Source organism: Manis pentadactyla, chromosome 19, assembly GCF_030020395.1.
Source record: "Manis pentadactyla isolate mManPen7 chromosome 19, mManPen7.hap1, whole genome shotgun sequence".
Lineage (NCBI taxonomy): Eukaryota > Metazoa > Chordata > Mammalia > Pholidota > Manidae > Manis > Manis pentadactyla.
Window position 1 is genome coordinate 18,773,062 of NC_080037.1, and position 72,089 is coordinate 18,845,150.

At 44.9% G+C, this 72,089-nt stretch overlaps 1 long non-coding RNA gene across 2 annotated transcripts; it reads right to left on the bottom strand.

The window, feature by feature from the left end:
- Positions 1 to 17,893: 17,893 nt before the first annotated feature.
- Positions 17,894 to 40,582, bottom strand: LOC130681676 (uncharacterized). 2 transcript variants are annotated; one of them, XR_008994919.1, is made up of 7 exons: positions 40,400 to 40,582; positions 39,528 to 39,677; positions 38,516 to 38,627; positions 29,521 to 29,594; positions 28,428 to 28,539; positions 19,224 to 19,297; positions 17,894 to 18,244 (listed from the first exon to the last, which is right to left on the bottom strand). It is a non-coding gene; the product is annotated as an uncharacterized LOC130681676 (long non-coding RNA). The 2 variants fall into 2 exon arrangements; XR_008994918.1 differs by having other exon boundaries at positions 17,897 to 18,244; positions 39,604 to 39,677; positions 40,400 to 40,556.
- Between the last annotated feature and the right edge of the window lie 31,507 nt (positions 40,583 to 72,089).

Sequence of the window (72,089 nt, forward strand, 5' to 3'; positions counted from 1 at the left end):
TGGACAGAGGACTTGAGCAGACATTTTTCCAGATGACCAACAGACACATGAAAAGATGCTCTACATCACTAATCGTTAGGGAAATGCAAATTAAAACCATAATGAGATATCACCTCTCACCAGTCTGAATGGCCATTATTCAAAAGATGAGAAATAAGAAGTGGGAGGAACTGGGGTGGGTGGGTGAAATAGGGGAGAAAAGAGGCACAAAACCTTAGTCATAATATAAATTAGTCATGGTGCTGAAAGTACAGCATAGAGAATACAGTCAACTGTCCTGTAACATCTTTGTGTGTTGAGAGATAGTAACTACACTAGTTGGGCTGAGGATTTAATAATGTAGATACTGTTGAGTCACTATGTTGTATACTTGAAACCAATATAATATTGTATATCAACTGTATTGAAATAGAAAAATGTATCCAAAAAAATAGACAAATCAGCTCTCCCTAGCCCTTAGGACTTTCCTAAGGGTATGGCAGGAAGAGGTTCAGTTTGTTCCTTGAAATGTTGACATTTCAGAGTCATCACTATCTTCTATCTGACATTTTGAAATTCTTCCTAAATATATTTCTATACAGATATATCCAGGCAAACTTATTTTATCATTATTTAAAAAATATATTATTTGCCTCTTCTTAACCTGGCAGTGCTTTCACTCCCCAGACCATTTCTAACAGTTTTTTACTTGCTTCACATTTCTGAGGACTCTTCTTTGCAAAGCTGGTCACTGAGGAAGGCATTAGCAAAATCGTAGAGGTAAAAATCTTTCCCCAAGTCCTATTTCCTGTGATAGGAAATAATACAGAGCTGTCAAAGTGGATCAGGATGGGCCCGCTGAGGGTTTGCTGGAGAATCAAGCAAGGACTTCACTGAAAGAAAGAATTACCTATTTCCTAAGAAAGAAGTTGTCTGGGCTAAAAACAGAGCTCAGAACATGGACACAAGCGCTTCAGAATCTTGTGACAAGAAGCACTGGAAGTAGAGGATTAATTGAAATTTATTTTTTTATCTAATTGGCATTTGGAAACAAATGTATTTATGTGTGAAAAGAATTTGGGGGTAATCTAAGGTAGATTCAAGTCTTCCAGTTATGGAATGTGGGTGCTTGGGTGATGACATAAAAAAAAAAAAAACTCAACTAAAACAAAGCTAGCCATGGCTCAGTAGGGTTGTAAAAACTGAGATACAACTTCAGTAAAAGTAGAAAGGTAGCTATTATGGTGTGAAGACATGTGTGAGACATGTGCCACACCGCAAGGAAATGTAATTTTGAGGGAAGGAAGCTGGTGTGACTATTTAGCTGAAGTAATAAGCAGTGGAATTCTCCACTAAGCCAGCAGACCTTTACCATCAGAATGCTTGGCTTAAGAATTTTAAAAAGTACTTTTTCTTTTGCTTAATGTGAACTTATCAGAAGAGTCTGCATCTGATAACCATGCTATTTTAGAAGCAGCTTCTCTTGAGAATTTAAAACAAAAATTTTAGAGGTGAAATATTACTGGCCCACACAGAAGAAGGTGGCCAGTAGTGGGAGAAGAACCATTGGAAAAGATAGGTTCTCAAAGAGAAGCAGGAGACAGATTTGCCTTTGTGGAAACTCAGCAGCCATTTTGAGTACTTTTACCTCTTCCAATCTCATTATATCAAAATCAAGAAAAGAAAACCTTCTTTCCCATGTATTTACACTGTACTGAAAATAAATTTTATATTGGCATGACTCTTCTTTGCCATATTTCATGTTTTTGTGTTGGAATGGGAAAAAATATCTTCACAAAATCTTGAGGTTAAGATAATGCATATGAAAAAATTTTTGTACATTTGTGTAAGAAAAATTGTATATTTTAATGGCTCTCAAAAAATACGGGAATAACAAATTCCTCAAGACATTTTTTAAAATTAAGGAATCATTGAAAAACAGTTTTATGAAGGTTTCACATGAGCAACACTGTGGTACCAACATTCACCCATATTATCAAATCACCCCTCCACCCCATTGCAATCACTATCCATCACCATAGTAAAATGCTATAGAGTCATTACTTGTTTTCTCCATGAACAAACACTGCTCTCCCCATGACCTACCTATATTGTGAATGCTAATTATAATGTCCCTTAGTCCCCTTCTCTCTCCCTCCCAACACACTGCAACCCCCTTTGGTAACTGCTAGTCCCTTCTTGGAGTCTGTGAATCTGATGTTGTTTTGTTCCTTCAATTTTGTTTCACTGTTACACTCCACAAAGGAGGGAAATCATTTGGTACTTGTCTTGCTCCCCATGGCTTATTGCACTGAGCATAATATTCTCTAGCTCCACCCATGTTGTTGCAAATGGTAGGGTTTGTTTTCTTTTTTATGGCTGAATTATGTTCCATTGTGTATATGTACCACCTCTTCTTTATGCATTCATCTGCTGGTGGACACTTGGCTTGCTTCCATATCTTGGCTTTATAAATAGTGCTGTAATAAACATAGGGGTGCATTTGTCTTTTTGAATCTGTGATTTTGTTTTCTTTGGGTAAATTCCTAGGAGTGGAATTCCCTGGTCAAATGGTATTTTTATTTTTAGTTTTTTGAGGAACCTCTATACTGCTTTCCACAATGGTTGAACTAGTTTACATTCCCACCAGCACTGTATGAGGGTTCCCCTTTCTCCACATCCTCACCAGCATTTGCTGCTCTTAGTCTTTTTGAAGCTGGACAACCTAACTGGTGTAAGGTGATATCTCATTGTGGATTTAATTTGCATTACCCTTATAATTAGCGATGTGGAGCATCTTTTCATGTTCCTGTTGGCCATCTGAATTTCTTCTTTGGAGAAGTGTCTGTTCTGATCCTCTGCTCATTTTTTAATAAGGTTATTTGTTTCTTGGGTGTTGAGGCATGTGAGCTCATTATAAATTTTGGACATTAACCTCTTATTGGATATGTCATTTATGAATATATTCTCCCATACTGTAGGATGTTATCCTTTCCTGTACAGAAGCTTTTTAGTTTGATGTAGTCCCATTCATTTTTGCTTTTGATTCCCATGCCCAAGGAGATATGTTCAGGAAAAAATTGCTCATGTTTATATTGAAGCGACTTTTGCCTATGTTTTCTTCTGTGAGTTTTATGGTTTCCTGACTTACATTCAGGTCTTTGATCCATTTCGAGTTTACTTTTGTGTATGGAGATAGTAATCCAGTTTTATTCTCTTACATGTAGCTGTCCAGTTTTGCCAACACCAGTTGTTGAAGAGGCTGTCATCTCCCCATTGTATAGCCATGGCTTCTTTACCATATATTAATTGGCCATTTATGTGTGGGTTTATATCTGGACCCTCTATTCTGTTCCATTGATCTATGGGTCTGTTCTTGTGTAAGTACCAAATTGTTTTGATTACTGTGGCTTTGTAATAAAGCTTGATGTTACGGAGCATAATAACCTCAGCTTTTTTCTTCCTTCTCAGGATTGCTTTGACTATTTGGGGTCTTTTGTGGTTCCATATGAATTTTAAACCTATTTGTTCTAGTTGGTTGATGTTGGTATTTTGATAGTGATTGCAGTGAATCTGTAGATTGCTTTAGGCAAGAGGGTCACTTTTACAATATTAATTCTTCCTTTTCATGAGCATGGGATGTATTTCCATTTATTGGTGTCTTCAGTTTCTCTCATGAGTGTCTTGCAGTTTCAGGGTATAGGTCATTCACTTCCTTGGTTAGGATTTTTTTTAATGTAATTGTAAATGGAGTTCTTTTCCTGATTTCTCTATCTGGTAGTTCATTGTTAGTATATAGGAATACAACAGACTTTTGTGTATTAATTTTGTATCCTGCAACTTTGCTGGATTCAGTTATTAGTTCTAGTTTTGGGGTGTATTATTATGTTTTATTTTTATGTGCAACATCATGTAATCTGCAAACAGTGACAATTTACTTCTTCCTTACCAATCTGGATGACTTTTTTTTCTTTGTGTTGTCTGATTGATGTGGTTAGAAACTCCAGTACTATGTTGAATAAAAATGGTGAGAGTGGATATCCTTGTAGTGTCCCCAGTATTACAGGAAAAGCTTTAAACTTTTTGCTGTAAAGTATGATGTTGGCTGTGGGTTTCTAATATATGGCCTTTATTATATTGAGGTACTTGCCCTCTCTACTCATTTTGTGGAGAGTTTTTATCATGAATAGATGCTGAATTTTATAAAATGATTTTTCAACATGCATTGAGATGATCATGTGACTTCTGTCATTCTTTTTGTTGATGTGGTGCATGATGTTGATGGATTTTCAAATATTGTACCATCCTTGTATTTGTGGAAGAAATCCCACTTGATCATGATGGATGATCTTTTAGAGATTTTTTGTGGTTTGCTAATATTTTTTTGAGGATTTTTTCATCTATGTTCATCACGGCCATTAGTCTATAATTTTCTTTTTTTTGTGTGCAGTCTTTGTCTGGTTTTGGTATTAGAGTGATGCTGGCCTCATACAATGAGTTTGGAAGTATTCCCTCCTCTTCTACTTTTTGGAAAACTTTAAGGAGAAGGATATTAGGTCTTCTCTAAATTTTTGATAAACTTCATCAGTGAAGCCATCTGTTCCAGGGCTTTTGTTCTTAGGTAGTTTTTGATTACCAGTTCAATTTCATTGCTGGTAATTGGTCTGTTCAGATTTTGTTTCTTCCTGGGTCAGTCTTGGAAGGTTGTATTTTTCTAGAAAGTTGTCCATTTCATCTGAGTTAACCAATTTGCTGGCATATAATTTTTCATAGTATTCTCTAATAATTCTTTGCATTTCTATGGTGTCCATATTGATATTTCCTTTCTCATTCTGATTCTCTTTATGTGTGAACACATTTTTCTTGATAAGTCTGTCTAGGAGTTTATCTATTTTGTTTATTTTCTTGAAGAAACAGCTCCTAGTTTCATTGATTATATAGTTTTATTCTTCTCAGTTTTATTTATTTCTGCTCTGATCTTTATTATGTCCCTCCTTTTACTGACTTTGGGCCTCACTTATCCTTCTTTTTCTAGTTTTATTAATTGTGAATTTAGACTGCCCTTTTGGGATAGTTCTTCTTTCTCAAGGTAAGCCTGTGTTGCAATATACTTTCCTCTTAGAACTGCCTTTGAGGCATCCCACAGATTTTTGGGTGTTGAGTTGTTGTTGTCATTTGTGTCCATATATTGCTTGATCTCTGTTTTTATTTGGTCATTGATCCATTGATTATTTAGAAACATGTTAAGCCTCCATGTGTTTAGGGCTTATTTTTCCTTTGCATAATTTATTTCTAGTTTCATATGTTTGTGGTCTGAGAAGATGATTGGCACAATTTCAATTTCAATCTTTTTTAATTTACTGAGGCTCTTTTTGTGTCCTAGTATGTAACTCTCTGGAAAACATTTAATGTACACTTGAGAATATGTATCCTGATGCTTTTGGGTAGAGTGTTCTGTAGATGTCTGTTAGGGCCATCTATTCTAATGCATTGTTCAGTGCCTCTGTCTCCTTACTTACTTTCTGTATGGTTTATTTGTCTTTTGGAGTGAGCAGTTTGTTGAAGTCTCCTGAAATAAATGCACTGAATTCTATCTCCCCCTTTAATTCTGCTAGTATTTGTTTCACATATTTAGGTGCTCCTATATTGGGTGCATAGATACTTATAATGGTTATATCTTCTTGTTGGACTGACCCCTTTATTATTATGTAATGTCTTTCTTTGTCTTTTGTTTCTTTCTTTGTTTTGAAATCAATATTGTCTGATATAAGTACTGCTACTCCTGCTTTTTTCTCCCTGTTACTTTTAGTCTGTGAATCTCTTGCATACAGCATATAGAATTTTTTAATCCATTTTGTAACTCTATGTCTTTTGATTGGTACATTCAGTTCATTTACATTTAGGGAAAATATCGATAGATATGTACTTCTTGTCATTGCAGGCTTTAGATTTGTTGTTACCAATGGTTCAAGGGCAGCTTCCTTATCTAACAGTCTGGCTTATCTTATTACATTATTTCAAACACAAGCTAAAGGTTCTTTTTGTCCTCCCTTCTTTTTCTTCTTCCTCTTCCACTCTTTATATATTGGGTGTCCTATTCTGTACTCTTTGTTTAGCCCTTGACTGACTTTGTGGGTGGTTGATTTATTGTGCATGTCCTTAGTAATTAATTGGCCTACTTCCTTTACTGTGGTTTTATTTTCTCTTATGACAGCTATTTAGCCTTAGGAGCACTTCCATCTAGAGAAGTCCCTTTAAAATATACTGTAGAGACTGTTTGTGGGAGGTAAATGCCCTTAATTGTTTATCCCTGCCTAAAATTTAAATGATAACCCTGCCAGGTGGAGTATTCTTGGTTGAAGGCCCTTCTATTTCATTGCATTATATATATAATGCCATTCTTTGTGGCCTGAATGTTTCTTTTGAGAAGTCTGCTGATAGTCTTGGCTTTTCCTTTATACATGATCATTTTTTCTCTTTTTGGCTGCTTTTAATACTCTCTCCTTTTCCTTGATCTTTGCCATTTTAATTATTACATGTCTCGGTGTGGTCTTCCTAAGGTCCCTTGTGTTGGGAGACCTCTGTGCCCTCTGTGCTTCCATTACCTGAGAGACTATTTTTTTACCCAGATTGGGGAAGTTTTCAACAATTACTTCCTCAAAGATACATTCTATTCCTTTTTCTCTTTCTTTTTCTTCTAGTACCCCTATAATGAAAATATTGTTCTGTTTGGATTGGTCACATAGTTCTCTTACTATTCATTCATTCCTAGAGATCCTGTTTTCTCTCTGTGCCTCACCTTTTTTTTTATTCCTGTTCTCTAATTTCTATTACATTTACCATCTCTCTCTCATGTAATCTGCTTTTAAATCCCTCCACTGTATGTTTCATTTCAGATACTGTATTTTTCAATGTTTCTATCTCTTTCTTGAAGTGTTCCCTGAGATCTTGAATATTTTTTCTGTAGATCTGTAATCATGTTTATTATTTTTATTTTGAAATCTTTATCAAGAAGATTGGTGATTTCAGTTTTACTTAGTCCTCTTTCTAGGATTTGAATTATTATTTGTACAAAATATTTTTGCTCTTTCATTCTAGTGATTCCTATGGAATAATAACTTTGTATAGGCAGCTTCCTCAAGTACATAGAAGCTCTACTCTCTGGAGCTGCTGCCCACCTGGACCAGTGGTGGGGGTTGCAGGTGAGCAGCACTAGGGCCTGCCAGGAGGAAAAAGGTCTTTCCTGCTTCCCAGGTGTGGTGCCTGCCTCCACAGCCAGGGCCAGTGGGCTCTCCATACAGGGAGGAGCCTCTGTTCTATGCCCCTGTAGCTACCATAGGCAGAGCCACCCTCCAGCTGGCTTGGAGTGATGTCACTGGCAGCAGGTATGCAGACTGGTGCCTGCTGGGAGGAAGGAGCAGCAGGATGTGTACAGCAGTGGGGGGCCTCAAGGCTGCATTGCCAGCCAGGGAGATGGGGTGCCTGAAGCTCCTGAGAGTTCCCATCTGCTGGGCTGAGTCAGATGGGATGACTTTGTCCACCTTCCCTTCTCCTGAGCAGAAGCTCTGTGTAATCTTTGTTTCTTTAGTGCCTCTCTCACTGTTGGGAAGTCTTCCCAAGTACCTGCCTTTCTTTTGTCCTAGGGGCAGGGGGGCGGTTATGCATACTTGCTCTCCACAAGCTCTGGAATCTCAGTTTCTCCCAGTATTCCACCCATCTTTGCTTTCCAACTCCACTAATCTCCAGAGCGCCATGTAAGGTGGGTTTGTGTTCCCAGAACAGATCTGCAGGGCTTGGTGTTTAGCAAATCTGGGCTTCATCTCCCTCCCTGCTGCATTTTTCTTCCTCCCACCTGTAAGCTGGGGTAGGGGGAGGGTTTAGATGCTGCTGGATCGAGGCTTTGCTAATTTACTCATTCTTGTGAGGTCTTCTCTTTTTCCCAGTGTGTTACTACTATTCAGTGAGTTGTTACTACTCAGTGTGGAATCACAGCTGAATGATCAAGCATTTTATTATACTGATTACATTAAAAAGGGCTAATTTCAATGTTAAGCAAAATTACTAATAAATATGAACTATGGATATTCATACTAAAAGCAAAATGGTTAAAGGTCAGCTATCAGTTACTTTGAATATGTTCTAAGAAAAGAAAGGCAAGAAAGAATAGGAAACAAAAGAGGGGGAAAAAATAAAGGAAAAAAGTGTTTGGACCCACCTATATAGTTCTACTAATCTAGAATTTGATGAAAGAAATGTGACTAGTCCTCAAGGTCACTTAAAAATAACTGTGTATACACAGGTTATTCTATGGCTGAAAAATTGTCTGGTACTCATTACTAGATAATACCCTGAATATCCTAAGTCCTTTTTTTGGGGGGGGCCATTAAATCATTGCCTTAACATTTGCCTGAATATACAAAGGTAGATAGCACCCTCTCACTTGTCAAATTACATGTGTTTACTTTTTCCCCAAGAAACCAAGACTTTAATAAAACAAAATGAAATGAATTCACAGCAGGGAAATAACATGACTTGCTCAGATGTTTTGGCAATGCCATATTGCAATAAACACTCACTCTCAAATAAAGTATTGATCATATAATGGACTTATTAGTTTGCAATCTTCCACTGTCCTGAAGGCCAGACTTTAAGAAGTATTGCTTTAGATATATACATATACATATATATACATTTTTTGGCTACAGTTTTTTCTGTGTTGGAGTTTACTTGTATAAGTACAGAGTTAATGGTAGAGAAAAACTTCTAACATCTGATAGCACACAATTACTCTGATTTTATATTAAGGTATGCATTTCTGATCACTTTGTTGGCATATCCAAATAGTATAGAGGTGACATTTTTAGAAGTGGAAAGCTATTTAGGCAACTATGCTATGTGACAAAAAAAACAATTTAATACCCTCTTTTGTAGCCTAAATTTATGAGCTAACTTGAATGATAGTACACCATGGCTTACAGTTTGGAATGACCAAATTTTAATTATAACCACAAGGGAAACTGATTAAGAAAGGATGATCTTGTTATACTTGGTAAGGATAATAAATAGTTTCTCATCCGATCAACATTAACAGAGTGGACATAACAATACAATGCTTGCTCTGATAGCTTATAATGAGTCTGGAAGGTTCTTACCCTGTCTAAAAGCATGTGTCAGTTTTATATTATCTCAAATACATTGCTTTTCTATACAAATAATTCTCTAATTGGTGCATAATTTACATTTCAAAGTTAACATCAAGTTAAACAGCTTCTAAAAACCACTGATATAGGATGGTATCTAATGCACATCAAGACAAGAAAATATTTCATGAGATTCAGAAAATTATCTATCAAATTCTTTCTATAGATGGGATTAAAGATGGCGGCATGAGAGGAGAGACAGAGGTTTCCTCCTAAAACTGGAAATAATTAGAAAATTTAATTGGCGCACTCATCCTGAGAGAGCAATAGGAAAGAGGACGGTGTCAGACTGCACACACCTGGAGAAAAGAGCAGACCTCACCAAACGGGGTAACGTACCAGAGCTGTGGCTCCACGGGACCAGAGCCCCTCCCCCACCCCAGGACACAGGCGAGAGGAAGAGAAACGGAGCAGGGAGGGAGTGGAAGGCCTGGGACTGCTGAACACCTAGATCTGGAGATCTGCACTGGGAGCACAAACCTACATTTCATGGTGCTTGCATGATGCATAATTACAGGGTTGGAAAGTTAATACAGGCAGAGTTCCTGGGGAGACTGGGATTCCGACTGCTTGTGGAAAGCAGGGATCCATATCCGGCTGCTCTGGGACAAAAACTTATACCTGTGTGCCCGGCCCACTGGCTCAGGCAGTGGAGACAGGCACAAGAGCCAGGAGGCGGGGAACAGCTCTTTCCTCCCCCCATTACCGCTCCCCTGCGACCCCCGACATTGCTTCAGGGGCTCAGCAGCTCCAGAATAGAGCTTCTGGACACTAGAGGGCGCCTTATACAAACATGAAACGCCAAAGGAACCTTGTCCAGAGTAAAATTATTAATACAACTCCCGAGAAAGATTTAAATGTTATGGACCTCGTGACTCTTCCTGAAAGGGAGTTCAGAATAAAAATCATCAACATTTTAATGGAGGTACGGAAAGACATCCAAGAACAAAGGAATAAATTCAGGTCGGAGATCCAATCATTGAAGAGCATGATGGAGGGTATTAAAAGCAGGTTGGATACGGTGGAGGAGACAATAAATGAAATAGAAACTAGAGAAGAGGAATACAAAGAAGCTGAGGCACAGAGAGAAAAAAGGATCTTTAAGAATGAAAGAATACTGAGAGAACTGTGTGACCAATCCAAGTGGAACAATATTTGCATCAGAGGGATACAAGAAGAAGAAGAGAGAGAGAAGGGGATAGAAAGTGTCTCTGAGGAGGTAGTTGCTGAAAACTTCCCCAATCTGAGGAAGGACATAGTCTCTCAGGCCATGGAGATCCACAGATCCCCCTACACAAGGGACCCAAGGAAGACAGCACCAAGACACATAGTAATTAAAATGGGAAAGATCAAGGATAAGGACCGACTGTTAAAAGCAGCCAGAGAGAGAAATAAGATCACATACAAAAGAAAGCCTTCTCAGCAGAAACCTTACAAGACAGAAGGGAGTGGCATAATGTATTCAATGCAATGAAGGAGAGGGCCTTGAACCAAGATTACTTTATCCGGCAAGATTATCATTTAAATTTGAAGTAGGGATTAAACAGTTCCCAGATAAGCAAAAGCTGAGAGAGTTTACCTCCCACAAACCATCTCTGTAGTCTATTTTGGAGGGACTGTATAGATGGAAGTGTTCTGAGGGTTGGATAGCTGTCACCAGAGGTAGTAAAATCATGGTAGGGAGGGTGGAGAAGTTGATTGCAAGGGAAATGCAAAATTAAATTGACTATCCCCAAAGCCAATCAAGGGATAGACAAAAAGTACAGAATTTGATACCTAATATATAAAGAATGAAGGAGGAAGAAAAAGGAGGAGAAATAGAAAAGAACCTTTAAATTGTGTTTGTAACAGCATACTAAGTGAGTTAAGTTAGACTCTTACATAGTAAGGAAAGTAACCTGAAACCTTTGATAACCACGAATCTAAAGCCTGAAATGGCAATAAGTACATACCTATCGACAATCAACCTAAATGTAAATAGATTGAATGCACCAATCAAAAGACATAGAGTCACATAATGGATAAAAAAACAAGAACCATCTATATACTGCTTACAAGAGACTCACCTCAAACCCCAAAACATGCACAGACTAAAAGTCAACGGATGGAAAAAGATATTTCATGCAAACAATTGGGAGAAAAAAGCAGGTGTTGCAGTACTAGTATCAGACAAAATAGACTTCAAAACAAAGAAAGTAACAAGAGATAAAGAAGCACATTACATAATTATAAAGGGCTCAGTACAATAAGAGGATATAACCATTATAAATATATATATACCCAACACAGGAGCACCAGTATATGTGAAACAAATACTAACAAAACTAAAGTGGGAAATAGAATGCAATGCATTCATTTTAGGTGACTTCAACACACCATTCACTCCAAAGGACAGATCCACCAGACAGAAAATAAGTAAGGACACAGCGGCACTGAACAACACACTAGAACAGATGGACCTAATAGACATCTATAGACCTCTACACCCAAAAGCAACAGGATGCACATTCTTCTCAAGTGCACATGGAACATTCTCCCGCATAGACCACATACGAGGCCACAAAAAGAGCCTCAGTAAATTCAAAAAGACTGAAATTCTACCAACGAACTTTTCAGACCACAAAGGTATAAAACTAGAAATAAATTGTACAAAGAAAGCAAAAAGGCTCACAAACACATGGAGGCTTAACAACACGCTTCTAAATAGTCAATGGATCAATGACTGAATTAAAATGGAGATCCAGCAATATATGGAAATAAATTACAACAACAACACAAAGCCCCAACTTCTGTGGGACGCAGCGAAAGCAGTCTTAAGAGGAAAATATGTAACAATATAGGCATATTTAAAGAAGGAAGAACAAATCCAAATGAATAGTCGAATGTCTCAATTATCAAAATTGGAAAAAGAAGAAAAAATGAGGCCTAAAGTAAGCAGAAGGAGGGAAGCTGAAAGCTTTTCCTCTGAGATCGGGAACAAGACAGGGATGCCCACACGACCCACTGTTATTCAAAATAGTACTGGAGGTCTTAGCCATGGAAATTAGACAAAACAAAGAAATACAAGGAATCCAAATTGGTAAAAAAGAAGTCAAACTGTCACTATTTGCAGATGACATCACCCTGTACATAAAAAACCCTAAAGACTCCACTCCAAAACTACTAGAACTGATATCGGAATAGAGCAGAGTTGCAGTATACAAAATTAACACTCAGAAATCTGTGGCTTTCCTATACACTAACAATGAACCAACAGAAAGAGAAATCAGGAAAACAACTCCATTCACAATTGCATCAAAAAGAATAAAATAGTAAGGAATAAACCTAACAAAGAAAGTGAAAGACCTATACCCTGAAAACTATAAGACACTCTTTAGAGAAATTACAGAGGACAATAACAAATGGAAACTCATCCCATGCTCTTGGCTAGGAAGAATTAATATCATCAAAATAGCCATCATGCCCAAAGCAATATACAGATTGGATGCAATCCCTATCAAATTACCAACAACACTCTTCAACAAACTAGAACAAACAGAACAAAAATTCATATGGAAACACCAAAGACCCCAAATAGCCAAAGAAATCCTGAGAAGGAAGAGAAAAGTTGGGGGGATCTCACTCCCAAACTTCAAGCTCAACTACAAAGCCACAGTAATCAAGACAGTTTGGTACTGGCACAAGAACAGAGCCACAGACCAGTGGAACAGAATAGAGACTCCAGACATTAACCCAAACATATAAGGTCAATTAATATATGATAAAGGAGCTATGGACATACAATGGGGAAATGACAGTCTCTTCAACAGATGGTGCTGGCAAAACTGGACAGCTACATGTAAGAGAATGAAACTGGATCACTGTCTACCACTATACACAGAAGTAAATTCGAAATGGATCCAAGACATGAATGTAAGTCATGAAACCATACAACTCTTAGAAAAAAACATAGGCAAAAATCTCTTGGACATAAACATGAGCAACTTCTTCATGAACATATCTCCCCAGGCAAGGGAAACAAAAGCAAAAATGAACAAGAGGGACTATATAAAGCTGAAAAGCTTCTGTACAGCAAAGGACATCATCAATAGAACCAAAAGGTATGCAAAAATATGGGAGAATATATTCGAAAATGACAGATCCAATAAAGGGTTGACATCCAAAATATATAAAGAACTCATGCACCTCAACAAAAAAAAAGCAAATAAACCAATTAAGAAATGGGCAGAGGAGCGGAACAGACAGTTCTCCAAAGAAGAAAGTCAGATGGCCAACAGACACATGAAAAGACGCTCCACATCGCTAGTCTTCAGACAAATGCAAATTAAAACCACAATGAGATATCACCTCACACCAGTAAGGATCAAAACCATCCAAAAGACAAACAACAACAAATGTTGGTGAGGTTGCGGAGAAAGGGGAACCCTCCTACACTGCTGGTGGGAATGCAAATTAGTTCAACCATTGTGGAAAGCAGTATGGAAGTTCCTCAAAAAGCTCAAAATAGAAATACCATTTGACCCGGGAATTCCACTTCTAGGAATTTACCCTAAGAATGCAGCAGCCCAGTTTGAAAAAGACAGATGCACCCCTATGTTTATCGCAGCACTATTTATAATAGCCAAGAAATGGAAGCAGCCTAAGTGTCCATCAGCAGATGAATGGATAAAGAAGATGGGGTACATGTTATACACAATGGAATATTATTCAGCCATAAAAAGAAAAAAGATGCTACCATTTGTAGCACCACGGATGGAGCTAGAGGGTATTATTATTATGCTCAGTGAAATAAGCCAGGGGGAGAAAGACAAGTACCAAGTGATTTCACTCATATGTGGAGTATAAGAACAAAGAGAAACTGAAGGAACAAAACAGCAGCAGAATCACAGAACCCAAGAATGGACTAACAGTTACCAAAGGGAAAGTGACTGGAGAGGATGGGTGGGAAGGGAGGGATAAGGGTGGGGAAAAAGAAAGGGGGCCTTACGATTAGCATGTATAATGTGGGGGGGCACGCATAGGGAGGACTGTGCAAGACAGAGAAGACAAGTAGTGATTCTACAGCATCTTACTATGCTGTTGGACAGTGACTGTCATGGGGTTTGTGGGGGGGACTTGATGAAGGGGGGAGTCTAGTAAACATAATGCTCTTCATGTAATTGTAGATTAATGATAACAAAATGAATGAAAATAAAAAAATACAAGTAAGAAAATAAAAAGTGTTTTTCTCAGTTTATTGTGTTTTGTTACTTGTATACCTGACACAGGCCCCAAATCGAGACCAAAGAGAAAATCTGGGCTGCCAGGCTCAGTCAGGACGTGGAATGTTGCTATGCTGAAACCTGGTGGTCCCTGATCTACGCTTTCTGGGAGGCAAAGAAAGAACCTGCCTGCTAGCTAGAAAGGGAAGTCACGCGGTCGTTCCCCTCCTCGGAATCTGTCACCTGCCTGGCTGGCCATGGTGGAGAAAGCATGCCTGGCTCCAGGCCTCCCAAAGAAGATGGGAAGGCCCGGGGCGAGGGCGAGCCGTGCCTCAGCAGCCCTGGCCTCAGGGACCGCGGGGGCACAGCATTGGCCGCCGCACCCCGGGTGTTGAGTGTGTGCAGAGCAGGCACCCAGGCAGGCTGAGCTCTGACAGACGTGGGCACTGCGGCCCTGAACGGTCTACATGGTGGTTTCGCTGGCCCAAACACCTGCACAGCCCTCGGCAGGCAGTCCTCGGGGTCTAGGGAATCTACTGGGGTTGGGGATGGGGCCACGCCCTGTGACAGTTGGCCAGGGTCTCCTCTGGGCAGGGCTGGTGTGTCACGGCAGTGGGGGTTCCGTGATGTGTCTCCCCTGGGTGACATCACGGTTGCCCGGGCGGCTACTCTGTGATGCGTCCCCTGGCTGACCTATCAGAGGCTGCCCTAGCTGGGAAGCTCAGTGCGCCCGTGGCCTGAGAAGGAGGTGGAAGGCTCTCCCTAGCTTCGTACCCGATTCTCATGCCTGCCTCAAACTAAGGAAGTATGGACACCACATTGCTGGGGCTGGACTCTGACATAGAGGGCGAGCCTATGGACACCACACTGCCCTTGCGGGCCGCTGGCGTGGGGCCGGACTCTGACACAGAGGGCGAGCCTATGGACACCACGCCGCCCTCACAGGCCTTCGTCTTCTGGTCCCCAACAGCCCGATGCCACGCGTGGCACAACCAACGGACTTAGCCCCACCCCCGAAGACGGTGACGCGGTGGACACCACGCCACCCTCACAGCCGTCTACCGGCCGCTTCCTAGCCTCCCTCCTATCCATTAAACAAAATCTTTCACAGATCTGTGTGTGTGTATTATATATTCCCACTAAACAATGTTCTTGCTAATATGCCTCTGGCTGTCTTTACTTTTTCACTCAACTACAAAGGAAGAACTCACGTACACGAGTGATAATGCTCTGAGCCACACCTAACAATGCAACATGCCCCATGCCCCAGTGACTGGGATGAGGAAGTAGCCACGTTTTATGACTGTGCGTGCTCCACGCGAGGTCTACGTGCTGAGCGTTTAAGGGAAGACAGCCCAGGGGGAGGCAAGTCCAGAGGAGGAAGACCAGGTTGGCTTACAAGGCCACTTCCCTCTGCTCTGCCACTGCTCTGAGCTCCCCGCAGGCTAGGGAATCCCTGCTGTGACACAGGAAACCACTCTTCTCATTTTGGTTTTTAAACATGTTTAATTCTGTGTGTGTGTGAGTCTGTGTGTGTGTAACACTGCCCCTATCGGTCTGAACGGAACAAAGGAATGCGTGATAGAGCGAACAACTTGCAAACAGTGACCAGAAAGAGTAAACTTTTCCACTAGCCTCTGGGATATAGATATCCCAAGTGTTTCTATGCAATTGTAGAAAGATTTTGCTGGAAATGTCGCTGGGACCACTCTGAACCATCACGTTCGTTAAGGCAATAAGCCAGGACAGGAGAGCAGCAAAGAGCACCCACGGTGCGTCTCCTACGTATAAGGCCAAGGGGTACAGGCTTTAATTCTACTACCTCACTTCATCTCACCATGACTGACGTGGGGTGACCTTACGCACCACCTTCATACATGAGTAGAAAGTTACTTCGGAATCACTTCCCTTAACAGAACATAAATAAATGCAAGGACATCAGCATTCCTCGAATTCCTGCCACCGCCACCCAACTCTTTATGCACAGCACCCTTTCCATACGAACAGAAAACACAGCTCTAAATGCTACTATCCCATTTCAGATAGACCTCACTCACATCTAAATGCCTAGATGCACTGAAACTGCACCTCCACCTTGACAACAGAGGGGAGCAGTTTCCCCGCGAGATAGCTGGCCGGCCACCTCAGCAAGCCCACGGGCCACTAGCCCACACCAGCCCCGCGTGTCCCCAAAAAGGCAGCTCACTGAACCTGTGACTGCACATGCTCTCTGGAGATGGGCAGCCAGGCAGGGCCACCGAGGTGACATCGGCGCGCAGGCACAAAGACTTACTACTGGGCGTGTACCTGCCTCGGCCCCAGCAGGCCAGCCGGGGTGCTCCCTGTGTGGGGCCTCGGATCTGCCCCGCAGCTCACGCAGCCGCCCCGGCAGGGCCAGCCCCAGGGCAGAGCACCCGGAGGGCCCCAGCCCGCACTGGTTAGAGAGTCCAGCCGGCCATGTACACCCAGCGGACTCGGGCCACCTACCCAGGTGTTCCAACCCACGGCCACTCCTCTCAAGACCCAAAGACACAGCTAACTCACAGAAACAAACACAAGGCATCAAGAATGAGAAGGAGACAGAGGAATGACTGCGCACCTAGTGACGGTACACGTTGACAAAAACGGACAAAATAAACAAACAGGAAGATAGCTAGACAGATACATTAGATAGATGGATAGATTAGATTAGACTGATAGACGGATAGATAAGATAGAATGATAGATTACATAGATCATACAGATACATAGAGATTAGATAGAATAGGCAGACAGATTAGATAGATGATACATGATAGATCAGGTGGACAGATTAGACAGACACTTACAGATACACATAGATAGATGACAGGTAGATAGATTGATAAGATGATAGACTAGATAGATGATATAGATACATATAGGTTAGATAGACACATTGATATAGATACATATAGATGACAGGTAACAGACAGATAGGTGATGGATTAGACAGTTTGGATAGACAGACACAGACATGACAGTAGATAGATGAGAGTAGAGGGATCAGATAGATAGATAGATAGACAGACAGATAGACAGACAGACAGACAGACAGGTAGGAAAGCATAATACTCAACAAAGCTCTCGCTCATAACCAGGAGAGCAACGATGAAAGCACAGAGAAGAACTACAAGCAAAAAGAAGATAGAAATCAAGTTGAAGAAGTGCCATAAGGACACAGCTATCAATTATCACAGTAAAGGGAAAGACTTTAAATGCTCCCAACAAAAGACACAGGGTTGAATGAATGGATGAAAACTCAAGACCGCCTACGTGCTCCCTTACAGGAGGCTCACTTGAGATCCAAGCACACAGACAAACTACAAGTTGAAGGGGTGGGAAAAGGTACCCTATACAAGTGAAACTGAAAAAGAAAAAAAAAAAATTAAAGATGGCTTGGTGGGATTAAAGACGGCAGTGTGAGAGGGGAGGCAGAAACCTCCTCCAAAAACCACATACATACATACATACATACATACATACATATACAATGCGGAAATATAACTACACCAGATCCTGGAAGAGAAGCAGGAGAGGAGGCTGCCGCGGCAGGCCGTCACCTCAAGGTGAAGGGTGACGTACCAAAGCCGTGATCCAGAGGGACCCGGCAGGCCCTTCCCGCACCCGAGCTCCCCGGAGGGAGGAAGAGAAACGGAAACGGGGAGGCGGGTGGAGGCCTAGGACTGCTGAACACCCAGCCCTGGAGATCTGCTCTGGGAGCACGAACCTACCTTACGTGATGCTCTGGAGGATCGGTGGGGTTGGAAAGCAAAGACAGGCGGAGTACTTGGAGAGACTGGAGATTCCTGCCACTTGCGGAACACAGGGATCCACATCCGGCTGCTGTGGGATGAAAGAAAGGCGGGCAGTCTGAGAGACTTCCTAACAGCGAGAGAGCTGCTAAAGGGGCAAGGGCTGCACAGAGCTTGCCGCTCAGGAGAAAGCACAGGTGCGCAAAACTGTCCGGGTGCACTCTGCCCAGCAGGTGGGGGAACTTTTAGGAGCTGCACCTTCCTCCCCCGCCAGCACCGGCTCGCAAACCGGCTGCCCCCCTCCATCGCGCCAGGCCAGCGACAGGACGGCCCCACCTACGGCAGCTACGGGTGCAAAGCACAGAGGCTTCTCGCTGCGTGCTCCGCAAACTGGCCCTGGCGGTGGAGACAGGCACTGCGGCCGGGAAGCAGGAAAGACCTCTTTCCTCCCGTGGGCACCAGCGCCGCTCCCGTGACCCCTGCCTGCCATCACCCCAAGGGCTGAGCAGCTCCAGAGAGAAAAGCTTCTGGGCGCTACAGGGCGCCACCTACAAATACGAAGCGTCAAAGTCAAAGGAACCTGGTAACTGGAGGACTCGATCAATCTTTGTGAAAGGGATCTCAACATAACAATCAGAAACATGCTCATGGAGCTCCAGCAAAAAGTTGCCCCTGTCTCTTGGGCATAATTCTCTCTCTCTGTCTCTCTCTCTGTCTCTCTCTCTCTGTCTCTCCGTCTCTCTACCAGGAGCACTTTGGAGGCCTTGTTCTGAGAGGGATGCTGGGGCAGCCCAGCAGGAACGGGCAGAGCTCTCAGATCCACCCCGGCCAGTGCCAGGGCAGTCCCACACGGGGTCTGACCGAACTGCAACGGGGGGACGCCGCACGTGTACCTCCGCAGGAAATAACGGTGCCGCACGTTAGCCTTCCCATTAATGGCTAGTGGCTAGGTGGCTCCACCGATACCAGGTGATGTCCACATCCCGGGCCTTACCTCCGTGGCAACCTTTATTCCCCGTGAACCTTGGAAGCAGCACATGGAAAGATACTACCAGTCTCCACCATCTCACCTCTCAGTTTAGGCTCGAGGTTCCCGTATCACATCTTCTCCTCTTCGTTCCAGTTTCCTTGGCGGGTCGGTGCTCTGAGGGGGGGAAAAAAAAATTGACTCAGAATTGGAATGAAATGGCAGGGGGGTGTAAGAGTCTGTTTAAACACCATCAGTAGAACAAAGACATCCGACAGTATGGGAGGATAGATTCATAGATGGCGTATCCGATAAGGGGTTGATGACATCTAAAATACGTATTAGGTGCCCACGCACCTCCACACACAAAAAGCAAATAATCCAATTAAAAAATGGGCAGAGGATCTGAACAGACACTTCTCCAAAGAAGAAATTCAGGTGGCCAACAGGCACATGAAAAGATGCTCCACATCGCTACGATCACCAGAGAAATGCAAATTAAAACCACCATGAGATATCACCTCACACCAGTCAGGATGGCCACCATCGGGAAGACACACAACAACAGACGTTGGCGAGGATGTGGAGAAAGGGGAACCCTCCGACACTGCTGGTGGGAACGTAAATCTCAGTTCAACCATTGTGGAAAGCAGTATGGAGGTTCCTCAAAAAACAAAAAAGTACAAATACCATTTGACCCAGGAATTCCATCCACTCCCAGCAATTTACCCTAAGAATGCAGGAGCCTAGTTTGAAAAAGACATATGCACCCCTATGTCTATCACAGCACTATGTACAATAGCCAAGAAATGGAAGCAACCTGAGTGTCCGTCAGTAGATGAATGGATAAAGAAGAGGTGGTACATATGCACAATGGAATATTATTCAGCCGTAAGAAGAACACAAATCCTACCGTTCGCGACAACACGGATGGAGCTAGAGGGTATTATGCTCAGTGAAATGAGCAGGATGGAGAAAGACAAGCATCAGATGATTTCACTCATCTGTGCAGTAAAAGAACAAAGCAGCAACTGAAGGAACAGAACAGCAGCAGACTCACAGAACCCAAGAGTGGACTAACAGTTACCAAAGGGAAAGGGACTGGGGAGGATGGGTGGGGAGGGAGGGATAAGTGGGGAAAAAGGGGCATTACGGCTCGCACACATAATGTAGGGGGTGGGGGTGGCGGGGGTGCCGGGGCCCGGGGAAGGCAGTATAACACAGAGAAGACAAGTAGGGATTCTACAGCGTCTTACGACGCCGATGGACAGTGACTGTAATGGGGTATGGGGTGGGGGGACTTGATAAGATAATGGGAGGGGGAGGCTAGTGACCATGTTGCTCATGTAATTGTACATTAACGGTCACACACACACAAAAATCACAACGAGCTATCACCTCACACCAGTCAGAATGGCTGGTACCAAAAGAAGAAAGAAAAAAACAAAAACAAGAAATAACAAGCGTTGATGAGGAAGTGGACAAAGGGAACCCTCGTGCACTGTTGGTGACCATGTGAATTGGTGCAGCTACTATGGGAAACAGTGTGGAGGTTCCTAAAAATATCCACAGCGGTATCATATGACCCAGCGTTCTTTTTCATACACAGCCGTGGAACTCCCTTCAGGATACCGGACCTGTTTCCAAGGCATACAACACCAAGCAATTCTCAAACACCAGCAGGGTTTCTGAGAACTCAGCTCTGAGGATATCTGCCTGGACGCAGCACAAGATTCCCCAGGGTAAGGTTTCTAACCTCAAGACTGCCCTCCACCCCAACTCCAGAGCCCGGTTGCCAGGCCCATGCAATTAGCCTGTGCTTCCCACCTGCATACAGGCTAGGATTGGAAGTTCCAACGACCTCCCCCTTAGGTACTGCCCAAGTTGCTAGGGTGCCTCAGCAGCTCAGGAAAACACATTCACCAGCTTAACAAAGAGTATCATAAAGGACACAGCAGCGCACGTGCGCGCTTCACACGCACAGGCGCGCGAGCGCGCGCGCGCACACACACACACACACACACACGGCAAGGTCCCAAGTAAAGGAGCTTCTATCCTCCCGGGACTTGGGGCCTGGCATGGTGGCATGTGCAGGCGACCTGGTTCCCCAAGCATGGAAGCTCTGACAGAGAAGCAGGAGAGGAGAGAGAGAGATGTGCTCGTCTCATAGGGTTTTGTGAAGGCTTCACTGCAGTCATGACTGACTAAATCGCTGGCCATTGCTGATTCAACCTCCAGCCCTCATCCCTTTCCTCTTCCTTCCCTGGGGGCTGGGGGCTGAAAGTTCCCACCCGCTAACCACAAGCCTGGTGCCCCTGGCAACCAGCCTCTACCCTGGGCTAGGGCCCCAAAGCCTCTGCATTAACCTAACAAGACACCCATTGGACAGTTATGGCTCAGAACGATTTTCAGGAACTGTGGATGGGGAGCAAAAATACCTAGGAAATGAACAAAATATTAGCAAACCAAATTCAAAAATACATCAAGGGGATCAAACACCATGATCAAGTGGGATTCATCCCAGGGATGCAAGGATGGTGACAACATTCGAAAATCCATCCACACCATCCACCACATAAACAGAAAGAAAGACGAAAACCACATGATCACCTCCACAGATGCTGAAAAAGCATCCGACAAAATTCAACATCCATTCACGATAAAAACTCTCAACCAAATGGGTATACAGGGCAAGTACCTCAACATAATAAAGGCCGTATATGACAAACCCACAGCCAACGTCATACTGAACAGCGAGAGGCTGAAACCTGTTCCTCTGAGATGGGGAACAAGACAGGGATGCCCACTCTCCCCACTGTTATTCAACATAGTAGTGGAGGTACTAGCCACAGCAATTAGACAAAACAAAAAAATACAAGGCACCCAGACTGGTAAAGAAGAAGCTACGCGGTCACTATTTGCAGGTGACATGATATTGTACATAAAAAACCCTAAAGACTCCACCCCAAAACTGCTAGAACCGATCATCGGAATACAGCAGAGTTGCAGGATACAAAATCAACACGCAGAAATCTGTGGCTTTCCTGTACACTAACAATGAACCAAAGGAGAGGGAAATCAGGAAAACAATTCCATTCACAATTGCATCAAAAAGAATAAAATACCTAGGAATAAACCTAACCAAGGAAGCGAAAGACCTATACCCTGAAAACTATAAGACACTCTTAAGAGAAATTAAAGAGGACGCTAACAAATGGAAACTCATCCCATGCTCTTGGCTAGGAAGAATTAATATCATCAGAATGCCCATCCTGCCCAAAGCAATCTACAGATTAGATGCAGTCCCTATCAAATTACCAACAGCATTCTTCCGCAAACTGGAACAAATAGTTCAAAACTTCATATGGAAATGCCAAAGATCCCGAATAGCCAAAGCAATCCTGAGAAGGAAGAAGAAAGTGTGTGTGTGTGTGGGTGTGTGTGTGTGTGTGTGTGTGTGTGTGTGTGTGTGTGTGGGTGTGTGTGGGTGTGTGTGGTTGTGTGTGTGGGTGTGTGCGGTATCTCGCTCTCCAACATCAAGCTCTACTACAAAGCCACAGTCCTCAAGACAGTTTGCTCCTGGCACTAGAACAGAGCCACAGACCAGTGGAACAGAATAAGAGACTCCAGACATTAACCCAAACATATGTGGTCAATTCATAAATGATAAGGGAGCCAGGGACATACAATGGGGAAAAGACACTCTCTTCAACAGATGGTGCTGGCAAAACTGGACAGCTACACGTAAGAGAATGAAACTGGATCACTGTCTAACCCCATACAGAAAAGTAAATTCGAAATGGATCCAAGACCTGAATGTGAGTCATGAAACCATAAAACTCTCAGAAAAAAACATAGGCACAAATCTCCTGGACATAAACGTGAGCGACTTCTTCAAGAACATACCTCCCCGGGCAAGGGAAACAAAAGCAAAAATGGACTGGTGGGACTACATCGAGCTGAAAAGCTTCTGTACAGCAAAGGACACCCTCAATAGAACAAAAAGGTGCCCTACCGTATATGCGAGAATATATTCATAAATGACAGATCCGATAAAGGGTTGACATCCAAAATACATAAAGAGCTCACGCACCGCAACAAACAAGAAAAGCAAATGATCCGATCAAAAAATGGGCAGAGGATCTGAACAGACACTTCTCCAAAGAAGAAATTCAGGTGGCCAACAGGCACATGAAAAGATCCTCCACACCGCTAATCCTCAGAGAAATGCAAATTAAAACCACCATGAGGTATCACCTCACACCAGTCAAGATGGCCACCATCGGGAAGACACACAACAACAGACGTTGGCGAGGATGTGGAGAAAGGGGAACCCTCCGACACTGCTGGTGGGAATGTAAATCTCAGCTCAACCACTGTGGAAAGCAGTATGGAGGTTCCTCAGGAAGCTCAAAATAGAAATACCACTTGACCCGGGAATTCCACTTCTAGGAATTTACCCTAAGAGTGCAGCAGCCCAGTTTGAAAAAGACAGATGCACCCCTATGTTTATCGCAGCGCTATTTACAAGAGCCAAGAAATGGAAGCAACCTAAGTGTCCATCAGCAGATGAATGGATAAAGAAGACGTGGTACAGATTATACACAATGGAGTATCATTCAGCCAGAAGAAGGAAACAAATCCTACCGTTGGCAACAACACGGATGGAGCTAGAGGGTATTATTACTATGCTCAGTGAAATAAGCCAGGCGGAGAAAGACAAGTACCAAGTGATTTCACTCATATGTGGAATATAAGAACAAAGAGAAACTGAAGGAACAAAACAGCAGCAGAATCACAGAACCCAAGAATGGACTAACAGTTACCAAAGGGAAAGGGACTGGGGAGGATGGGTGGGAAGGGAGGGATAACGGTGGGGAAAAAGAAAGGGGGCCTTACGATTATTAGCATGTATAATGTGGGGCGGTGGGGGGGTGCGCGCAAAGGGAGGACTGTGCAACACAGAGAAGACAAGTAGTGATTCTACAGCATCTTACTACACTGATGGACAGTGACTGTCACGGGGTTTGTGGGGGGGACTTGGTGAAGGGGGGAGTCTAGAAAACATAATGTTCTTCATGTAATTGTAGATTAATGACAACAAAATGAATAAACATAAAAAAATAACAGTAAGAAAGTAAAAAGTGTTTCCCAGTTTACTGTGTTGTGTTACTCGTATACCAGACACAGGCCCCAAAACGAGACCAAAGAGAAAATCTGGGCTGCCTGGCTCAGTCAGGACGTGGAATGTTGCTATGCTGAAACCTGGTGGTCCCTGACCTACGCTTTCTGGGAAGCGAAGAAAGAACCTGCCTGCTAGCTAGAAAGGGAAGTCACGCGGACGGTCCCCTCCTCGGAATCGGTCACCCGCCTGGCTGGCCATGGCAGAGGAAGCATGTCTGGCTCCAGGCCTCCCAGAGAAGATGGGAAGGCCCGGGGCGAGGGCGGGCGGCGCCCCGGCAGCCCCGGCCTCAGGGACCGCGGGGGCACAGCATTGGCCGCCGCACCCCGGGTGCCGAGCGCGTGCAGAGCCGACACCCGGGCGGGCCTAGCTCTGACAGACGCGAGCACTGCGGCCCGGAACGGTCTGCATGGTGGTCTCGCTGGCCCAAACACCTGCACGGCCCTCGGCGGGCAGTCCCGGGGGCTGGGGACTCTACTGGGGTTGGCGTTGGGGCCACGCCCTGTGACACTGGGCCAGGGTCTCCTCTGGGTGGGGCTGGTGTGCTCACGGCAGTGGGGGCTCCCTGATGCCTCCCCCCTGGGTGACATCACGGTTGCTGGGGCGGCTGCTCTGTGATGCGTCCCCTGGCTGACCTATCAGAGGCTGCCCTGGCTGGGCAGCTCAGTGCGCGCTCGGCCTGAGAAGGAGTTGGAAGCTCTCCCTAGCTTCGTACCCTATTCTCATGCCTGCCTCAAACGAAGGACCTATGGACACCACGCCGCTGGGGCCGGACTCTGACGAGCAGGGCGAGCCTATGAACACCACGCCGCCCCCGTGGCCGCCGGCCTGGGTCCGGACTCTGACACGGACGGCGAGCCTATGGACACCACGCCGCCGCCGTGGGCCGCCGCCCTGGGGCCGGTCTCTGTCACGGAGGGCGAGCCTATGGACACCTCGCCGCCCCCGTGGGCCGCCGCCCTGGGGCCGGACTCTGTCACGGAGGGCGAGCCTATGGACACCTCGCCGCCCCCGTGGGCCGCCGCCCTGGGGCTGGACAATGACACTGAGGGCGAGCCTATGGACACCTCGCCGCAGCCGTGTGCCGCTGCCCTGGGGCCGGACTCTGACACGGAGGGCGAGCCTATGGACACCTCGCCGCCCCCGTGGGCCGCCGCCCTGGGGCCCGACTCTGTCACTGAGGGCGAGCCTATGGACACCACGCCGCCGCCGTGGGCCGCCGCCCTGGGGCCGGACTCTGACACCATGGCGCCCCTGCGGGCCACCTTCCGGTCCCCACCAGCCCGATGCCACACGCGGCACAACCGCCGGACTCAGCCCTACCCCCGACGACGGTGACGCGCTGGACACGCCGCCGCCCTTGCGGCCGTCTACCGGTCTCCCCCAGCCCCGTACAAGGCCCATGCCCTTTTGTTGGGGCTTCCTATCCTCCCTGCTATCCATTAAAGAAAGTCTTTCCCACATCTGTGTGGGTGTATTATATTTTCCCACTAAACCCTGTTCTTGCTAATATGCCTCTGGCTCTCTTTACTCTTTCACTCTGCTACAGAGGAAGAACTCCCATACATGAGTGATAATGCTTTGAGCCACACCTAACAATGTAACATGCCCCACGCCCCAGTGACTGGGATGTGGAAGTAGCCGCGTTTTATGACTGTGCGTGCTCCACGCGAGGTCTGCGTGCTGAGCGTTTAAGGGATGACAGCCCAGGGGGAGGCAAGTCCAGAGGAGGGAGACCGGGTTGGCTAACGAGGCCCCTTCCCTCTTCTCTGCCACTGCTCTGAGCTCGCCGCAGGGCAGGGAATCCCCGCTGTGACACAGAAAACCACTCTTTTCATTTTGGTTCTTAAACATGTTTTTGTGTGTGTGTGTGTGTGTGTGTGTGTGTGTGTGTGTACCACTGCCCCTATCGGTCTAAAAGTAACAAAGAAATGCGCGATAGAGCGAACAACTTGCAAACAGTGACCAGAAAGAGTAAACTTTTCCACTAGCCTCTGGGGATATAGATATCCCAAGTGTTTCTATGCAATTGTAGAAAGATTTTGCTGGAAATGTCGCTGGGACCACTCTGAACCATCACGTTCGTTAAGGCAATAAGCCAGGACAGGAGAGCAGCAAAGAGCACCCACGGTGCGTCTCCTACGTATAAGGCCAAGGGGTACAGGCTTTAATTCTACTACCTCACTTCATCTCACCATGACTGACGTGGGGTGACCTTACGCACCACCTTCATACATGAGTAGAAAGTTACTTCGGAATCACTTCCCTTAACAGAACATAAATAAATGCAAGGACATCAGCATTCCTCGAATTCCTGCCACCGCCACCCAACTCTTTATGCACAGCACCCTTTCCATACGAACAGAAAACACAGCTCTAAATGCTACTATCCCATTTCAGATAGACCTCACTCACATCTAAATGCCTAGATGCACTGAAACTGCACCTCCACCTTGACAACAGAGGGGAGCAGTTTCCCCGCGAGATAGCTGGCCGGCCACCTCAGCAAGCCCACGGGCCACTAGCCCACACCAGCCCTGCGTGTCCCCAAAAAGGCGGCTCACTGAACCTGTGACTGCACATGCTCTCTGGAGATGGGCAGCCAGGCAGGGCCACCGAGGTGACATCGGCGCGCAGGCACAAAGACTTACTACTGGGCGTGTACCTGCCTCGGCCCCAGCAGGCCAGCCGGGGTGCTCCCTGTGTGGGGCCTCGGATCTGCCCCGCAGCTCACGCAGCCGCCCCGGCAGGGCCAGCCCCAGGGCAGAGCACCCGGAGGGCCCCAGCCCGCACTGGTTAGAGAGTCCAGCCGGCCATGTACACCCAGCGGACTCGGGCCACCTACCCAGGTGTTCCAACCCACGGCCACTCCTCTCAAGACCCAAAGACACAGCTAACTCACAGAAACAAACACAAGGCATCAAGAATGAGAAGGAGACAGAGGAATGACTGCGCGCCTAGTGACGGTACACGTTGACAAAAACGGACAAAATAAACAAACAGGAAGATAGCTAGACAGATACATTAGATAGATGGATAGATTAGATTAGACTGATAGACGGATAGATAAGATAGAATGATAGATTACATAGATCATACAGATACATAGAGATTAGATAGAAGAGGCAGACAGATTAGATAGATGATACATGATAGATCAGGTGGACAGATTAGACAGACACCTACAGATACACATAGATAGATGACAGGTAGATAGATTGATAAGATGATAGACTAGATAGATGATATAGATACATATAGGTTAGATAGACACATTGATATAGATACATATAGATGACAGGTAACAGACAGATAGGTGATGGATTAGATAGTTTGGATAGACAGACACAGACATGACAGTAGATAGATGAGAGTAGAGGGATCAGATAGATAGATAGATAGATAGATAGACAGACAGATAGACAGACAGACAGACAGACAGGTAGGAAAGCATAATACTCAACAAAGCTCTCGCTCATAACCAGGAGAGCAACGATGAAAGCACAGAGAAGAACTACAAGCAAAAAGAAGATAGAAATCAAGTTGAAGAAGTGCCATAAGGACACAGCTATCAATTATCACAGTAAAGGGAAAGACTTTAAATGCTCCCAACAAAAGACACAGGGTTGAATGAATGGATGAAAACTCAAGACCGCCTACGTGCTCCCTTACAGGAGGCTCACTTGAGATCCAAGCACACAGACAAACTACAAGTTGAAGGGGTGGGAAAAGGTACCCTATACAAGTGAAACTGAAAAAGAAAAAAGAGAAAAAAAAAATTAAAGATGGCTTGGTGGGATTAAAGACGGCAGTGTGAGAGGGGAGGCAGAAACCTCCTCCAAAAACCACATACATACATACATACATACATACATACATATACAATGCGGAAATATAACTACACCAGATCCTGGAAGAGAAGCAGGAGAGGAGGCTGCCGCGGCAGGCCGTCACCTCAAGGTGAAGGGTGACGTACCAAAGCCGTGATCCAGAGGGACCCGGCAGGCCCTTCCCGCACCCGAGCTCCCCGGAGGGAGGAAGAGAAACGGAAACGGGGAGGCGGGTGGAGGCCTAGGACTGCTGAACACCCAGCCCTGGAGATCTGCTCTGGGAGCACGAACCTACCTTACGTGATGCTCTGGAGGATCGGTGGGGTTGGAAAGCAAAGACAGGCGGAGTACTTGGAGAGACTGGAGATTCCTGCCACTTGCGGAACACAGGGATCCACATCCGGCTGCTGTGGGATGAAAGAAAGGCGGGCAGTCTGAGAGACTTCCTAACAGCGAGAGAGCTGCTAAAGGGGCAAGGGCTGCACAGAGCTTGCCGCTCAGGAGAAAGCACAGGTGCGCAAAACTGTCCGGGTGCACTCTGCCCAGCAGGTGGGGGAACTTTTAGGAGCTGCACCTTCCTCCCCCGCCAGCACCGGCTCGCAAACCGGCTGCCCCCCTCCATCGCGCCAGGCCAGCGACAGGACGGCCCCACCTACGGCAGCTACGGGTGCAAAGCACAGAGGCTTCTCGCTGCGTGCTCCGCAAACTGGCCCTGGCGGTGGAGACAGGCACTGCGGCCGGGAAGCAGGAAAGACCTCTTTCCTCCCGTGGGCACCAGCGCCGCTCCCGTGACCCCTGCCTGCCATCACCCCAAGGGCTGAGCAGCTCCAGAGAGAAAAGCTTCTGGGCGCTACAGGGCGCCACCTACAAATACGAAGCGTCAAAGTCAAAGGAACCTGGTAACTGGAGGACTCGATCAATCTTTGTGAAAGGGATCTCAACATAACAATCAGAAACATGCTCATGGAGCTCCAGCAAAAAGTTGCCCCTGTCTCTTGGGCATAATTCTCTCTCTCTGTCTCTCTCTCTGTCTGTCTCTCTCTCTGTCTCTCCGTCTCTCTACCAGGAGCACTTTGGAGGCCTTGTTCTGAGAGGGATGCTGGGGCAGCCCAGCAGGAACGGGCAGAGCTCTCAGATCCACCCCGGCCAGTGCCAGGGCAGTCCCACACGGGGTCTGACCGAACTGCAACGGGGGGACGCCGCACGTGTACCTCCGCAGGAAATAACGGTGCCGCACGCTAGCCTTCCCATTAATGGCTAGTGGCTAGGTGGCTCCACCGATACCAGGTGATGTCCACATCCTGGGCCTTACCTCCGTGGCAACCTTTATTCCCCGTGAACCTTGGAAGCAGCACATGGAAAGATACTACCAGTCTCCACCATCTCACCTCTCAGTTTAGGCTCGAGGTTCCCGTATCACATCTTCTCCTCTTCGTTCCAGTTTCCTTGGCGGGTCGGTGCTCTGAGGGGGGGAAAAAAAAATTGACTCAGAATTGGAATGAAATGGCAGGGGGGTGTAAGAGTCTGTTTAAACACCATCAGTAGAACAAAGACATCCGACAGTATGGGAGGATAGATTCATAGATGGCGTATCCGATAAGGGGTTGATGACATCTAAAATACGTATTAGGTGCCCACGCACCTCCACACACAAAAAGCAAATAATCCAATTAAAAAATGGGCAGAGGATCTGAACAGACACTTCTCCAAAGAAGAAATTCAGGTGGCCAACAGGCACATGAAAAGATGCTCCACATCGCTACGATCACCAGAGAAATGCAAATTAAAACCACCATGAGATATCACCTCACACCAGTCAGGATGGCCACCATCGGGAAGACACACAACAACAGACGTTGGCGAGGATGTGGAGAAAGGGGAACCCTCCGACACTGCTGGTGGGAACGTAAATCTCAGTTCAACCATTGTGGAAAGCAGTATGGAGGTTCCTCAAAAAACAAAAAAGTACAAATACCATTTGACCCAGGAATTCCATCCACTCCCAGCAATTTACCCTAAGAATGCAGGAGCCTAGTTTGAAAAAGACATACGCACCCCTATGTCTATCACAGCACTATGTACAATAGCCAAGAAATGGAAGCAACCTGAGTGTCCGTCAGTAGATGAATGGATAAAGAAGAGGTGGTACATATGCACAATGGAATATTATTCAGCCGTAAGAAGAACACAAATCCTACCGTTCGCGACAACACGGATGGAGCTAGAGGGTATTATGCTCAGTGAAATGAGCAGGATGGAGAAAGACAAGCATCAGATGATTTCACTCATCTGTGCAGTAAAAGAACAAAGCAGCAACTGAAGGAACAGAACAGCAGCAGACTCACAGAACCCAAGAGTGGACTAACAGTTACCAAAGGGAAAGGGACTGGGGAGGATGGGTGGGGAGGGAGGGATAAGTGGGGAAAAAGGGGCATTACGGCTCGCACACATAATGTAGGGGGTGGGGGTGGCGGGGGTGCCGGGGCCCGGGGAAGGCAGTATAACACAGAGAAGACAAGTAGGGATTCTACAGCGTCTTACGACGCCGATGGACAGTGACTGTAATGGGGTATGGGGTGGGGGGACTTGATAAGATAATGGGAGGGGGAGGCTAGTGACCATGTTGCTCATGTAATTGTACATTAACGGTCACACACACACAAAAATCACAACGAGCTATCACCTCACACCAGTCAGAATGGCTGGTACCAAAAGAAGAAAGAAAAAAACAAAAACAAGAAATAACAAGCGTTGATGAGGAAGTGGACAAAGGGAACCCTCGTGCACTGTTGGTGACCATGTGAATTGGTGCAGCTACTATGGGAAACAGTGTGGAGGTTCCTAAAAATATCCACAGCGGTATCATATGACCCAGCGTTCTTTTTCATACACAGCCGTGGAACTCCCTTCAGGATACCGGACCTGTTTCCAAGGCATACAACACCAAGCAATTCTCAAACACCAGCAGGGTTTCTGAGAACTCAGCTCTGAGGATATCTGCCTGGACGCAGCACAAGATTCCCCAGGGTAAGGTTTCTAACCTCAAGACTGCCCTCCACCCCAACTCCAGAGCCCGGTTGCCAGGCCCATGCAATTAGCCTGTGCTTCCCACCTGCATACAGGCTAGGATTGGAAGTTCCAACGACCTCCCCCTTAGGTACTGCCCAAGTTGCTAGGGTGCCTCAGCAGCTCAGGAAAACACGTTCACCAGCTTAACAAAGAGTATCATAAAGGACACAGCAGCGCACGTGCGCGCTTCACACGCACAGGCGCGCGAGCGCGCGCGCACACACACACACACACACACACACACACACGGCAAGGTCCCAAGTAAAGGAGCTTCTATCCTCCCGGGACTTGGGGCCTGGCATGGTGGCATGTGCAGGCGACCTGGTTCCCCAAGCATGGAAGCTCTGACAGAGAAGCAGGAGAGGAGAGAGAGAGATGTGCTCGTCTCATAGGGTTTTGTGAAGGCTTCACTGCAGTCATGACTGACTAAATCGCTGGCCATTGCTGATTCAACCTCCAGCCCTCATCCCTTTCCTCTTCCTTCCCTGGGGGCTGGGGGCTGAAAGTTCCCACCCGCTAACCACAAGCCTGGTGCCCCTGGCAACCAGCCTCTACCCTGGGCTAGGGCCCCAAAGCCTCTGCATTAACCTAACAAGACACCCATTGGACAGTTATGGCTCAGAACGATTTTCAGGAACTGTGGATGGGGAGCAAAAATACCTAGGAAATGAACAAAATATTAGCAAACCAAATTCAAAAATACATCAAGGGGATCAAACACCATGATCAAGTGGGATTCATCCCAGGGATGCAAGGATGGTGACAACATTCGAAAATCCATCCACACCATCCACCACATAAACAGAAAGAAAGACGAAAACCACATGATCACCTCCACAGATGCTGAAAAAGCATCCGACAAAATTCAACATCCATTCACGATAAAAACTCTCAACCAAATGGGTATACAGGGCAAGTACCTCAACATAATAAAGGCCGTATATGACAAACCCACAGCCAACGTCATACTGAACAGCGAGAGGCTGAAACCTGTTCCTCTGAGATGGGGAACAAGACAGGGATGCCCACTCTCCCCACTGTTATTCAACATAGTAGTGGAGGTACTAGCCACAGCAATTAGACAAAACAAAAAAATACAAGGCACCCAGACTGGTAAAGAAGAAGCTACGCGGTCACTATTTGCAGGTGACATGATATTGTACATAAAAAACCCTAAAGACTCCACCCCAAAACTGCTAGAACCGATCATCGGAATACAGCAGAGTTGCAGGATACAAAATCAACACGCAGAAATCTGTGGCTTTCCTGTACACTAACAATGAACCAAAGGAGAGGGAAATCAGGAAAACAATTCCATTCACAATTGCATCAAAAAGAATAAAATACCTAGGAATAAACCTAACCAAGGAAGCGAAAGACCTATACCCTGAAAACTATAAGACACTCTTAAGAGAAATTAAAGAGGACGCTAACAAATGGAAACTCATCCCACGCTCTTGGCTAGGAAGAATTAATATCGTCAGAATGCCCATCCTGCCCAAAGCAATCTACAGATTAGATGCAGTCCCTATCAAATTACCAACAGCATTCTTCCACAAACTGGAACAAATAGTTCAAAACTTCATATGGAAATGCCAAAGATCCCAAATAGCCAAAGCAATCCTGAGAAGGAAGAAGAAAGTGTGTGTGTGGGTGGGTGTGGGTGTGTGGGTGTGTGTGTGTGTGTGGGTGGGTGTGGGTGTGTGTGGGTGGGTGTGGTTGTGTGTGTGGGTGTGTGCGGTATCTCGCTCTCCAACATCAAGCTCTACTACAAAGCCACAGTCCTCAAGACAGTTTGCTCCTGGCACTAGAACAGAGCCACAGACCAGTGGAACAGAATAAGAGACTCCAGACATTAACCCAAACATATGTGGTCAATTCATAAATGATAAGGGAGCCAGGGACATACAATGGGGAAAAGACACTCTCTTCAACAGATGGTGCTGGCAAAACTGGACAGCTACACGTAAGAGAATGAAACTGGATCACTGTCTAACCCCATACAGAAAAGTAAATTCGAAATGGATCCAAGACCTGAATGTGAGTCATGAAACCATAAAACTCTCAGAAAAAAACATAGGCACAAATCTCCTGGACATAAACGTGAGCGACTTCTTCAAGAACATACCTCCCCGGGCAAGGGAAACAAAAGCAAAAATGGACTGGTGGGACTACATCGAGCTGAAAAGCTTCTGTACAGCAAAGGACACCCTCAATAGAACAAAAAGGTGCCCTACCGTATATGCGAGAATATATTCATAAATGACAGATCCGATAAAGGGTTGACATCCAAAATACATAAAGAGCTCACGCACTGCAACAAACAAGAAAAGCAAATGATCCGATCAAAAAATGGGCAGAGGATCTGAACAGACACTTCTCCAAAGAAGAAATTCAGGTGGCCAACAGGCACATGAAAAGATCCTCCACACCGCTAATCCTCAGAGAAATGCAAATTAAAACCACCATGAGGTATCACCTCACACCAGTCAAGATGGCCACCATCGGGAAGACACACAACAACAGACGTTGGCGAGGATGTGGAGAAAGGGGAACCCTCCGACACTGCTGGTGGGAATGTAAATCTCAGCTCAACCACTGTGGAAAGCAGTATGGAGGTTCCTCAGGAAGCTCAAAATAGAAATACCACTTGACCCGGGAATTCCACTTCTAGGAATTTACCCTAAGAGTGCAGCAGCCCAGTTTGAAAAAGACAGATGCACCCCTATGTTTATCGCAGCGCTATTTACAAGAGCCAAGAAATGGAAGCAACCTAAGTGTCCATCAGCAGATGAATGGATAAAGAAGACGTGGTACAGATTATACACAATGGAGTATCATTCAGCCAGAAGAAGGAAACAAATCCTACCGTTGGCAACAACACGGATGGAGCTAGAGGGTATTATTACTATGCTCAGTGAAATAAGCCAGGCGGAGAAAGACAAGTACCAAGTGATTTCACTCATATGTGGAATATAAGAACAAAGAGAAACTGAAGGAACAAAACAGCAGCAGAATCACAGAACCCAAGAATGGACTAACAGTTACCAAAGGGAAAGGGACTGGGGAGGATGGGTGGGAAGGGAGGGATAACGGTGGGGAAAAAGAAATGGGGCCTTACGATTATTAGCATGTATAATGTGGGGCGGTGGGGGGGTGCGCGCAAAGGGAGGACTGTGCAACACAGAGAAGACAAGTAGTGATTCTACAGCATCTTACTACACTGATGGACAGTGACTGTCACGGGGTTTGTGGGGGGGACTTGGTGAAGGGGGGAGTCTAGAAAACATAATGTTCTTCATGTAATTGTAGATTAATGACAACAAAATGAATAAACATAAAAAAATAACAGTAAGAAAGTAAAAAGTGTTTCCCAGTTTACTGTGTTGTGTTACTCGTATACCAGACACAGGCCCCAAAACGAGACCAAAGAGAAAATCTGGGCTGCCTGGCTCAGTCAGGACGTGGAATGTTGCTATGCTGAAACCTGGTGGTCCCTGACCTACGCTTTCTGGGAAGCGAAGAAAGAACCTGCCTGCTAGCTAGAAAGGGAAGTCACGCGGACGGTCCCCTCCTCGGAATCGGTCACCCGCCTGGCTGGCCATGGCAGAGGAAGCATGTCTGGCTCCAGGCCTCCCAGAGAAGATGGGAAGGCCCGGGGCGAGGGCGGGCGGCGCCCCGGCAGCCCCGGCCTCAGGGACCGCGGGGGCACAGCATTGGCCGCCGCACCCCGGGTGCCGAGCGCGTGCAGAGCCGACACCCGGGCGGGCCTAGCTCTGACAGACGCGAGCACTGCGGCCCGGAACGGTCTGCATGGTGGTCTCGCTGGCCCAAACACCTGCACGGCCCTCGGCGGGCAGTCCCGGGGGCTGGGGACTCTACTGGGGTTGGCGTTGGGGCCACGCCCTGTGACACTGGGCCAGGGTCTCCTCTGGGTGGGGCTGGTGTGCTCACGGCAGTGGGGGCTCCCTGATGCCTCCCCCCTGGGTGACATCACGGTTGCCGGGGCGGCTGCTCTGTGATGCGTCCCCTGGCTGACCTATCAGAGGCTGCCCTGGCTGGGCAGCTCAGTGCGCGCTCGGCCTGAGAAGGAGTTGGAAGCTCTCCCTAGCTTCGTACCCTATTCTCATGCCTGCCTCAAACGAAGGACCTATGGACACCACGCCGCTGGGGCCGGACTCTGACGAGCACGGCGAGCCTATGAACACCACGCCGCCCCCGTGGGCCGCCGGCCTGGGTCCGGACTCTGACACGGACGGCGAGCCTATGGACACCTCGCCGCCCCCGTTAGCCGCCGCCCTGGGGCCGGTCTCTGTCACGGAGGGCGAGCCTATGGACACCTCGCCGCCCCCGTGGGCCGCCGCCCTGGGGCCGGACTCTGTCACGGAGGGCGAGCCTATGGACACCTCGCCGCCGCCGTGGGCCGCCGCCCTGGGGCCGGACTCTGACACCATGGCGCCCCTGCGGGCCACCTTCCGGTCCCCACCGGCCCGATGCCACACGCGGCACAACCGCCGGACTCAGCCCTACCCCCGACGACGGTGACGCGCTGGACACGCCGCCGCCCTTGCGGCCGTCTACCGGTCTCCCCCAGCCCCGTACAAGGCCCATGCCCTTTTGTTGGGGCTTCCTATCCTCCCTGCTATCCATTAAAGAAAGTCTTTCCCACATCTGTGTGGGTGTATTATATTTTCCCACTAAACCCTGTTCTTGCTAATATGCCTCTGGCTCTCTACTCTTTCACTCTGCTACAGAGGAAGAACTCCCATACACGAGTGATAATGCTTTGAGCCACACCTAACAATGTAACATGCCCCACGCCCGTGACTGGGATGTGGAAGTAGCCGCGTTTTATGACTGTGCGTGCTCCACGCGAGGTCTGCGTGCTGAGCGTTTAAGGGATGACAGCCCAGGGGGAGGCAAGTCCAGAGGAGGGAGACCGGGTTGGCTAACGAGGCCCCTTCCCTCTTCTCTGCCACTGCTCTGAGCTCGCCGCAGGCTAGGGAATCCCCGCTGTGACACAGAAAACCACTCTTTTCATTTTGGTTCTTAAACATGTTTGTGTGTGTGTGTGTGTGTGTGTGTGTGTGTGTGTGTGTACCACTGCCCCTATCGGTCTAAAAGTAACAAAGAAATGCGCGATAGAGCGAACAACTTGCAAACAGTGACCAGAAAGAGTAAACTTTTCCACTAGCCTCTGGGGATATAGATATCCCAAGTGTTTCTATGCAATTGTAGAAAGATTTTGCTGGAAATGTCGCTGGGACCACTCTGAACCATCACGTTCGTTAAGGCAATAAGCCAGGACAGGAGAGCAGCAAAGAGCACCCACGGTGCGTCTCCTACGTATAAGGCCAAGGGGTACAGGCTTTAATTCTACTACCTCACTTCATCTCACCATGACTGACGTGGGGTGACCTTACGCACCACCTTCATACATGAGTAGAAAGTTACTTCGGAATCACTTCCCTTAACAGAACATAAATAAATGCAAGGACATCAGCATTCCTCGAATTCCTGCCACCGCCACCCAACTCTTTATGCACAGCACCCTTTCCATACGAACAGAAAACACAGCTCTAAATGCTACTATCCCATTTCAGATAGACCTCACTCACATCTAAATGCCTAGATGCACTGAAACTGCACCTCCACCTTGACAACAGAGGGGAGCAATTTCCCCGCGAGATAGCTGGCCGGCCACCTCAGCAAGCCCACGGGCCACTAGCCCACACCAGCCCCGCGTGTTCCCAAAAAGGCGGCTCACTGAACCTGTGACTGCACATGCTCTCTGGAGATGGGCAGCCAGGCAGGGCCACCGAGGTGACATCGGCGCGCAGGCACAAAGACTTACTACTGGGCGTGTACCTGCCTCGGCCCCAGCAGGCCAGCCGGGGTGCTCCCTGTGTGGGGCCTCGGATCTGCCCCGCAGCTCACGCAGCCGCCCCGGCAGGGCCAGCCCCAGGGCAGAGCACCCGGAGGGCCCCAGCCCGCACTGGTTAGAGAGTCCAGCCGGCCATGTACACCCAGCGGACTCGGGCCACCTACCCAGGTGTTCCAACCCACGGCCACTCCTCTCAAGACCCAAAGACACAGCTAACTCACAGAAACAAACACAAGGCATCAAGAATGAGAAGGAGACAGAGGAATGACTGCGCGCCTAGTGACGGTACACGTTGACAAAAACGGACAAAATAAACAAACAGGAAGATAGCTAGACAGATACATTAGATAGATGGATAGATTAGATTAGACTGATAGACGGATAGATAAGATAGAATGATAGATTACATAGATCATACAGATACATAGAGATTAGATAGAAGAGGCAGACAGATTAGATAGATGATACATGATAGATCAGGTGGACAGATTAGACAGACACCTACAGATACACATAGATAGATGACAGGTAGATAGATTGATAAGATGATAGACTAGATAGATGATATAGATACATATAGGTTAGATAGACACATTGATATAGATACATATAGATGACAGGTAACAGACAGATAGGTGATGGATTAGATAGTTTGGATAGACAGACACAGACATGACAGTAGATAGATGAGAGTAGAGGGATCAGATAGATAGATAGATAGACAGACAGATAGACAGACAGACAGACAGACAGGTAGGAAAGCATAATACTCAACAAAGCTATCGCTCATAACCAGGAGAGCAACGATGAAAGCACAGAGAAGAACTACAAGCAAAAAGAAGATAGAAATCAAGTTGAAGAAGTGCCATAAGGACACAGCTATCAATTATCACAGTAAAGGGAAAGACTTTAAATGCTCCCAACAAAAGACACAGGGTTGAATGAATGGATGAAAACTCAAGACCGCCTACGTGCTCCCTCACAGGAGGCTCACTTGAGATCCAAGCACACAGACAAACTACAAGTTGAAGGGGTGGGAAAAGGTACCCTATACAAGTGAAACTGAAAAAGAAAAAAAAAAAAATTAAAGATGGCTTGGTGGGATTAAAGACGGCAGTGTGAGAGGGGAGGCAGAAACCTCCTCCAAAAACCACATACATACATACATACATACATACATACATATACAATGCGGAAATATAACTACACCAGATCCTGGAAGAGAAGCAGGAGAGGAGGCTGCCGTGGCAGGCCGTCACCTCAAGGTGAAGGGTGACGTACCAAAGCCGTGATCCAGAGGGACCCGGCAGGCCCTTCCCGCACCCGAGCTCCCCGGAGGGAGGAAGAGAAACGGAAACGGGGAGGCGGGTGGAGGCCTAGGACTGCTGAACACCCAGCCCTGGAGATCTGCTCTGGGAGCACGAACCTACCTTACGTGATGCTCTGGAGGATCGGTGGGGTTGGAAAGCAAAGACAGGCGGAGTACTTGGAGAGACTGGAGATTCCTGCCACTTGCGGAACCCAGGGATCCACATCCGGCTGCTGTGGGATGAAAGAAAGGCGGGCAGTCTGAGAGACTTCCTAACAGCGAGAGAGCTGCTAAAGGGGCAAGGGCTGCACAGAGCTTGCCGCTCAGGAGAATGCACAGGTGCGCAAAACTGTCCGGGTGCACTCTGCCCAGCAGGTGGGGGAACTTTTAGGAGCTGCACCTTCCTCCCCCGCCAGCACCGGCTCGCAAACCGGCTGCCCCCCTCCATCGCGCCAGGCCAGCGACAGGACGGCCCCACCTACGGCAGCTACGGGTGCAAAGCACAGAGGCTTCTCGCTGCGTGCTCCGCAAACTGGCCCTGGCAGTGGAGACAGGCACTGCGGCCGGGAAGCAGGAAAGACCTCTTTCCTCCTGCGGGCACCAGTGCTGCTCATGTGACCCCTGCCTGCCATCACCCCAAGGGATGGGCAGCTCCAGAGAGAAAAGCTTCTGGGCTCTACAGGGTGCCACCTACAAATACGAAATGTCAAAATCAAAGGAACCTGGTAACTGGACTCAATCAATCTCTGTGAAAGGGATCTCAACATAACAATCAGAAACATGCTCATGGAGCTCCAGCAAAAAATTGCCCATTTCTTGGGCATAATTCTCCCTCTCTCTCTCTGTCGCTCTGTCTCTCTCTCTCTCTCTCTCTGTCTCCCTACCAGGAGCACTTTGGAGGCCTCGTTCTGAGAGGGATGCTAGGACAGACCTGCAGGAACGGGCAGAGCTCTCAGATCCACCCTAGCCAGTGCCAGGGCAGTCCCACACGGGGTCTGACCAAACTGCAACGGGGGGACGCCACACATGTAACTCCGCAGGAAATAACGGTGCCACACGCTAGCCTTCCCATTAATGGCTAGTGGCTAGGTGGCTCCACCGATACCAGGTGATGTCCACATCCCGGGCCTTACCTCCGTGGTAACCTTTTTTCCCTGTGAACCTTGAAAGCAGCACATGGAAAGATACTCCCAGTCTCCACCATCTCACTTCTCAGTTTAGGCTCGATGTTCCTGTATCACATCTTCTCTTCTTCGTTCCAGTTTTCTCGGCAGTTTGGTGTTCTGAGAAAAAAAAAAAATTGACGCAGAATTGGAATGAAATGGCAGGGGGTATAAGATTCTGTTTAAACACCATCAGTAAAACAAAGACATCCTACAGTATATGGGAGAATATATTCAGAAATGACAGATCTGATAAAGGGTTGACATCCAAAATATATAAAGAGCTCACACACCTCAACAAACAAGAAAAACAAATAATCCAATTAAAAAATGGGCAGAGGAGCAGAACAGACAGTTGTCCAAAGAAGAAATTCAGATGGCCAACAGATACATGAAAAGATGCTCCACATTTGTAGTCATGAGAGAAATGCAAATTAAAACCACCATGAGATATCACCTCACACCAGTCAGGATGGCCACCATCCAGAAGACACACAACAGATGTTGGTGAGGATGTGGAGAAAGGGGAACCCTCCGACACTGCTGGTGGGAATGTAAATCTCAGTTAAACCATTGTGGAAAGCAGTATGGAGGTTCCTCAAAAAACAAAAAAGTACAAATACCATTTGTCCTAGGAATTCCACTCCCTGGAATTTACCCTAAGAATGCAGGAGCCTAGTGTGAAAAAGACATATGCACCCCTATGTCTCTCACAGCACTATGTACAACAGCCAAGAAATGGAAGCAACCTGAGTGTCTGTCGGTAGATGAATGGATAAAGAAGAGGTGGTACATATGCACAATGGAATATTATTCAGCCATAAGAAGAAAACAAATCCTACTGTTTGCAACAACACAGATGGAGCTAGAGGGTATTATGCTCAGTGAAATGAGCAGGATGGAGAAAGACAAGCATCAGATGATTTCACTCATCTGTGGAGTAAAAGAACAAAGCAGAAACTGAAGGAACAAAACAGCAGCAGACTCACAGAACCCAAGAGTGGACTAACAGTCACCAAAGGGAAAGGGACTGGGGAGGATGGGTGGGGAGGGAGGGATAAGTGGGAAAAAGGGGCATTACGGCTCGCACACATAATGTAGGGGGTGGGGCGGCGGGGGTGCCGGGGCACGGGGAAGGCAGTATAACACAGAGAAGACAAGTAGGGATTCTACAGCGTCTTATGATGCTGATGGACAGTGACTGTAATGGGGTATAGGGTGGGGGAACTTGATAATGGGAGGTGGAGTCTAGTAGCCATGTTGCTCATGTAATTGTACATTAATGGTCACACACAAAAAAATCACAATAAGCTATCACCTCACACCAGTCAGAATGGCTAGTACCAAAAAAAGAAAACAAGAAATAACAAGCATTGATGAGGATGTGGACAAAGGGAACCCTCGTGCACTGTTGGTGACCATGTAAATTGGTGCAGCTACTATGGAAAACAGTGTGGAGGTTCCTAAAAATATTCATAGCGGTACCATATGACCCAGCGTTCTTTTTCCTACACAGCAGTGGAACTCCCTTCAGGATACCGGACCTGTTTCCAAGGCATACAACACCAAGCAATTCTCGAACACCAGCAGGGTTTCTGAGAACTCAACTCTGACGATATCTGCCTGCAGACAGCACCAGATTCCCCAGGGTAAGGTTTCTATCCTCAAGACTGCCCTCCACCCCAACTCCAGGCCGGAGTGCCAGGCCCATACAATTAGCCTGTGCTTCCCACCTGCATACAGGCTAGGATTGGAAGTTCCAGCGACCTCCCCCTTAGGTCTGCCCAAGTTGTTAGGGTGCCTCAGCAGCTCAGGAAAACATGTTTACCAGTTTAACAGAGAGCACCATAAAGGACACAACAGCACACACACGCGCGCACACACGCATACACGCGCGCGCGCGCACACGGCAAGGTCCCAAGTAAAGGAGCTTCTATCCTCCCGGGACTTGGGGCCTGGCATGGTGGCATATGCAGGCGACCTAGTTTCCCAAGCATGGAAGCTCTGACAGAGAAGCAGGAGATAAGAGAGAGAGATGTGCTCTTCTCATAGGGTTTTGTGAGGGTTTCACTGCAGAGTCATGACTGACTAAATCGCTGGCCATTGCTGATTCAACCTCCAGCCCTCATCCATTTCCTCTTCTTCCCTGGGGGCTGGGAGCTGAAAGTTCTCACCCTCTAACCACAAGCCTGGTGCCCCTGGCAACCAGCCACTACCCTGGGCTAGGGACCCAAAGCCTCTGCATTAACCTAACAAGACACCCATTGGACAGTTATGGCTCAGAAGGATTTTCAGGAACTGTGGATGAGGAGCAAAAATACCTAGGAAATGAACAAAATATTAGCAAACCAAATTCAAAAATACATCAAAAGGATCATACACCATGACCAAGTGGGATTCATCCCAGGGATGCAAGGATGGTGACAACATTCGAAAATCCATCCACACCATCCACCACATAAACAGAAAGAAAGCCAAGAACCACATGATCATCTCCATAGATGCTGAAAAAGCATTCGACAAAATTCAACATCCATTCACGATAAAAACTCTCAACCAAATGGGTATACAGGGCAAGTACCTCAACATAATAAAGGCCGTATATGACAAACCCACAGCCAACGTCATACTGAACAGCGAGAGGCTGAAACCTGTTCCTCTGAGATGGGGAACAAGACAGGGATGCCCACTCTCCCCACTGTTATTCAACATAGTACTGGAGGTCCTAGTCACGGCAATCAGACAAAGCAAAGAATACAAGGAATCCATATTGGTAAAGAAGAAGTTAAACTGTCACTATTTGCAGATGACATGATACTGTACATAAAAAACCCTAAAGACTCCACCCCAAAACTACTAGAACTGATATTGGAATACAGCAAAGTTGCAGGATACAAAATCAACACACAGAAATCTGTGGCTTTCCTATACACTAACAATGAACCAACAGAAAGAGAAATCAGGAAAACAACTCCATTCACAATTGCATCAAAAAGAATAAAATACTTAGGAATAAACCTAACCAAGGAAGTGAAAGACCTATACCCTGAAAACTATAAGACACTCTTAAGAGAAATTAAAGAGGACGCTAACAAATGGAAACTCATCCCATGCTCTTGGCTAGGAAGAATTAATATCGTCAAAATGGCCATCCTGCCCAAAGCAATACACAGATTTGATGCAATCCCTATCAAATTACCAACAGCATTCTTCCATGAACTGGAAGAAATAGTTCAAAAATTCATATGGAAACATCAAAGATCCTGAATAGCCAAAGCAATCCTGAGAAGGAAGAAGAAAGTGTGTCTGTGTGTGGGTGGGTGGGTGAGGTATCTCACTCCCCAACTTCAAGCTCTACTACAAAGCCACAGTCATCAAGACAGTTTGGTACTGGCACAAGAACAGAGCCACAGACCAGTGGAACAGAATAGAGACTCCAGACATTAACGCAAACATATATGGTCAATTAATATATGATAAGGGAGCCGTGGACATACAATGAGGAAATGACAGTCTCTTCAACAGATGATGCTGGCAAAACTGGACAGCTACACGTAAGAGAATGAAACTGGTTCACTGTCTAACCCCATAAACAAAAGTAAATTTGAAATGGATCCAAGACCTGAATGTAAGTCATGAAACCATAAAACTCTCAGAAAAAAACATAAGCACAAATCTCCTGGACATAAACATGAGCGACTTCTTCAAGAACATACATCCCCGGGCAAGGGAAACAAAAGCAAAAATGAACAAGTGGGACTATATCAAGCTGAAAAGCTTCTGTACAGCAAAGAACACCATCAATAGAACAAAAAGGTACCCTACAGTATATGGGAGAATATATTCATAAATGACAGATCCGATAAAGGATTGACATTCAAAATATATAAAGAGCTCACGCACCTCAACAAACAAGAAAAGCAAATAATCCAATTAAAAAATGGGCAGAGGAGCGGAACAGACAGTTCTCCAAAGAAGAAAGTCAGATGGCCAACAGACACATGAAAAGATGCTCCACATTGGTAGTCATCAGAGAAATGCAAATTAAAACCACAATGAGATATCACCTCACACCAGTAAGAATCACCACCATCCAAAAGACAAACAACAACAAATGTTGGCGAGGTTGTGGAGAAAGGGGAACCCTCCTACACTGCTGGTGGGAATGTAAATCAGTTGAACCATTGTGGAAAGCAGTATGGAGGTTCCTCAAAAAGCTCAAAATAGAAATACCATTTGACCCGGGAATTCCACTTCTAGGAATTTACCCAAAGAATGCAGCAGCCCAGTTTGAAAAAGACAGGTGCACCCCTATGTTTATCGCAGCACTATTTACAATAGCCAAGAAATGGAAGCAACCTAAGTGTCCATCAGCAGATGAATGAGTAAACAAGAAGTGGTACATATTATACACAATGGAATATTATTCAGCCATAAGAGGAAAACAAATCCTACCATTTGCAACAACACAGATGGAGCTAGAGGGTATTATTATTATGCTCAGTGAAATAAGCCAGGTGGAGAAAGACAAGTACCCAGTGATTTCGCTCATATGTGGAGTATAAGAACAAAGAGAAACTGAAGGAACAAAACAGCAGCAGAATCACAGAACCCAAGAATGGACTAACAGTTTCCAAAGGGAAATGGACTGGGGAGGATGGGTGGGAAGGGAGGGGATAAGGGTGGGGAAAAAGAAAGGGGGCCTTACGATTAGCATGTATAATGTCGGGGGGGGCGCATAGGGAGGACTGTGCAACACAGAGAAGACAAGTAGTGATTCTTTTAGTAAGCTGATGGACAGTGACTGTCATGGGGTTTGTGGGGGGGGAGTTGGTGAAGGGGGGAGTCTAGTAAACATAATGCTCTTCATGTAATTGTAGATTAATGATAATAAAATAAATATAAAAAATTATATAAAATATAAAAAAATACTTGTTGAATTAAATTTAGAGATGAGAAGGGTGAATAAGAATGCTTTGCCTGATTTGATATTAATTTTAAGGATAATGGCAATGACTTCAGAAGTAAAAAGAAGAAATAGTTTGTTGTTTGAGATGGAAAGCAACAGAGAGACAGGGTAAAGCAATAGGCACAAAAAACCTAGGGAATTTTTACAGTGGTGCTACATACTGTAAAAGTGAATTAGGAAACAGTTGCAGAGGATAAGATAAAAGATTGAGTGAAATAAAACTGAGCGTAATGCAATAAATAAAGGGTAAAGGTGTCTTCACAGATTAGATGAACACAGATTATGAACAATCAAGGATGCATCAGTATGTGAAAAGAGAAATACTCAATGGTTGAGAAGATTTAGAATTTTTTAAAAATATAAATTTCCCCTCTAAATCTGATAAACATTATTAGTTAAATATTCTGCATTCTTAGAAAAAAGAAACATACATGGTTTTTTGGTATGTGGAATAGCTATGACTATTTTGGAATTAGTTAAAAACTTTCAAGAGTCAAATGATACAATTCATTCAGTTTTATTCAAAGAAATTGTTATGGAAAATACTTTTAAAAGCCTGGACTGGATCACTGAAAGAAGAACCAAGCAGCACTTGGAGGTCTTGGAGTGTTGAGGCTTTATTTCACACTCACGGGCTCAGAGGAGAGTCATCTCCCAAAAAGTCTGAGCCCCAAACAAAGGCAAAGGGAGCAATATATATATCCTTCTGCTTCCTTATCTATGACATTCCTTCCTGCTCAGCAAGCCAGCAGGCAAGTGGGAGGGAGCTTAGGGAGTGAACCTTGAGAACTGGTTCTCTGCAGAGCAGGAAACCAAGGGAGTGTTTTTTCCTTTTGTTTGTGTTGAGGGAGATGAGATAGAAGAGAGCCACCTGGACTAGATTGCTGTCCTTGTAGTGCTGTTTGTGTTGAGGACAGGCGAGACAGTGGGGAGCCACCCAGGTAGACTGCTGTCCTTGTAAATCCCTATCAGAATTATTTGAAGATTTATAAAATGAAATTGAATTATTTTAAGTCCAAAGGAATCTTTGTAGTCATATGTTTATTTTTTTATTACTCTTAAATTAACTCTAGGTGTTATGGCAACATTACCCTGTATTAAAAATCAGGGTCTTTAACTTAGAAAACTGTCCTCATTTTAGTAGGCATGTTTTTTGAATCTTTTTGCTTATTCGATTTATTTATTTTTTAATCTCTCTACTTTTAGAAACTGACTATTAGCCTTTGCTATCGGTTCTCTGGGGAATGGGCCTCTATGGGGAAAAAAATATTAGAAATAAGCATTTAGCAAGTAAGAAGATGTATTTTTCTTTAATGGCAGTTGAAAGATAAAGGGGCCAATTCATTACACAGTGCTTCCACATACAATTGGAATCACATACCTTTTCAGCATAGGAATTATCTTATCCATTGTGGGCTTTATATCTTCATTAAAGGAAAACACAATTCAAGTAATTATAATTTCTTAATATTTGTTTAAAGAACAAGTCACTTAAGGATACAATTTATTGGGAGAGACATTTCTGTGGTTTATTTGTGTAAATATGCACAGAGGAAAAAACTACTGAATAAAGTCTCTCTTGCATTCGTTCTTTAGCTTTTTCTCTATAAGATAAATGCTTCAGTAACTTCACTCTGTTAACTTAAAATTTCTAATAATTTTCTTAGGGACTGAACTGAAAGTCATGTCATATATGAGTGAATGTCATTTTAACATTATATTTTTAAATTTCTCTAAATATAAAATGCATATGCTTATTTAATCAGTATAGAAGAGCATGAACACATCAGCGTGTTCTCACCATCCCCAGGCAATTGCTCTCGACAATTGTGTAATTTTCCTTCTAAACATTCATCTATGTATTTACAAATAAATGTGATTAATATTGATTAAACAATCTTGTATCTGCTGTATCACTTAACAGTTTCTCATAAAAACAATGGCCATTTAACAGTCTTTGAAAACACAGTTTTAATGGCCACAACATATTTCAATTTTATAGTTTTGTCATGACCTGCTTAACAATTCTTCCATTGCTGAACATTTTCTATTTTTTTATTTTGTAAATAGTCTTAATAAAATAGCTTTATATACAAAACCCTTGACCTTCTACATTTAACAAGATTCACTCTTTTATTTGTACATACTATAAACAAATGCACATTAATTTATATTAAACCAAAAAAACATAGTGTATTAGAAGGATGATTTGACAAATCGATGGGTCATAGAATCCAAACAGTTGTCCAGAATGGAAGGGAATGGCCTGAGGAATCCAAAGCAGTTGGTGCTCATGATTCAAAGAAACCAGGTTAATCTTCTCTGGGCTTTTTGTTTTCCAAAAGGTTGTGTATTAACTTTCCTATTCTCTCCCTCCTCTGCTTCTCTTGGGTACATGGATACACATGTTACAGCAGCTATCCTCTTAAAATCTTTAATTACTGGTAAGAAGTTCATAAAACTCTCACTCTATCTCCAGACACAAAAATCTAGTAAGGGAGTTTTTCAGTTCTACTTGGGTCTGAAACTCATTTGTGAACTCTCCACACACGCCAGGAGTGTATCACAGTGCTATGAGTGACTCATCTTGAGCAAGGTGTCCATCCTTAGACAGAGGCCACATTACAGGATCTTTGCTTTTGCTTAAACTAAGTGTACATAGGAGGCATATGAGGTTTGGAAGGACTCTGTGACCTGCAAGTCACACTACAAGAGGAATCTCCACCATTTTGTTGGTTGGAAACGAGATTATTTCTAAGGCAGAACATTGCTGCAAAAGTATGTATTTTTATTATGGTTGTTAAATTTAGATGGTCCCAATTGACTGGTTGGGGAAAGATGAATAAGAGTGACATATTTCTACTACTAAAGCAAAATGAGGCTTTTTGATGAGCCTAGGTGTGAAGTCTAAGACTTACTACCAGGAAAGTCAAGAACAGTGTCTTGCGGACAACCAAAAATACAGTTACATTGTAACTCTGTCAAAACAAATGGCAGTGTAAATGGTAAAGATGAAGACCCTCACCTAGCCCAGTCCTGGAAAACACAACATACAGAATGACTTCTGGAGTTTCATGTATGATTTCTCTACATCTCCTAGGTATGGCCTTTACGAAACAAAATTTTCTCTAAACCAGGGAATTCTCCCTGATTTCTAGGTTTTAGTAACATAGGATCATACAACAAATTTTCCTCTTTTCACCAAACCAGCCAACAAAAATCTACGTATAACTGCTGATCTGAGATAAGCAAATATGATCATAATGCTTATGAACTTAGGGCACATTCTTCAGGTGTGCTTTATATACTCTGAACAGAGATATATCTTGATAAACTGGATTTTTTACACATTTTATTTATTTAAGATTATAGCGGCCAGGTTTCTCAGTTTGCATGGGTCCCAAGACACCAACTAGAAAGAATTTGAGCTCCCTGTTAACATTTACATTGAATATGGCCAGACATACCATATAACTGAGGGAGCAAAGGCAAAGCCAGAATGTGGGGAGAAGTGATAATCCCTTAGAAGAAAATAGCCGGAGTGAAGGAAGAGGCTGCCAGGGTAAGGCGGACTACGAGTAAGGTCATGGGGGCTTATTGCTTAGGCTTTCCACTAACTACTGTCTCACAGTCCCCAGCGATTCAGAGATTTAGTGCTGTGTACTAGCCAAACCCTCAGTTAGCAGAGACTCCAGTGCTGTGTAATTAGAATAGCCCTCTGAAACTCTGGGTAAACTATCAAATGTTTTTGTACAGACATGTACTTATAGATCTTAAAGCTTCTTGAAGATTAGAATAGCTGACACTCCTGAAAGAGGCTACATATCCACAGGGTCTTATTAGGTGTGAGACTTCTCTGTCTGCCTACCAGATAAACCAGGAATGTGAGCCTAACGGTCCACAATCCAGTACTGTGTAGGTCTTGGGATTCTTGGCAATGCCTAGGAAAGAAGAATCACTAGACTAGGTGAAACTTTCTGAAAAATAAGTAGATGAAACTGTGATCCAAGACACAGGATAAAATTGTAAATGTGTCCCATTGTGCATACTTGATGAAACTCAAAATATACCACCTAGATTAAGAAGAATGAAATATTTATCAAATTCATGGTTGAGCTGAGAAAGAATGTAGGGACATCTGGAAGCAGAGAGTGGCCTCTGGCTGTCAACCAGCACACAAAAAAGTGATTCAGTCCTACACACACAAACAAATGAATTCTGCCAATAACTGTAGTAAGCTTGGAAGAGGAAGCTAAATATCAGATGAAAGTTCAGCCTCATGACTTGCTGAGAACCCAGCCACATACCAGACATCTGATCTACAGAACTCTAAGGTAACAAATGCGTGCTGTTTGATACCAATGTTCTTTCAATCTGTTGATATAGAGCAATAGAAAACAAATTCAGATGCTTATCTCTACTCTCCTGATTTTTCAATTTTCAGAAATGTGTATTTTAATCCCTGTAAAAGCAAAAAAAAAAAAAAAAAAAAAATCCAAGAACCACAGTAAAAAATCCTGTGCTCAACATCATGGGTGTTCCCAAGCCTCATAATGTGAATGGTACTAGGAAAGGCCTTTTAGGTGCTGGAGGAATGTTCCCTTAATGTTACCAACCAAATTTCAAAAAGAATAATGATAGTATAATATTTAATTCCATGTAATTTTATCTGAGAATCTAACTCTCTTTCCTATGACAGGTTTTTTTAAGCTCCTTTTTCTCCTGAGCTCATCAGCCAAGGTTTTTTTACCAAGTACTAGTTACCAACACAGGTGGACTAATACAAGGAAAGCAATAGAACAGCCACTGTATCAAGTCCCCTCAAGGTACCTAGAATGCAGTCTCTCCTTTACTGGTCATTAAAGTAAGAAAATGATCCATCATATAAAGTCCTAATCTAATGAAAATTTAAACTTAATGTCGTCGATGATTTTCTCAACTTGTCTCCTGCTCAGGTCCAGTCATGTTGACCAGGGATTGGGGATTGACAACGAAGTGGCTCAAAGGAATTTGGGGAGGTAAAGAAAAGGTTCCAAAACTGGACATTGGGGATGAACAACTCTCTATACATCTAAAATCATTGATGTGTACATTTACAATTCATGAATTTTATTACATTATATTAGTTAAGGTTCTCCAGAGAAAAAGAACCAAATGAGATTTATTATGAGGAATTGGCTCATACAATTATGAAAGCTAAGAATCCCTGATCTCCCATCTGGAAGCTGGAGAGCCAGGAATGCCACTGGGTTGATTGCAGACTGTGTCCAAAGGCCTAAGAATGAGGGGAGCCTCTGGTATAAATCCCAGTGAAAAGGCTGAAGAAGACTGATGTCCCAGCTCAAGTGGTCGGGCAGGAAGGAAAAAGGGATGAACTTGTCCACCTTTTGTTCCATTCAGGCCTTCAAAGAACTGGATGATGCCCACCTATGTGGTGGGAGGAGGTCTACTTTAACTGAGTCCACTGATGCAAATGTTAACCTCAGCCAAAGTACTCTCACAAACACATCCAGAAATAAGGCTTAATCTGAATTTCCCCAGACTCAGTGAAGTTGACAGAGAAAATTAGTCATCACATGTAAATAAGTTTTTTTAAAAAGGAAACTAGGTTATTTCCCAACATGCAAAGAACTTGGAAGTCATCAATCTTTTCCCACAAGAAAAAATACTAGACAAACAGAAAATCAACAATTCATCTTAGATAGCCCACAGAACTGAGGTCAGAGGGAAACTGGAACTCCGAAAACTAGAGAGACAAGCTTATGCCGGGAGTCACAGCTTACTTGCAACTGAACCCACTAAAATTGCTGAAAAGCAGCAGCTGGGTACACTTAAAAGGTAACTGAGAAATTACTAGAAGCTGCTGGAATTGCTTCAGAGCTTAAAACTCCTGGAGACCCAGACTTGTTGGGGGGACCCCACATTGTTGTGAGTTTTACTGCCAGGAGCCTGAGCAGGTTCTCATTGTGAAGATGCAGAAAAATCTGACTGACACTACCAAATTCAAGACTTGCTATATACGTATAGTAATTAAAACTGTGTGCAACTGTTGAAAAAGCAAATAGATTAATGGAACAAAATCAGAAATAGAGCTACATAAATGCAGCCAACTGATCTTTGTCAAAGGAGCAAAAGCAATTAATGGAGAAAGTACAGTGATCATCTTTACAACATACGGTGTTAGAGCACCTGGACAACTACCTGTGGGGAAAAAAAGTGAACCTACACAGGGACCTTATACTTTACACAAAATGGACCATAGACCTAAAAGGTGTAAAATGATAAAACCTCTGGAAGATAACATAGGAGAAAATCTGGATAACTTTGTGTGTTTGTGTGGGCTTTTTAGATACAATACCAATGAACAATCTGTGAAAAGAAAGAATTGGTAAGTTGGAATTAAAAACTTCTGCTCTGTGAAGACACCGTTAAGCTAACTAAAGACAAGCCACAGACTGGGAGAAAATCTTTGCAAAGTACATATCTGTTGAAGGACTGGTATCCGAAATACACAGTGAACACTTAAAACACAACTATAAGAAAGCAAACACCCCAATTACACAATAGAGAAAGGACCTAAATAGACACCTCAGCAAAAAAGACAGATGGTAAATAAGCCTCTGAAAGATGCTCAAACTCATTTGTTATTAAGGCATTTTGAATTAAAACAACAATACACCACCACACACCTACTGAAACACGGAAAACCCAAAACACTAACAGTGAACGCTACCGAGGATGTGGGTCCATGGAACTCTGACATCGGTGATGGCAACACAAACTGGTACAGCCACTTTGGAAGGCAGTGGGGAAGTTCTTACAAAGCTAAACATATTTTCATAGTGCACCCGGGAATCACAGCTCCAGGTATTTACCCAAATAAGATGAACATGTATGTTCACACAAAACCTGTAGGTGAGTGGCTGAAGCAAATTTATTTATGATGGTCAAAAAGTCTAAGTAACAGAGATGTCCTTCCCTACATGACTGAAGAACCAAACTGTGGCACATCTATACAATGGAATAGTGTTCAGTGATAAAATGAAATGAGCTACCAAGCCATAAAAGACACAGAGGAACTTTAAATGTAATAATGTCAAATCAGTTAAATGTATAAAGTAGTTAGTCTGAAAAGTCTACATACTGTATGGTTCCACTATAGCACCTTCTGGAAAAGACAAATCTATAGAGGCAGTAAAAAGATCAGTGGTTGCCATGGGTTTTCTAGGAGGAAAGGAGGGATGAACTGGAGAAGCACCAGAACTTCCAGGGCAGTAAACAATTCTGTATGACATTGTAGTGGTGGATTTGTGACAGGAAGCATTTGTCAGAGCCTATGGAACTGTATGACAGAGAGAATAAATTCTAATGTAAGCCAGGGGCTTTAGTTAAGAATACTGTATTTTTCAGTAGTAGATCAATTGTAGAAATGAGCACTCAATGCAATGCAAAACACTACTACCTAACAGGGGATATTGTGTGAGAGAGAACAGGGATCTGTGAGAACTCTGTACTCTCTGCTCTATGTGTCTGTAAACATAAAACTGTTCTAAAAAATAATGTCTACTAATTCAAAGAAAAATATGGAAGCGACACCCTCAGATCAAGTGTTGGGAGCACCTACCTGGAGCCTGCCCAGTTGGTCATTTTGATGCCTGCGCCGTTAGCCCTGGCATTTCCTCTGGAATCCACATGTCCGATCAAGAAGGTGGAGGTGGTCTCAGCGCTCCAGATGGTGCAGAGAGGCCAGCGGCAGCTGGGAAGGGTGGGGGGAAGCCATCCGCAGGGCAGAACTCTGAATACTCAGCTCACACCCGTCCCACACAAAGCAAAGGGGAGCGACGGCAGCAGCTGGTGAGGACAAGAGGCGGAGGTTGCCTGAAAGACAAAGGCAGCTCATGAGACTTGGGTGCATGTTGAGAATCAGAAGCCCCAAAATGAGTCTAAGTGAAGACTAGACGGGATACAGTGGGCTTGAAACACCACCTCTGCCATCAACAGGCATAGGCGCTGATTATATGAGAGTGACAGAAGCTTGTAACATCTTACACTGCTGCAGTGGGGTGAGGCCACGCTCCCCAAGCCGTCCACCCTCTGCTGACACACACATTCAAACCCACTGATGCTAGAGGCCCGACTCAGTGGGACTCGGCTCAACAACGCTGGGACTCAGGGCCTTCCCTGCTGGCTCCCGGCCTGGCCTGGTCGGGCAGCCGCCCACTTCCGGTGTCCAGCCCCTGGGTGCCCTGGGGAAGGACACGAACCTGCCGTGTTCCCATCGCGCCGCCCACTCGCCGTGCCCCCAGAGGAGGGCTCCCAGGGACCGGGCCCTGGGGTTTGCTCGCCATGCAGCACCTCCCCACCACAAGGGCCTTGTACCTGGTAGGTGCTCAGCAGAGGCTCCGTGACGGCAGGCATTGGCCACAGGGAGCTGGGAGGCTGAAAATTTCACTGTGCACAGTGAGGTTTTAGTCCTGGAGGGGGAGTCCCGGATGGGTGGGCGGGAAGTGGGGAGACGAGGGCGAGGACGGAGGAGAGAGGCGGCGGCCCAGGGGCGCCCCCTGCCCACGCCGCCCACCGCACCCCGTGAGTGCCCTGGCGCGGAGTGCGGGCGCAGCGGCAGCGGGGGCGGGGACCCGAGCCCTAACCGGGACAGGGGGCCGTCTGTTCCTCCTGGGGGCCCGCAGGGCCGCGTGGGCTGCCCCCAACGGGGACGCTCTCCCGGAGCAGCAGGGCAGCTGGGCGTCCGGGGCGCTGTGGCGGCCCCCAGGCCCTCCTGCCGGGGGCGAGCCGGCGGCGGCGCGGAGCCCCCGACGCGGCCTGGAGGGCAGGCGGGGACCGCCCCCCGGGGCGCCTGTGCGCACACGGCCCCACCTCTGCCGGGGCGCTGGGATCCGCTGTGCTGGGACCCGCCCCGGGGGAGGCCCCGGTGAGGCGCCGTCCTGCGGGGACCGCAAGGCGGCGCTGCGGGCCTTCCCCTCCGGAGGCCGGCCGGGGACTAGGTCTCCGCGGAGCCCCGTCCCTAGACGTGGGGGGTCAGAGGCAGCCGGGGGAGCCGACCCTTCTGTCGGGGGCACCCCCGGTGCAGAGGCGCCCTGCAGCCGCCGGGCCACCCGGGCCTCCAGGCCTGGCTCTGGACACTCAGCCACTCGGCTAGGGCCGCCGCCCTCCACCTCCGCACCAGGGCTCCCAACGCGTCCCCCGATGGGAGAGAAACCTGCGCCCCCGCGCCTTCCCGGCCGGGGCCGCCCATTGCCGCGCCGGCCGGTGGGGGCGTGAGGGCGCGGGAGCAGCGGGCGGCCCGGGGAAGGCGCGGAGCGGCGGCCGCCGGTGACAGCGAGGCCTGGAGGCCGCGGCAACGGGAGAAGGAAAAGGGGAAGGGGCGGCGGGGCCCCGCGGGGCCCCCGCCTGGCCGGAGGGTCGTAGGGGCTCTAGGTGGGCGGGGAGAGGACAACCAAACGCAAAGAAAAGGAAAGGAACGGTTTGCGGTTTTGTCGGTTTTTGTGACAGGAATTTTACCTCAAGGAGGGAAACGGGGGATCCCTCCAGAGCAGGGGGGCGGCGAAGGCCCACACGGCGCTTCCCGGCCGCGGACCCCACGTGGATTTTCTCTCAGTTGCGACCCACAGTCGCGGAGACGGCTGAGCGGACGTGAGTCAGGGCGCCCCCTGGCGTCGCGGAGGAGCCCGACTGGGAGCCGCTGGGGGGAAGCGCCAGGAGGCCAGGCCGGGGCCGCCGCGGGGCCGCCGGCCCCTCCCTCGGGTGCTTCCCGGGCCACGGTGGGCCTTCCCTTTGCTCGGGCCCAGGCCGCCCTTTCCCGCGCAGCCCCGCGAGCGCCGGCGCCTCGTACGGCAGGGACCCGACGGGTGGCGCCGTCGCGGCCCGGCGGCCCGGTTCCCCGTCCTTCCTGCCCCGCCGCCTCGCCGCCGCGGTGCCAGCGCTCTGCCGCCGCCGCCTCAGGACTCGGGACCCAGATACCGGCGCCTCAGAGGCCGCCGTGCTCAGGGACAAAGGGGAGACAGCGTGGGGCCGACCACGCCACCCCTTGTCAAGCCCCCCTGGGCTTCGGCCTCGGGGTACAGGCGGCGGTGCGCCCAGTAAATCCCCTGCCCCCATCCCGCGCAAGGTCCTCACTGCGCTGGTGCCGGTGGCTGCACAGCCCGGCCCCCCCTGGGTACCTGGTGGGGCCAGGAACTGCCAGGGCCCAGGGTTGGACACCTAATTTGGAAGTGCGGGCTTCTATGTTTAAATGGATTGTTTTATTCACAATTTTAATTTGTTCCATTCCAATTCATTACGATTTTATCCGAATAAAATTTCCATCTCCTAAGTCTCCATTGGACGCTAAGGTGCTTTCACATTAACCTCAGGATTTCACTCCAGGAAACGTCATCCTTTGCTCCAAATTCAACAAACAAAAGGAACCCTGCTCTCTGCCTTCTGATCTGTCAAGGACTAAACAGGTGTAGTGCTCACCCTCTCCTTTGAGCTTTCAGACCAGTTTTATATGAAACAATTTTGTATGAAAACAAATTTGGCAACAGAAAAGTTGCCAAATTTTCCTGGAGAACTCCTGTGGCCGTCCTCCATCTCCTGTGGGTCAGTGCACTTTGCCCTGTGAGCAGAGCCACTGGCTCCTCCAGCCCCAGCAGGCAGAGCTACAGTTCCAGGAGGCTCTGCATGGAAGGTCAGTCAGAGGCTGGGACGTCCCTACCTGTTCAGCTACTGACCGCCCGTGGGATGGGCGAGCTATGGACTTAATCTGCATAGGACTTTGAACCTAGCTGAATCCTCTGGCTTCAGAATTATCATGATTTTATGTTATTAGTCTCATTACAATGCTCCAGTTTTCTCGCACAGGGGCCATTGTGGAAGATGGGGAGTGAGTAGATTGGGCGGTCAGGTTTCTGGAGAGGTGGACTGTAGGTCAAATTGCAATGTTTCCAGAATCTCTCACCTGGCCTTAGTGCATCTCCATATCAATAGGTGTTTCCAAGGGGTGGAGAGAAGTAGTCCTTCTCTGTATCAATAGGTAATTACAACAGGTGAGTTAGGGCTTATCTGGGGGGAGGTTTGCGTAGGGTCCTTTCTTATGCAGCTGGGTCATGAGAGACACGGGAGAGCAGAAATGGATGACTGCTTGTCGACAATACCTGGGTTTTCTCCTACTTTATTTCTCTTTGACTGATTTTGTTTTAAATATATTTTGCCCTGGGATTTTTTCCCCTTGAGTTATAGCCAGTTGCATGCTTTCTTTGCTTTTTACAATTAAAACTTTTATTCTTAAGGAATTCACGTGGTTTACTTTTAATGAGTGCTTTGAAATTACATATCTTAAAACATATTCTAAAATTAATACTTTTCTCTAATTTCCCTGTATCAAGCCACATCTATACCTGGTTGAAGCATAGGATCCTTATCATTTTGGTTAGCTAACAGGTAGAGATAGTAAATCGCACTTCCTATTTCATGATTTCCAGGGAACTACCTTTGAAAGAACAATTCAGTAATAAAGGCTTTCAAAGCTCACATATTTCAGGAGTAAATTCATATTATGCTGCTCTAAGAGGGATGTATGATTTTGTGACTCATGCCCTAAGAGGGTTGTATGATTCTGGGATCCTATTAAAGCAATAAGAATTAATATCTGTAAACATGAGCATCTATAAGCTTTGTACAGATACTGGGGATTTATTCTTCAATGGTCTGTTTATGCATTAAAGAGCCATCCTGCTCTTCTCTTTGCCAGACACAGCACTTGGATGTACAGATGAATGAGGGTCCTCTAGTTGTCCACATGAGGAATGATCAAAAGATGTGACATGAGTTTCTTTTGAGGTTAAGTCAAAATTGTGTTATCATCTTGAAGTTTATCATTCACTTGAGACTTGTATTCATTACTGTTTCTGTTTACCTTTTCTTATACTTTAATACTAGATTCATTATCAAAAGAAGCAAACTTCCCAAAATATTCTCAGAATACTTCAGAAAATATGTATTTTTGCTTATTCTTAAATTTCATGATGTAGAAATGTTGGATAGATACATTTTTTAATGAAAAAAATTGTGAAGAATGTAAATTTGTTTTATAATCATAATGGTAATATCAGTAGCTGGCCTTTATTGTGCTTTCGCTGTGTGCCAGCCACTGTTCTATGTGCTTTAATGTGTATATCTCTTTGCATTTCACGACAGTCCTGAGGTAGGTACTCGTATCTGTTATCATGGTTCTAATATCCAAGAACCTTTGTTATGGACTAAAATGTCTGTGTCTTCTCATTATTCATATGTTGAAATGCTACTCCCCCCACCTCTGTCCTGCCTTGTGATGGGATTAAGAGGTGGTACTTTTGGGAGGATACAAGGATTAAATGAAGTCATGAGGGCAGGGTTCTCATGAATGGAATTAGTACCCTTAAAAGGGTCAGAGAGTTTGCTTTCTCTCTGTTATTGATCATGGAAGGAAACAAGAACTCAGCCATCTGCAACCCAGTAAAGGACTCTTACCAAAATCCAAGCACATAGGCACCTTAATCTTGGACTTCCACCTTCCAAAACTGTGAGAAATCAATTTGTGTTGTGTATAAACCCCTTGATTTATGGAATTGATGCAGTCCAAACTAACACAAATTCTGAAAACTGAAAGATGTTTTTACTCCTTTTGTGACAAAACTTAGTGGTGAAATTCTGAGATGAACTGAGTTGAGGTTAATAATAGTCTCTAACCAAATAAACTCAGTGTGAATATATTATTTTAGCAGAAAAAAATATTGTCTTTATTGAATTACTGTTATGTAATATATGGAATGGAGAGTGAATTACCTCACTATAATATAGTTTAAGTTGAGAAATATACATGGCCCCAGGGTTTTAGAAGAGGGATTGTGGAATTATTTCTAATCCCCTAATTTACTAATTACTAATTTACTAATAATTTCCTAATAAGGAAACAGTTCCAAAATGCTCAAGAATCTTGACCAGGGTCACAGAGTGCAGAACTAGTAATAAAAACCGTCTTTGGTGTAACTTCAGGGGGAAAATCCTGGGGCAAAATACCTTTGGAACTGAAATCAGTCAAAGGGAGAAATAAAGTGGGAGTACACATTTATTTCTTACAAGCAGTCATCCCACCTGTCTCTCGACCAGGCTGCAGAAGAGAGGGATCCACCCGGCCTCTTCAGACCAGATGAGCCTTTGCTCGCCCATGTAATTGCCTATTGATATGGAGATGGGCTACTCTCCCCACCCCTTGGAAACACCTGTTGATATGGAGATGCACTAAAGCCAGGTGAGAGATTCTAGAAATACTGCAATTTTACCCACATTTGGAGACTAAAAGTAATTTTTCTGACTAGACTTCAGAAATGACTAATGTCATCCATATGTAAGTAATGTATGATAGACATTAATGAGTAAATGCTGCAGGAACATTATAATTAAGGGGAAAGAGCTTTTGCCTGGGTGTCTTTAAAAAGAAATTCAAACTCTATTACTAACTAGCTATGTGACCTTGAACAAGTCTCTTAAATTATTTCTGTCCTAAATTCTCATTCATGTGATGAGGATCATTATACCTGCCTTACAAAAATCTTGTAGAACTAAAATGCTTTAATTGTGGGGAAAGTACTTTGAAACTAATTAGTGTTGTAATTACATAAGATGTTATTATAACAGTTTCATAATATAAAGAGATATTTTTATTCCTTACATTGAAAAGAACATTGGAAACATTTTGAACTTAAAATACTCAAGAGAAGCATTTCCCAAAGTGTGTTTCACAGAATACGAATATGTGAAATGCTCCAGGACAAAAAGAGTATTAGGGTCCAATATAGTTGGAAGAAGACACATATTATATCTCCCTCTTGAAGATTTGCAAGGGTAATGTAGGTACTAAAGGCTCTTAGAGTCTTGCTTGAAGAGAATATATATATTTTTTGCTGTGTTAAACTCAGAATTTCCAAAGTTTATTAAGCCACCTTCCAGGAATGCTTTCCATTTGAGCATCTTGTGCAATGGTTTGGCTGAATATGTTACAGGAAATTTCCACAAAATAATTAGTTTTTAAAAGCCCAAGATTCTTATTAATGCTAATGTGTGTTTTATCTCCCCATGAAAAATTATTTAGCTGTCTTATGAATAGCAGAAATTTTGCATGTATTTAGAAAAGTATACCATTTTTCCCCTCCTACCAAAAATGTGCTCTTTCAAAAAATATTACTTGATTTTTCACCAAGACTTCCCCAATGATGATATATGCTAGTGGCATAGAAGCTCTTCAGAGTTCATTAATATTGTTGTAAGCATTCAAGTTCCCATTCATCCAATTTTTCCTTATTTTATTTATGATAAAATACTGTATCTATAGTTTTCTTTTGAATATTCCTCTTGGAAGAATTCTGATGCTTAATTTTATATGTAAACTTAATTGGGACACAGGGTGTCCAGATAATTGGTTAACGATTATTCTGGATTAAACATTTAAATCAATAAACTAAAGAAGATTACACTCCCGAATGTGGGTGAAGCTTGTCCAGTCAGTTGAAGTAACAAATAGCTCAAAAGGCTGACCTTCACCTGAGAGGAAATTCTTCTTGCCTGACTGCCTTCAGTTGTGACAGGTTTCTATTCTGACCTTGGATATACTGACAAGCTCAAACTTTGAGTCTTTCTGGACATCCAGCCTACCGGCCTTTGTAATGTGACTCCACTATGAACTCTCCTGGTTCTCAGGCCTTCAGACTAGGACTGGGACAATCCATTGGCTCTCCTGGGCCTTCTGGGTCTCTGGCTATATATATGTATCCAGATATATATATATATATATATATATATATATATATATATATATATCCAGAAATAAATATATTTTTATTGTCTATCTATCTATCTATCTATCTATCTATCTATCTATCTATCTATCTATCTATCTTATTTATACATCCTATTGATACTACTGCTTGGAGAACCCTAATACAGATTTTGGTACCGAGAGTGGTTAAAGGAAAATAATTTTTTATTTTTTATTTTTTATTTTATTTTTATTTATTTTTATTATTTTGGTATCATAATCTACAATTACATGAGGAACATTATGTTTACTAGACTCTCCCCATCACCAAGTCCCCCCCACATACCCCATCACAGTCACTGTCCATCAGTGTAGTAAGATGCTATAGAATCACTACTTGTCTTCTGTGTGTTGCACAGCCCTCCCCATGCACCCCCTCTACATTACACATGCTAATCGTAATACCCCCTTTCTTTTTCCCCACCCTTATTCCTCCCTTCCCACCCATCCTCCCAAATCCCTTTCCCTTTGGTAACTGTTAGTCCATTCTTGGGTTATGTGATTCTGCTGTTGTTTTGTTTCCTCAGTTTTTTCTTTGTTCTTATACTCCACATATAACTGAAATCATTTGGTACTTGTCTTTCTCTGCCTGGCTTATTTCACTGAGCATAATACTCTCTACCTCCATCCATGTTGTTGCAAATGGTAGGATTTGTTTTCTTCTTATGGCTGAATAATATTCCATTGTGTATATGTACCACATCTTCTTTATCCATTCATCTACTGATGGACACTTAGGTTGCTTCCATTTCTTGGCTATTGTAAATAGTGCTACGATAAACATAGGGGTGCATATGTCTTTTTCAAACTGGGCTGCTGCATTCTTAGGGTAAATTCCTAGAAGTGGAATTCCTGAGTCAAATGGTATTTCTATTTTGAGCTTTTTGAGGAACCTCCATACTGCTTTCCACAATAGTTGAACTAGTTTACATTCTCACCAGCAGTGTAGGAGGGTTCCCGTTTCTCCACAACCTCACCAACATTTGTTGTTGTTTGTCCCTTGAATGGTAGTGATCCTTACTGGTGTGAGGTGATATCTCATTGTGGTTTTAATTTGCATTTCTCTGATGACTAGCGATATGGGGCATCTTTTCATGTGTCTGTTGGCCATCTGAATTTCTTCTTTGGAGAACTGTCTGTTCAGCTCTTCTGCCCATTTTTTAAATGGATTAAGGAAAATAATTTTAAGGCAAGTTTAAGATAAGTTTTATAATTTGGTTCTAGTGTTTCTGGAATCGGCTATCTAATATGATTAGATTTAAAGATGCTAATGATTCTATTTCCAGTACTAAAGAGAGCATTGATCATCTATAATGTGATTTGACAATAGAGATATACAAAATATCTCCATTGTTTCTAATCAGTCACTTATAAGCAAGTATCTGGTTGTCTGTGTCTATGATACTTTGAAAATTTTTCTCTAACAAATATAGCATTACAACAAATGTAATGAGGGAGGCTGGCTGGCTTCTCCTGATACTGCTGGATAAAGCTGATAAAGAAAAAGATGAGCTAAGGGATTTGAATTTGCAGCTCATGCTGGAGAACTTGAGCCCCTAAGTTCTGCTAGGCCTTCTTTTCCAGTGGAGGAAGCTTCACTACTCCTGGATGAAGCGATCTCCCCCACCGTCTGAAGAGAGAAATGCTGCATTGCCTGGGGAACCTGTGTTGGCTTCCCCTATGGCAGTTGCCATGGAGAATAACATATATCCTCCTTAGGAGCTGCCCCCTTCACCCCTTTTTGCTTCTATGCCTATAACAGCTCAAGTCTCAGCAGGGCCCTAAAGGCTGAGGGAAAAGTGTGACAGTAAATGTACCTCACTCTAAAAGGACTGCTGGAGTTGTCTGATGTTTTCATATGGAAACCCAGGGAACCTGTGTGGGGATGATTTCAAGGATGTGGGATAATTGTGAAAGGGATGGTGGGATCAGGCGATACTGACTCATATGGACTCAGTGAGCAAGGATTCTGTGTTAAATGAGACATCTCAGAGGCGGAGCCAACATGGCGGCGTGAGTAGGACAGTGGGAATCTCCTCCCAAAAACATATATATTTTTGAAAATACAACAAATACAACTAATCCTAAAAGAGAGACCAGAAGACACAGGACAACAGCCAGACCACATCCACATGTGCAAGAGCCCAGCGCCTGGTGAAAGGGGTAAGATACAAGCCCCAGCCCGGCGGGAACTGAGCGCCCCTCATACCAGCTCCCGGCGGGAGGAGAGGAGTCAGAGAGGGGAGGGAGAGGGAGCCCAGGACTGCTAAACACCAAGCCCCCGCCATCCGCACCAGTGCGCAGACACAGTGCATGAGTGGAGGGCTGGAAACTAGGGAAACAGGGCAGCAAGACCTCTGAGCGGGTTCCGAAGCTGATGCCCCTGTGACAAAGAAAAATGAGTGCTTTTTGAAAGTCTTAAAGGGACAGGGATGTAACAGCGGGACGGAAACAACACAGGTCACTGAAGGACCCCCACCCATAAGATGGCGAACCTCCTGCTTCTCTTCCAGGTCCTCGGTTCTCACCGGCGCCACCTGAAGCCCAATCACCCCTCGCCCCCCTCCCAATCCCAGCACCTAGCCAATAGCCACCAGCCCCGTAGAAGTAACAACACAATCACCCCATGCCCCTTCCTATATAACCCAGCACCTTTCCCTAATAAAGCGGAATTCTCCGGTGAATTGCTGCTGTGTGTCACTCCCTTCCTTTCAGTCACAGTCCAGCAGCTGGAAATTCCAGGGAAAAAACTGGGTGCACTAACCCCCTGGGCAACAGCTCTGAGACCCCTCACGGAGGTAAACAGCCAAACAGCCCCCCGTCCATTACCCATCCGGGGCCCCGCCATGGCAGAGCAGCGGCCTGAAGCTGGCAACGCCCTCAGCAAGGGAGCTTCCTCCATAGTGACCGGGCAAGATACAGAGACCTAGCCTACACGCAATTACCCAACACAAGCCACTAGGGGTCGCAGTTGTCCCAGTAAAGAAAGGCCAGTAGCAAGTGAAAAGTTTGGCCCTCCCAGCTGACAGTCAATAGCACCTGTCAACAAGAAAAGGCAAAAAATATTGATCCAGACAAGACTAACCCAGACAGCTTCGGCATCTGCTACATGTTCCCCTGAGAAGGAACCTGGGGACATAAATTTAACCAGTCTTCCTGAAAAAGAATTCAAAAAAAATTCATAACCATCCTGATGGACTTGCAGAGAAATATGCAAGAACTAAGGAAGGAGAATACAGAAATAAAACAAGCTCTGGAAGGACTTCAAAACAGAATGGACGAGATGCAAGAGACCATTAATGGACTAGAAAACAGAGAACAGGAACGCAGAGAAGCTGATGCAGAGAGAGCTAAAAGGATCTCCAGGAATGAAAGAATTCTAAGAGAGCTGAGTGACCAATTGAAACAGAACAATATCCGCATTATAGGGGTACCAGAAGAAGAAGAGAGAGAAAAAGGGATAGAAAGTGTCTTTGAAGAAATAATTGCTGAAAACTTCCCCAAACTAGGTGTGGAAATGGCCTCTCAGACCACAGAAGTACACAGAACTCCCATTACAAGGGATCCAAGGAGGGCAACACCAAAACACATAATCATTAAAATGGCAAAGATCAAAGACAAGGACAAAGTATTAAAGGCAGCCACAGAGAAAAAAAAAGGTCACCTACAAAGGAAAACCCATCAGGCTATCATCAGACTTCTCAACAGAAACACTACAGGCCAGAAGAGAATGGCATGATATACTTAATACAATGAAACAGAAGGGCCTCAAACCAAGAATGCTGTATCCAACACGATTATCATTTAAATATGAAGGAGGGATTAAACAATTCCCAGACAAGCAAAAGTTGAGGGAATTTGCCTCCCACAAACCACCTTTACAGGGCATCTTACAGGGACTGCTCTAGATGGGAGCACTCCTAAAAAGAGTACAGAACAAAACACCCAACATATGAAGAAGGGAGAAGGAGGAATAAGAAGGGACAGACATAAAGAATCATCAGACAGTGCTTATAATAGCTCAACAAGTGAGTTAAGTTAGACAGTAAGATAGTAAAGAAGCTAACCCTGAACCTTTGGTAACCACAGACTTAAAGCCTGCAAAGGCAATAAGTACATACCTTTCAATAATCACCCTAAATGTAAATGGACTGAATGCACCAATCAAAAGACAGAGTAATAGAATGGATAAAAAAGCAAGATCCATCCATATGCTGCTTACAAGAAACTCACCTCAAACCCAAAGACATGCACAGACTTAAAGTCAAGGGATGGAAAAAGATATTTCATGCAAACAACAGAGAGAAGAAAGCAGGTGTTGCAATTCTGGTATCAGACAAAACAGACTTCAAAATAAAGAAAGTAACAAAAGACAAAGGACATTACATAATGATAAAGGTCTCACTCCAACAAGAGGATATAACCATTATAAATATATATGCACCCAATACAGGAGCAACAACATACCTGAAACAAATACTAACAGAACTAAAGGAGGAAATAGAATGCAATGCATTCATTCTGGGAGATTTCAACACACCACTCACTCCAAAGGACAGATCCACCAGACAGAAAATAAGTAAGGACACAGAGGCACTGAACAACACACTAGAACAGATGAACCTAATAGACATCTACAGAACTCTACATCCAAAAGCAACAGGATACACATTCTTCTCAAGTGCATATGGAACATTCTCCCGCATAGACCACATACTACGCCACAAAAAGAGCCTCAGTAAATTCCAAAAGATTGAAATCCTACCAAACAACTTTTCAGACCACAAAGGCATAAAAATAGAAATAAACTGTACAAAGAAAGCAAAAAGGCTCACAAACACATGGAGGCTTAACAACACGTTCCTAAATAATCAATGGATCAATGACCAAATCAAAATGGAGATCCAGCAATATATGGAAACAAACTACAGCAACAACACAAAGCCCCAACTACTGTGGGATACAGCAAAAGCAGTCAAGAGGAAAGTATATAGCAATCCAGGCATATTTAAAGAAGGAAGAACATTCCCAAATGAATGGTCTAATGTCACAATTATCGAAATTGGAAAAAGAAGAACAAATGAGGCCTAAGATCAGCAGAAGGAGGGACATATTAAGATCAGAGAAGAAATAAATAAAATTGAGAAGAATAATACAGTAGCAAAAGTCAATGAAACCAAGAACTGTTTCTTCGAGAAAATAAACAAAGTAGATAAGCCTCTAGCCACACTTATTAAGAGGAAAAGAGAGTCAACAGAAATCAACAGAATAAGAAATGAGAAAGGAAAAATCACGACAGACCCCACAGAAATACAAAGAATTATTAGAGAGTACTAGGAAAACCTATATTCTAACAAGCTGGGAAAACTAGGAGAAATGAACAACTTCCTAGAAAAGTACAACCTTCCAAGATTGACCCAGAAAGTAACAGAAAATCTAAACAGACCAATTACCAGCAACGAAATTGAAGCGGTAATAAAAAAACTACCAAAGAACAAAACCCCCAGGCCAGATGGATTTACCTCGGAATTATATCAGACATACAGGGAAGAAATAATACCCATTTTCCTTAAAGTTTTCCAAAAAATAGAAGAGGAGGGAATACTCCCAAACATTCTATGAAGCCAACATCACCCTGATAGCAAAACCAGGCAAAGACCCCACCAAAAGAGAAAGGTACAGACCAATATCCCTGATGAACATAGATGCAAAAATACTCCACAAAATATTAGCAAACCGAATTCAAAAATATATCAAAAGGATCATACACCACGACCAAGTGGGATTCATCCCAGGGATGCAAGGATGGTACAACATTCGAAAATCCATCAACATCATCCACCACATCAACAAAAAGAAAGACCAAAACCACATGATCATCTCCATAGATGCTGAAAAAGCATTTGACAAAATTCAACATCCATTCATGATGAAAACTCTCAGCAAAATGGGAATAGAGGGCAAGTACCTCAACATAATAAAGGTCATATATCATAAAACCACAGCCAACATTATACTGAACAACGAGAAGCTGAAAGCTTTTCCTCTGAGATCGGGAACTAGACAGGGATACCCGCTCTCCCCACCGTTATTTAACATAGTACTGGAGGTCCTAGCCATGGCAATCAGACAAAACAAAGAAATACAAGGAATCCAGATTGGTAAAGAAGAAGTTAAACTGTCACTATTTGCAGATGACATGATATTGTACATAAAAAACCCTAAAGACTCCACCCCAAAACTACTAGAACTGATATCGGAATACAGCAAAGTTGCAGGATACAAAATCAACACACAGAAATCTGTGGCTTTCCTATACACTAACAATGAACCAACAGAAAGAGAAATCAGGAAAACAACTCCATTCACAATTGCATCAAAAAGAATAAAATACCTAGGAATAAACCTAAACAAAGAAGTGAAAGACCTGTACTCTGAAAACTACAAGTCACTCTTAAGAGAAATTAAAGGGGACACTAACAAATGGAAACTCATCCCATGCTTGTGGCTAGGAAGAATTAATATCGTCAAAATGGCCATCCTGCCCAAAGCAATATACAGATTTGATGCAATCCCTATCAAATTACCAGCAACATTCTTCAATGAACTGGAACAAATAATTCAAAAATTCATATGGAAACACCAAAGACCCCAAATAGCTAAAGCAATCCTGAGAAAGAAGAATAAAGTAGGGGGGATGTCACTCCCCAACTTCAATCTCTACTATAAAGCCATAGTAGTCAAGACAATTTGGTACTGGCACAAGAACAGAGCCACAGACCAGTGGAACAGACTAGAGACTCCAGACATTAACCCAAACATATATGGTCAATTAATATTTAATAAAGGAGCCATGGACACACAATGGTGAAATGACAGTCTCTTCAACAGATGGTGCTGGCAAAACTGGACAGCTACATGTAGGAGATGAAACTGGACCATAGTCTAACCCTATATACAAAAGAATATTCAAAATGGATCAAAGACCTGAATGTAAGTCATTAAACCATTAAACTCTTGGAAAAAAACATAGGCAAAAACCTCTTAGATATAAACATGAGTGACCTCTTCTTGAACATATCTCCCCGGGCAAGGAAAACAACAGCAAAAATGAACAAGTGGGACTATATTAAGCTGAAAAGCTTCTGTACAGCAAACGACACCATCAAGAGAACAAATAGGAACCCTACAGTATGGGAGAATATATTTGTAAATGACAGATCCGATAAAGGCTTGACATCCAAAATATATAAAGAGCTCACATGCCTCAACAAACAAAAATCAAATAATGCAATTAAAAAATGGGCAGAGGAACTGAACAGACAGTTCTTCAAAAAAGAAATACAGATGGCCAATAGACACATGAAAAGATGCTCCACATCGCTAATTATCAGAGAAATGCAAATTAAAACTACAATGAGGTATCACCTCACACCAGTAAGGATGGCTGCCATCCAGAAGACAAACAACAACAAATGTTGGCGAGGCTGTGGAGAAAGGGGAACCCTCCTACACTGCTGGTGGGAATGTAAATTAGTTCAACCATTGTGGAAAGCAGTATGGAGGTTCATCAAAATGCTCAAAACAGACTTACCATTTCACCCAGGAATTCCACTCCTATTAATTTACCCTATGAATGCAGCAATCAAGTTTGAGAAAGACAGATACACCCCTATGTTTATGGCAGCACTATTTACAATAGCCGAGAATTGGAAGCAACCTAAATGTCCATCGATAGATGAATGGATAAAGAAGATGTGATACATATACACAATGGAATACTACTTAGCCATAAGAAGAGGGCAAATCCTACCATTTGCAGCAACATGGTTGGAGCTTGAGGGTATTATGCTCAGTGAAATAAGCCAAGCAGAGAAAGAGAAATACCAAATGATTTCACACATCTGTGGAGTATAAGAACAAAGGAAAAACTGAAGGAACAAAACAGCAGCGGAATCACAGAATCCAAGTATGGACTAACAGGTACCAAAGGGAAAGGGACTGGGGAGGATGGGTGGATAGGGAGGGATAAGGGGGGGAGAAGAAAGGGGGTATTATGATTAGCATGCATAATGTGGGAGGTGGGAGAAAGGGGAGGGCTGTACAGACAAGTAGTGATTCTACAACATTTTGCTATGCTGATGGACAGTGACTGTAAAGGGGTTTATAGGGGGGCCTGGTGTAGGGGAGATCCTAGTAAACATAATATTCTTCATATAAGTACAGATTAATGATAAGAAAAAAACAAAAAAAACAAAAAGGAAAGAAAGAAAAGGGGGATTACTCCCTGATAGGATAAAACTAACTGTTAATCAACGATTAATGCATGCTTTAAATATCCTTAATTTTGATGACTTAAAGGGTGTCAGATGATCGGCTTTGGAGGTACATTTTTCTGATAATATTCCTTTCTCTTAAAAAAAAAAGCAGTTCCTGTGTGGTGACCTCCAGTGAGTTCTACACAATGGTATAAAGGGCATATCAAAGTGTGGGCAAAGGGTCTGTTTGTGTTTATACAGAGGATCAAAGCCTAATTTGGCTACCCAGAAAAGGAACTAAGATACGATATGAAGAAGAACTTCCAACATCAGCACTCTCTGGAAGACTCATACCAGAAGATGATCATCAAAAAACCTCAAGAAAGATCCAGGCGCTGCTACAGCTGTAGATGCACTCATCCCACCCGTTCCTGGACTTGCCATGGGAATGAAGAAGGAGATATCTAAGCTGGCCTGTGCATACAGTAAAACAACAAATTTGACTGGATCTACACTGTTGGAACTCAACCAAGAATTAAGAGAAGTGCAAGTCGTAGCGCTCCAAAATCTTACAACTACAGACTATCTGCTGTTAAAAGAACATATGGGATGTGAACAGTTCCGGAACGGGTTGTTTTAATTTGTCTGATTTCTCTCAGACTGTTTAAGTACAGTTGGACAATATCCATCATATCATAGAGAAATTTTCACAAATGCCTAGGGTGCCTAACTGGTTTTCTTGGTTTCACTGGAGATGGCTGGTAATTATAGATCTGCTTTGGTTATGTAAGTGTATTCCTATTATGTTAATGTGTGTGTGCAATTTAATTAGTAGTTTAAAACCTATACATGCTTAAGTTACTCTACAAGAAGATATGCCAAAGAAATAATCAATCTTCCCATGTTTCTTCCATCTGCTACTTCTATAGCTTTTCTTCTTCCTTCCTAATTACAACCCTTAAATAGAATTCATGCCTCATATCGAATTTACCAAGTATCATAATTCCTCCAAGTGGTAAAGATAACTCAAGACAAATGCTGGGCATAGAAGCCACAGGGCATAAATCTGCAAAGAAGTAAAAAGCTAACCTTTTCAAACAATATGGCTTCTCTCCCCCTTATCAACTTCACATTTCCCTGTATGGCCCCGTTAGATGACTGGTTAGCCAGAGACGGGTAAGATTTCTCAAGGGAGGAACAACCTAAGACAGGCACAGTCGCAGGGGGGCCATCAGGTGAGAAATTGGGGATCAACAGTGGTGAGGCTTAGAACCTCACCCCCTCTATTTTGAGAGAAATCTTCTGCATCCGTGGATGTTTTATTGCCCTTGTCTAGCTTGGATTAACACATAGTCTACAGGCACACACCTGATCATCTACATTTGCTCTCTTACAACACTAAAGTATGTTTTCTACCTTTATCTTGCATCTACCTACCACTTCAGCATTTTATTAAAAATAATAATAATAATAATAATAATAATAAAGGGAGAAATGTGGGATCCACATATAAATCAAGTATAAAAATCAAACGAATATTCATATTTGACCTGATTGTTTATAGTTCATAATGCGTGATAAAGACTGAAAGTTTCTGTGATATGACTGCCCTTGTACTCTTCACCATGTAACAACTTATTCACTATGTATGAATTTGTTCACCATGTAAGAGCTTGTTCGTTGTGCTTCAGAAGATTGGAGACTGATGAGAATTAGGCTTGGGGTGGATTAATGATTGTGCATTGAGCATTGACTCCCCTATACAGAATTTTATTGTTGTTAACAACCATTTGATCAATAAATATGAGAGAAGCCCTGTCAAAAAAAAAAAAAAAAACCACCTGGCACATAGGAGGTGCTGTGTAAAGCAGGTTTTACTGCCACTGCTCTTGGGGTGGTTTTGTTATTTTTGATTTGGAAAGGTCACCGGCAGCTTCAGGGTCAGCTGGAGACTCTGTGGAGGTTGTGAAACCCAGTGCTCCTCGTTCCCCAAACCACGTGCTGTGGGGAGTGTGCAAATCTTGGCCTTATCCCCTTCATTTCCACTGCTCTGGGGGAAATGGCTAGAATCTTGTGATTAATTTTAAAAAAAAGTCCAAAGTCCGAGCTTGGGGCTGAGAAGAATTTCCCAGCTGGGTTGGACTTTCCGTGCCCCAGTTTCAGGAAGAGAAAAACCTGTGAGCCACTCATCAGTCCCATCCACCTGAGGCTGTGTTTTCAGAAGCAGAGCCCCGTCTGTTAGGCAGAAAGGTAGACATAATAGGGTGGAGGGAGAATAAAGCCAGTAAAGTGCACTGAAAGGACTCAAAGAGTTTACCGGATAAAACCAGAGAGCCAGAAAAGATTCACAGAGTTATTTAGTTGAAGTTTCAAGGACTTAGGAGTTACTTAGAATGTCCATACACTCCCCAGACAAGAAAAAACATTTCCAAGCACAGACTCTCCCCAGATAAGAGAAATAAAACATCCAAAGGCAGGCACAGAAATCATCAGAGCAGTCACCGTCTTCTTTTTAACAATTAGACCAGGCCTCCAAGGCCAAAGACTGTCAGTCAAGGACTACTCAGCCCTGCCAAGACCCCATAAAAGAAACCTCAGAGTAAACTGCCTGCACCTGTCTAACCTCAAGCGGGTCCACTCTGCTGTACAGGGCAAAATACAATTCACTTTGCCTGCCTAACTTTGTTTCATGTCTCACTCCATCTGACTTCCCTGTGTCTCCGAACTGACTTTCTCCCCAACAAGTCCACCTGGGACTGAGCATCTCTCTGCTCTGTTTCTGTGTGACCTTCAGGAATAACATAAACTCTCTGAGCTTCTCTGGGACAATGGGGCTATTAAGACCCATCCAGCAGGGCTTGTGTGAGGAATAAAGAGATAATGATGGCAAAAGCTATAAACCACTTATGCCTGTGAGAGGGTTGAGACCCCGTGCCCCAAGCTGGAGGGGGAGGCCTGCCTGCCCACACTCCTCAGCCTCAGGTGCAGAGAAGGCAGAGGAGGGGTCGGGCTCTCACATCTCACATGCCCTTTTCCCTTGCCAGTTCCTGAGAGAGGGACAGTGGCAGCTCCAGTGGGCACCAGGTCCGGCCCCAGCAGCCCAAAGGCCATGGGTAGCCTGGAAAAAGAAGTCAAAACTCATCCCCCTTCCTCGACTCTTGATCTCCAGGCTTGTCCTACTGGTCAAGCCTCTGTGACATTAACCAGGACTTCCCCCTGACTCATCTGGGAACCACCAGCATGGCCACTGGGCACTACCTGGGCTTTTCACAAGTTCCCTGCGGTCCTTAGAGCAGCCCCGTTTCACTGACCAGGAAACGGCTCAGAGACGGGAAGTAACTTGCCTACCGTCTCGGAGCTCCCCAGAAGAGGCGCCAGGATTCCACTGCAGGCCTTCCTAAATCTAAAGGCCAAGCTCTCTCACTACACCAAGTAATTCACACAGAGATGCTAAATAACATCCACTGACGACCCCCATGGAGAGCTTTGCCTGTACTATACTCTAGGCCTAAAATGCCCTTGGCTATTCACCGGCAAACTCCTACTCAACGCTTAAGACAGGCCCAGCATCTCTACCTCCTCAGTGTCTCCCTTGACACACAGGCAGAGAGTGTCGTCACTGCAGCCAGCCTGACACATGCAAAGTTGTCAGCAGAGGTTGTGGTCTAGAAAGATGCACTGCCTCCTTCTCAAACACCTCCAGCCTATGGCCCCTCTGTAATGAGGATGAACCCCTGCAGGGCCTGAAGCCCCATTGCTATTTGAGAAGGTTCCTCTGCTTCCCCCTCCCTTTTACACCTTAACAAGCTCTGCAGAGATCTGTCAAAATATCAGACAAATTTAGGGGGTCATAAAGTTGTCAATAAGGGAGTCTAGAACCAGACATCAGAAAAGGCCCATTGTTTCCTCATATTATGGAGCCTCAGTTTCTCTTTGGATCCTCCCTTCCCCAACAGCAGCTGCCCAACAAGCCACAGATTTAAGGGCAGGGTGTGGTGAGGAGAGAAAAGAAAGGCTCCTGGCCCACTCACTCTCAGAGAGTTAGGGACACAGAGAGGAGAGAAGCGGTCACTGCGGGCACTCACTCGGAGGTGTCAGGGGCTGGCCTCAAGGGCTCGGAGAAACGTTGAGCCTGTACAGTACACTCACAGCCTGTACAGTAGACTCACAGCCTCTCCATCAAACAGCAAGTCAGGGGAGCTGTCTGAACAACTAGCATGTGTCAAGAGCCCGGCAGTGGCACACCCAGAGTGGGCAGGTGGGAACTATATTCCCTGGATGCAGACAAATAGTAATCAGTTGTCCACAGAGAATTTTAAAACATAAGATACACCAAAAGTCAGTCTGCTATTTGTCATCATCATGTGATGACAATTTTAAACAATATTGGTGATACAACACTTCTCCCCGCAAAACTATTTCATTGGTCTAAGTTCTCATTGCTGCGGTTACTG